Genomic DNA, 66,051 nt, shown 5'->3' with positions numbered 1-66,051 from the left:
CTTTTTACCTTGTTTTAGTGTGTGCTTACAATATTTGATAATAAGAATTGGTACATAAATAGTTTTTACAGGCTTCCAAACATTATGTACATAATGTAAATGTATATTCAGTAAATTTAAGTAAACATCCAGAATATTCATGGTGTTGAAAGACTCCTAGACCTTTTTACACTGAACAGAGCACAAACTTTACATGTTTCATTTCTACAAAGTGTTCCAATCAGCTGTGTTTACACATTCGTAAACGTAAACTGGTTTAGCTAAAACACTTTTGGTTGGAAATGACGAGTGTTCTCACATGCAATATCTATACTAGTATGGTGCTTTCAGTTCTTACATACCGAATGTGATAAAGCTCTGGAAAAAAATAAATAATAAAAATAATAAATTCTATCAGTTTAATCTTTTGTTTTCTACAAGGTTCTTCGATTTCTTTGTCCTGACTGTTCCCTGACATTGCCGGGGGGGGGGGGGGGGGGTATGAGTGTTTTTTGTTGGGGTTTTTCCAAACTTATTTTGCATACCAAGTTGACAATACAACCATGCACATATGTTTGACTGATAACCCGTTTTCTATATCTGGTAAGTTCCGTCAGCTATCCTGGTTCCTAGATTGCGAACCAATATACAAAGCATGTGTAATTTTCCTTCCAAATTGTGTGATGTACACTTGTACTTGAGCTCAAATTTCATATGTATCATTTAATTTTTCTTCCAAATACCGAATACAATTTTAAATAACTGAGTGAAAAGAAATCCCGACAAGAATCCACAATGTATTTATCCTGTAATGGTTTATAAATATTTAAATCATGTAAAATATTTATAAAGCATAAATAAAGTATGAGAAATATCTGTATGTGTAGATGTGTGCGGTCCCACGCACACACATTAATATTATTACAGCTGATCTCTGACATTTTTTTGATGTATATGGATGGTTTCTCAGTTGTTAACAACAAAATACTTTTTATTTCGTGACGAGCAATAATTCACAAATGTTTTACATAGTGATGTTCCATTTCACTTAATGACATGTTTGTAGGTTTATCACAGGCTAACATTAAGGGTTGGGGGGTGGGGTTTTTTTTGGGGGGGGGGGTGTTTGTTTTTAGCAACGTCATTGAATGAAAATAGAGTAATTTGTACAATAGCAGAACTGTTGTAATGATATTGCTGTGATCAATATTGATCGTGCTGATCGATCCGCTCGCTTGATGCGCGGTCCGTATAGGATCGATCCCCATTGGTGGGCCCATTGGGCTATTTCTCGTTCTAGCCAATGCTACACATCTGGTTAACAAAAGGTTTGTTTTGTTTAACATCACCGCTAAAGCACATTGATTTATTAATCATAGGCTATTGGATGTCAAACGTGTGGTCATTTTGACAGTCATAGAGATGAAACCCACTACATTTTTCCATTAGTAACAAGGGATTGTTTATATGCACCATCCCACAGACAGCATAAAACATACCACAGCCATTGATATACCAGTCGTGCACTGGCTAGAGTGAGAAATAGCCCAGTAGGCCCACCAGCAGGGATCGATCCTAGACCGACCACGTATCATGCAAGCGTTTTACCACTGGGCTACATCCCGCCCTCCCGGTGTAACAAAGGCTGTGGTATGTACTATCCTGCCTGTGGCATGCTGCATATAAAAGATCCCTTGCTGTTAATCGCAAAGTGTAGCCCATTGCGTGACGGCAGTGGTTGTCAACTCGTTATCTGAATGGTTCTAACCCATATGCCCGATGCCGTAATTAAAATGTGTTGAGTGCGTCCTTCAATAAAACTTTACTTCCTTTTCAGCCATAATGATACATGATGCTGACACGGCTGAAATGGATTGATCCTATTGAACAGCTATAATTTTGCAATTTTGGGAGCAGACCCCAGTTCCACGAAGCGATCTTATGCTAGCTATTGCTAAGATATGTCTCGTTCCAGCCAGTGCACCACGACTGGTATATCAAAGGCCATGGTATGTACTACCCTGTCTGTGGGATGGTGCATATAAAAGATCCATGCTGCTAATCGAAAAGAGTTCATGAAGTGGTGACAGCGTGTTTCCTCTTTCAATATCTGTGTGGTCCTTAACCATATGTCTGGTGCCATATAACCATAAACAAAATGTGTTGAGTGTGTCGTTAAATAAAATATTTCTTTCTTTCTTATTGCTAAGGTCGCTTCGTACAATGTGGGACCCTATTTCTTGTTATTTTAATCTAGTCTTGATTGTCAGTATTTCATTGATGTATAAACTGTAAGAGTTGTATTTTTATATGAATATATGTGTTTAAAATTTACCAATTTAATACAGGACATTAAAGTGTATAGAAAAAAATATATATGAACGTGTTTGTTATTATTTTTATTTCAATTAGAGATTGAATTGTGTTTGTCTTCTCTTTTTTTAAATGTCAAGTAAAAGGCAAGAAACATGTGTTTCCCCATGTAATACACGGTTCAGTACAGCTATTAATATAATGTGCCAAGTGAAAGGCAAGAAACGTGTGTTTCCCCATGTAATACACGGTTCAGTACAGCTATTAATATAATGTGCCAAGTGAAAGGCAAGAAACATGTGTTTCCCCATGTAATACACGGTTCAGTACAGCTATTAATATAATGTGCCAAGTGAAAGGCAAGAAACATGTGTTTCCCCATGTAATACACGGTTCAGTACAGCTATTAATATAATGTGCCAAGTGAAAGGCAAGAAACATGTGTTTCCCCATGTAATACACGGTTCAGTACAGCTATTAATATAATGTGCCAAGTGAAAGGCAAGAAACGTGTGTTTCCCCATGTAATACACGGTTCAGTACAGCTATTAATATAATGTGCCAAGTGAAAGGCAAGAAACGTGTGTTTCCCCATGTAATACACGGTTCAGTACAGCTATTAATATAATGTGCCAAGTGAAAGGCAAGAAACGTGTGTTTCCCCATGTAATACACGGTTCAGTACAGCTATTAATATAATGTGCCAAGTGAAAGGCAAGAAACGTGTGTTTCCCCATGTAATACACGGTTCAGTACAGCTATTAATATAATGTGCCAAGTGAAAGGCAAGAAACATGTGTTTCCCCATGTAATACACGGTTCAGTACAGCTATTAATATAATGTGCCAAGTGAAAGGCAAGAAACGTGTGTTTCCCCATGTAATACACGGTTCAGTACAGCTATTAATATAATGTGCCAAGTGAAAGGCAAGAAACGTGTGTTTCCCCATGTAATACACGGTTCAGTACAGCTATTAATATAATGTGCCAAGTGAAAGGCAAGAAACATGTGTTTCCCCATGTAATACACGGTTCAGTACAGCTATTAATATAATGTGCCAAGTGAAAGGCAAGAAACGTGTGTTTCCCCATGTAATACACGGTTCAGTACAGCTATTAATATAATGTGCCAAGTGAAAGGCAAGAAACGTGTGTTTCCCCATGTAATACACGGTTCAGTACAGCTATTAATATAATGTGCCAAGTGAAAGGCAAGAAACGTGTGTTTCCCCATGTAATACACGGTTCAGTACAGCTATTAATATAATGTGCCAAGTGAAAGGCAAGAAACGTGTGTTTCCCCATGTAATACACGGTTCAGTACAGCTATTAATATAATGTGCCAAGTGAAAGGCAAGAAACGTGTGTTTCCCCATGTAATACACGGTTCAGTACAGTTATTAATATAATCCACAGGTAGCATGTAGATGTAGCGGTTATTATATGGGTAACATACCACTGAAAACATAGTTTACATACCACTGTGAATAGATTGGTAACATACCACTGAATAGAAGGAAGGAAATGATTTATTTAATGACGCACTCAACACATTTAATTACGGTTATATGGCGTTGGACATATGGTTAAGGACCACACATATATTGAGAGAGGAAACCCGATTTCGTCACTTCATGGGCTACTCTTTCTGATTAGCAGCAAGGGATCTTTTATATGCACCATCCCATAGACAGGATAGCACATACCACAGCCTTTCATATACTGGCTAGAACAAGAAATATACCACTGAATAGATGGGTAACATATCACTAAAAATATTGTTTACATACTAGCTACTGTGAGTAGATGGGTAACATACCACTGAAAATATTGTTTACATACCACTGAATAGATGGGTAACATACATGTACCACTGAAAACATTGTTTCCATACCACTGTGAATAGATGGGTAACATACCACTGAAAATATTGTTTCCATATCACTGTGAATAGATGGATAATATACATGTACCACTGAAAACATTGTTTCCATACCACTGTGAATAGATGGCTAACATACCACTGAAAATATTGTTTCCATACCACTGAATAGATGGGTAACATACCACTGAAAATATTGTTTCCATACCACTGAATAGATGGGTAACATACCACTGAAAACATTGTTTCCATATCACTGTGAATAGATGGGTAACATACCACTGAAAACATTGTTTCCATATCACTGTGAATAGATGGGTAACATATACCACTGAAAACATTGTTTCCATATCGCTGTGAATAGATGGGTAACATACCACTGAAAACATGATTTCCATACCACTGAATAGATGGGTAACATACCACTGAAAATATTGTTTCCATACCACTGTGAATAGATGGGTAACATACCACTGAAAATATTGTTTCCATACCACTGAATAGATGGGTAACATACCACTGAAAATATTGTTTCCATACTACTGTGAATAGATGGGTAACATACCACTGAAAATATTGTTTCCATACCACTGAATAGATGGGTAACATACCACTGAAAATATTGTTTCCATACCACTGAATAGATGGGTAACATACCACTGAAAACATTGTTTCCATATCACTGTGAATAGATGGGTAACATACCACTGAAAACATGATTTCCATACCACTGAATAGATGGGTAACATACCACTGAAAATATTGTTTCCATACCACTGTGAATAGATGGGTAACATACCACTGAAAATATTGTTTCCATACCACTGAATAGATGGGTAACATACCACTGAAAATATTGTTTCCATACCACTGTGAATAGATGGGTAACATACCACTGAAAATATTGTTTCCATACCACTGAATAGATGGGTAACATACCACTGAAAATATTGTTTCCATACCACTGTGAATAGATGGGTAACATACCACTGAAAATATTGTTTCCATACCACTGAATAGATGGGTCACACACCACTGAAAATATTGTTTCCATACCACTGAATAGATGGGTAACATACCACTGAAAATATTGTTTCCATACCACTGTGAATAGATGGGTAACGTACCACTGAATAGAAGGAAGGAAATGATTTATTTAATGACGCACTCAACACATTTAATTACCGTTATATGGTTAAGGACCACACATATATTGAGAGAGGAAACCCGATGTCGTCACTTCATGGGCTACTCTTTCCGATTAGCAGCAAGGGATCTTTTATATGCACCATCCCATAGACAGGATAGCACATACCACAGCCTTTCATATACCAGTTGTGGTGTACTGGCTAGAACAAGAAATATACCACTGAATAGATGGGTAACATACCACTGTGAATAATAGATGGGTGACATACCACTGTGAATAATAGATGGGTGACATACCACTGTAAAAACATGTACCCAAATATGACTTTTGAGTTCGTCCGGATGGGCTTTGGACTCTGCAATGTCCCCGCAACCTATTTCAGGAGAATGGACTTAAAAAAAATAAAAATGAAATAATACATTGACTTACAAATATATTAAAGTTAGTAACAGTGCACACCTGAACAGCGCCCGTAGGAACGATATCTGGACGGGCACAACCTTTAGTGATTGGCACATCCCCCCCACACCCCACACCCCAAACCCAACACACACACCGGTTCTTTCGGGACTTCTGGAACCAGATGTGGACACATCGCATTCCGTGAAGTCAGTCCCTACGCCATCCCACAACGTCCCCACTTAAACTCGAGTCAGCACCATATATGGGCCGTTTCCAATGCCGCCATCATCTGGTTTTCATTATAGACACAAAGAGAAACGCTGTGACTGACATCAATTCTCACGCTCACCCAACAGCTGCAAAAGCCATTAACCCAGTTAAGTCAGTCATTGACCTTAGGGGTCGTGGAATTTCCCCTGACATTCTTTGTTTGTATACCCACGCTAATCCCGACAGCTGCACAAGTCATTAACCAAGATAAGTAGGTTACCGACGCCAAGCTTGGATGTCAGCGTCCCCTTAATGTCATGGCATCCTCACGCTAAGAGGTCAGCGTCCCCTTAATGTCATGGCATCCTCACGCTAAGAGGTCAGCGTCCCCTTAATGTCATGGCATCCTCACGCTAAGAGGTCAGCGTCCCCACGCCGTGACTTTATGAGGCCAAGCCCCCACTCCTGGGGGTCAGCCAGTCAGAGAACAGGAACTGCCACGTGGCTTAGCTCATTGCATGCTCGATGGGCGGCCATACTACGAGGAGGACGCCGTGGACCACTTCATCAACACCTGGACAAAACCTGGGTTGTCATGCCACGACCAGAAGAGGACAGTCCCTTTCTAAGGGCCCTACGGGCAACCTAGGGAGACACCACAGCATCATAGAGGTCTAATTAACGAGCTACTCTCGATTCACTAATGTCAAAACCTATATTATCTCTGCCATTTTCCTTTTGACCAACCGTTCAAAATTGCCCCAAAATTCCTCAATCAAAATTGCGCACCTTTTCTCTTTTCTTGGCATATTAACTGCTCCATTCAAAATTCCATAGCACCACCACCACCCTCCCCCGCCTGATACCGACCTTGGTCGGGCTGCTGGTGCTCCCTTGCACCTGCCAGTGCAGGCGGTCCCTCCTTCACCCCACCCTCACCTTTCCTGTCATGGACGGAAGAGCCAGCCGGCTCTTGTGCCCATGACAGGCGTGCGCTACAACAGCTTGTTCTGAATGTGCACGTAAAACCCTATTACCTGACCTGACCTGGCCATACTATTAATGTATCTGCCAGCCATTTGTCGAATCATTCAGAAAATTATTTCACTCGGGACATGGGCGTCAATCCGGCTTTAAAAGTGTGGGGGGGGGGGGGGGAGACGTGTGTGTGTGTGTGTGTGTGTGTGAGAGAGAGAGAGAGAGAGAGAGAGAGAGAGAGAGAGAGAGAGAGAGAGAGAGAGAGAGAGAGAGAGAGAGAGAGAGAGAGAGAGGGGGAAGGAATGTCAATGAAAATCATAAAGCTACACTTTAGTGGTTAAACTTTTAATTTGTGTTTGTTTTTTGTTGTTGCTGTTTTTTTCGTTGGTTGTGTTGTTGTTCTTGCTTTTGCTAAACAACAAAGAGGGTGGGGGGAGAGACACTTATATAGATTGTCCCCCGGCGTTGAAAAGTGAGGGGGACGCGTCCCCCCCCCCCCCCGTCCCCCACCGATCGACGCCCATGCATAAACATGATACGAAATGGAAGCTCGTTTAATATCCTATAAATTCGTATAGGTGTCCAGGGGAAATATACACAAAGGGGTCCTCTAGGTTCCTATTCGAAATCACTCTCCCTCCCCCCACCTCCTGGTCCAGACCACGCTGTGCCCCTGAATTCTAACAGGCATAAAAACTAATGACATTCAAACTGATTACTTTGTTAAATTATAATTATAGAATATTAAACGAGCTTCCATTTCATATCGTGTTAAATTATAATTATAGGATATTAAACGAGCTTCCATTTCATATCATGTTTAATTATAATTATAGAATATCAAACGAGCTTCCATTTCATATCATGTTTATGTCCAGAGTGAAATAATGTTCACATGTCACGAGCTTTAGCGAATGACAATGACAATTATTGTTCGAGGGACATAAACATGATACGAAATGGTAGCGAGTTTAATATCCTATTTATTACCCATAATCGATCTTAATTTATATCAGTCAACTCATTTGGTTGACGTTTCTGTAGGCTGTAAGGTTGTAGTGCGCTAATCGATGAACTCACTTGGAGTTCTAGTGGATCTTATCACTGCGATATGTATTAAGATATTTTTAACCATATGGGTAATAATACTACTAATAATAAATTTCGCTTCGTTTGTTGCTCAGTATATAATATACTAGTAATCACAAAATCACAAATCCTCCAAATCAAAATGTTTTATTGACAATCAGTTGATAACAGGAAACGACTAACTATAACTACCAGCGTGAAAAAGAAAATATAAATTAAAATAGCAAGAATATAAACACTGGATTTAATCTGTAATACCTTCCACCAGTATTGACTATTTCAACTCTTGTAAAAAAAGACATTGTGACCAGTGGCGGATCTAAGGGGGGCCCAGGCAGAACTACCCACCTTACATTTTGCGACATTTATTTTATTTTTTCATTTTATACGTTCCTTCGGGAACGTTTATGGCCTTCGGGCACATATTATTTGAAATGGTGAAATACCATCTAAAAACGGACTAAAACTCGACTCCATAACAGTTTCTTCTCAGACGCACGTGCGTTTTTTAAAATATGAGAAATGCATTTTGTGATATCAAAACCAACAGGATGACCAAAAACACTTCGAATGTATGGAAATTTATAATTATAAACCATAAAATTTAAGTAAAGTATGATTTCAGTTATCAAAAACGCCCATAATAGTCAAAAATATAACTACGGTATGTCGCTTTAATAACTAATTAGTCATTTCAGGTTTGTTAAGACAAAAGCAGACACAATATTGTTTCTTTATCATATATATATATATATATATAAAAGGCAGAACAGAATCAATTGGCCTTTACATTTAGATGAATATACGTTTAAAAACTTTAAAATATATATTGGTTGTACTTCTCCTGGGTTTAAGATATAGGTTTGTAGCAGTATTTCAGGATGGCCCCAGATTATATTAGCAAATATTATTTGCTATTTGGTGAATTTAGTAAGTACAGCTGTAGCCTAATTCGAACAAAATGTAATGAATCGTATTTGTTTGATTTTTTAATTGGTTTTTGGCGATTAATAATAAAATATAGTTTGGTGATTTGACGAATGACGGTTTAACTGCTGCTTCGGCTATTCTGAAAATTAGTTTTGTAAATTTAATTATTAGTTGTCTTAAGCTGTTTTCATTCTTTATTTTCACTAACCCACCACCCACACCACCTCACCTTTCATCTCAATGCGGAAGGCTAAAACTGTTTATGTCGTTATTGCACGAATTAATTATGATGTATTTTGTTCTTTTATTTTTTAAATCTGATAAAAAGTAATTACCGTATATGTTAAAAAGAAAGAAGAGAGGTTGATAAAATTAATAAAATAACAGTAAAATTCAGCATCCTCAAACAATTTAAGAAGACCATCTACCATTAATCAGTCTTTAGATGTAATGCAAGAAATATTAATTAGAAAAAAAGAAGAATATAATAAAACAAATAATAAACGAAACATAAACAAAAATATACTTTGGTTAGAAACTAAAATAAAAGTCAGTTACCGTACACAATTGTTTGAAAATGTTTCTAGCCACCGGATAAAACATGCTTTAAAATGTCTTCATTCTCTTTTGATCTTTTAAGCAGACTTGCAACCCCAAGACTCCAGGTTATGCAAATCTGAGAGTTTGATTGGGTTCTTCATCCATTCCAGCATCTTTTGCACTGACACGATATACACGTCATCTTTCTTGGTCATTTCTTTTATAAACCGGTCCATGGCTGCCAGATTGTGCGGTCTTTCGAACCATGCCGCGTGCATGTTGAAGCCCAGAGGTGTTCGCGTCTGGTAGTTGTCTTCGAAATTTTTCCACAGAAATTGGAATGCGTCGTCTTCCGTAGTCGGCGAATTGTAGCACCCGTCTACATAGGCACATGGGTAGGCTCCCTTATAGTCCATTAAGGATACGATGGGAACCTCCCAAAAGCCTTTGTGGCTGGCTGTTCGTCCTGGGCAGGGCTGTATCTGACAGCTGTAAGGATAACCATAGTCCAGGGTGAATGGCCAAGGTTTCTTCTGATGCCGTTTTCCAACAGTGTATGTCAAAGAGATGTCGTAGGTGTAGCCGAGTCTCTTCAACGTCGGAGGCTGCTTGTCTCCCGCGGTCTTTAGGTTCGGACTTCTCCAGCCAACGATTTCGTCTTTCGGCACGCTCCCTAGTCGGGCCAAGTTATTCTTCTGGCGCTCTGCCTCGTCTGCGAGTTTCGCCTCTGTGTCTATGTTGGTGTGAGTCACACTGTGCACTCCTATCTCCATTCCCTTCTTGTAGAACTCGCTCACCAGACTGTAGTCCGTGTAGGCGTGCTGGATGTACAGGGACATCGATATCGGGCAGTTGTTGGGGTTCCTGCGATCAGAAGGAAATAACTTGCGAAAATGCCGGGCCATCCGAACGTTGAGGGCGTCGTCAAATCCGTAGAAGATGATCTGCGGAGTGTCCTTCACGGGCAGGGGGCTGCTGTAGGAGCTACAGGAGCACTGGGGCAGACGACAGTTCCCTCCTTGGTGGCAGTTCGTCTGGGATGAACACGTCACTGTCGCAATGACCACACACGTCAGGAGAGCAAGTTGTGTTAAACCCATGATGTTTTCGACAGGAGGATAAGCGTTTTATTACTTTTTCTTTGTCTGTATCGCAATGGTCTTTTTTCCAAAACGTTGGAATCCACCACAGATACACGTGGCTTTTTAGAAAAATTAGGAATTCAAGAACGAAGTTCACCGCCACTAACCAACGTCCGTGATAGTCTCGCGGCAAAACGTCAGTTGTCGTCTGCAACTCGGAGCCTCGTTCCTGTCTGTCCTGATCGGACACGCGGTATTGGCGGGAGACAGGTTAACGTTTCTTTTATAGCAACAAGGCGGAGTCAAACATCACGCGCCCAAAAATAGAGACATCCTGATTCCTACAGCTGACTACATCCACAAGGTTCAGCCAGCAAACGTTTCGCTAACGTTCTCGAACTTTTTGATTGGTTCCCGAAGTGGTGATTCGGTTAATTGTGTAGCGTGAAAATCATCACAGCGAACGTTAGCGACAAGCTGTTGACTGAACTACGCCTGATAATGTTTGTACTACACGTATCTCGATTTGATATTTGTCATTAAAGTGTCATTTGTGTTATCATTTTTAAAGCATATTTCAGACATAAATGAATATAAAATTGTTTGTGTTTTATAGCGAAAGTTAAACAAAACAAACTTTACGTTATAGGAACGTTATGTTACAATGGGATGAACAAACAAACAAACAAACATACACCTGTATAATTAATCAATTATGGAGACCATCCTGACTTTAACACGGGCGTAGGAAGGCTCCAAAAAGGGGATGGGGGGGGGGGGGGGCACACATATATAAATACATGTATAAATATATATATAAAACTATCGCTGCTACCCACCAACACCACCCCCACCCCTCCATCTTCCTAAGCCAGTGCTTTCAGTTAAAACAGAGCCTATATGACGAGTAGAATTACACATCAAATACATCCCCTTGTTTACAATATCAGTATCTCTATATTCAATATGATTCTGGTCGTGTTAATGTTTGCAGTAGGTCTACCTGGGCCCGGGGGACAGGGGAGATAGTTGTCCCCCTGAGGATCTCTCTTTTTTTTTTTTTTTCTTTCTTTTTTTTTTTTACTCCAAAAAATAGCATACACATCTCAGGGTTTAATTTGTATAGTGTTTCATTTGTTTATAAAAAGTAGTGCAGGCTCAGGTTATGTATAGGATCTAGCATCTGGAAGTACGATTTGCGTGCTGATCTATCACCATTCTGTATTACCAATGACCTTTAAAATGTTAAAGGGACTGTTCTGAATTTGCAGTCATTGTAAGATGTTTGCGATAACAGAGCCTTGTTGGCGACTACTATTTCATACTAAATACATTTTCTCGTTTAGAATGCCAGTGTCTGTATATCGAATGTGTTTGCGGTCGTATACTAATGTTTGTAGCACTCAGTTTTTACTTTAATTCGTGATGTATATTATTGCGTACGTACGAAATTATTGGGAGGTAAAATCTGGTTTGGGATATTACAAGCATTAGAAAAGGTTCTATTGGTCGGAAACATTTTACAATGGGTGTAAACTCAGGACTGTCCCTGTAAGGGTCTTTAAACGCTTCTTATTTCACCCACCACTAGAATCGGACTTTTGTCCAGAAACATCTGGCAGATATGCATACATAGATACATACATACATACATACATACATACATACAATCTTTTGAGCTTTAGAATCGACAACCATTGTCAGTCGCCCATTGTTGAAGTTTATTTAAACAAAGCTCAAATGATCTGCTCAAATCTGGAAACCATCGACATACAACGCAATATCAACAACAGGTTTTAAACACCGGATGATGCGGTTTATTTTTACAGCAAATAGTCTAAAACTGACAGGTTGCTACCTTGAGGTACATCCATTTCTTGTGGGTGGTGTCTGATAAGTGGATTCATCTTGCACCTTCAAAGACCTATCTAATAAGAAATATGAAATCAAATCAGCCATACGACCTCTTAGACCCATGCCATGGAGGTCTTTCAAAATCCCATACTTCCGCGTGGTATCATAAGCTTTCCGTAGGTAAAAAAAAGACCGATACCAAATGCTGGTTATGGATGAAAGCTTTCCTTCAAAACGTTTCAAATTTAACAAGATGATCAACCGTGCTACATCTAGATCTGAATCCACATTGCACGTTAGTGAGCAATTCGTGGGTCTCAATATACCAGTCAAAACACAAAGATCTCCTGCAACAAATTTAACCAAACGGAACTTACACAACAACGGATGTATCTGAAAAATGTTTGTTTAACATTTTCTAACTCGAATATCAGTGTCCGTGTTTTTAATGCATGTTAATGTTGGGAATAGCACAAACTTCATTTTACTCCCTAACATAAAACAATTTATAGTTCGAAATTATTGGTAGATAAAATCTAGTTCTGGCTATATATTACATTCGGACCACCTGAAATACGTTGGATATATGGACATTGATATTTTAAAATAATTAAATTTGTTTAATAGCCTATGTATTTTTAGTCACAATAGGGTGTATACTACCAAATCAAATCCCACAGACGACAATAGTAACACGTGTGGCTAAGACTCCTACCTGCAGCGTATCAATGGACATAAACACAACGGATATAAATGCTACCACCCCTTACCCTTAAAGTCAATCAGAAAAAAATGGTTGTCAAGCTTTGACTACTCTAGTTCTGCACATTTTTTTTTTACAGGTACCCCATACATGTTTCAAGCACAAGGCTACTTGACACAGTTGTACTAGATGAAATACAGTTGTATAGATTTTTGCCCAGATGAAACTAAAAAAATTTTTTTACAACCAATTAACACACTCACATTTATAACCAATCACAGGCCGTGTGGTGTTAACATCTCTATCAAAAGCCGGATGCACCTCAAACTTTGACCCAACCGGAAGTTATTTGGTTTAGTAGCCTACCACCTATAGGTAGCAGTACACTAAATAGTATCTCAGCGAGATACACATTTTGAAATTCACCAAGCGTTTTGATTGCACAGTTAACACTACCAGTCACGCTGCTATTGGTGATAGATTTGACAGTTCGTTGTCATCTGGCCGGTAAATTCCTGTTATTAATTTGAACTAGTGCCAATGTACCAGCTACTGTTCTTTTATATGCACTTTTCCTACAGACAGTAAAGCATATACCGCGGTCTTTGATATACCAGTTGTGTGGCACTGGTTGTGATGAAACCGGCCTCGGTGGCGTCGTGGCAGGCCATCGGTCTACAGGCTGGTAGGTACTGGGTTCGGATCCCAGTCGAGGCATGGGATTTTTAATCCAGATACCGACTCCAAACCCTGAGTGAGTGCTCCGCAAGGCTCAATGGGTAGGTGTAAACCACTTGCACCGACCAGTGATCCATAAATGGTTCAACAAAGGCTATGGTTTGTGCTATCCTGTCTGTGGGAAGCGCAAATAAAAGATCCCTTGCTGCCTGTCGTAAAAAGAGTAGCCTATGTGGCGACAGCGGGTTTCCTCTAAAACACAGTGTCAGAATGACCATATGTTTGACGTCCAATAGCCGATGATAAGATAAAAAATCAATGTGCTCCAGTGGCGTCGTTAAAAAAAAAAAACTTTACTTTGGTTGTGATGAGGAAGAAAAGCCATTTAGAAACATCAGATCCATCAAGGGAGTTCGATCCTACGACACAATCACCTCAGGCGAGCGCTCTATTGACTGGGCTAGATCCCTAGAAACAGCTACTCAGAAAGAAAGAAAGAAAGAAAGAAAGAAAGAAAAGTTTTATTTAACGATGCACTCAACACATTTTATTTACGGTTATATGGCGTCAGACATATGGTTAAGGACCACACAGATTTTGAGAAGAAACCCGCTGTCGCCACTACATGGGCTACTTTTCCGATTAGCAGCAAGGGATCTTTTATTTGCACTTCCCACAGGCAGGATAGCACAAACCATGGCCTTTGTTGAACCAGTTATGGATCACTGGTCGGTGCAAGTGGTTTACACCTACCCATTGAGCCTTGCGGAGCACTCACTCAGGGTTTGGAGTCGGTATCTGGATTAAAAATCCCATGCCTCGACTGGGATCCGAACCCAGTACCTACCAGTCTGTAGACTGATGGCCTACCACGACGCCACCAAGGCCGGTTCATCTACTCAGAGTCTGGCATTAGCGATGATGAGTTACTTTGGTTAACGACACCACTAGAGCACACTCATTTATTAATCACCGGCTATTGAATGTCAACCATTTGGTTATTGTTGACATAGTCATAGATATGAAACGCGCTATCTTTGTCCATTAGTATCAAAAGATCTTTTATAATATGCACCATCCAACAGACAGGATAGCACATATCACGGCCTTTGATATACCAGTCGTGGTGCATTGGCTGAAACTATAAATAACCCAATGGGCCCACCGACGGGGATCGATCCAAGATCGGCCGCACATCAAGCGAGCGCTTTACCACTGGGCTACGTCCCGCCCCTCAGCGATAGTGAGATGTCGAGCCCTGGGTGGCCGTGTATGAACTGTCAGTGGATACAGTAGCAGAAATGTATGTAAGGGGTGGGGTCTAGACTGTGGCAAGAGAAGAGTGTAGAAGGTTCGAGACATGCTGCCCAGAAAAAATACATTAAAACATCCTTGAGCCTACATTCATATTTCGTTCGTTCGTTCGTGCTTTCGTTCCTTCGTTCAGGGGCGGGACGTAGCCCAGTGGTAAAGCGCTCGCTTGATGCGCGGTCGGTCTGGGATCGATCCCCGTCGGTGGGCCCATTGGGCTATTTCTCGCTCCAGCAGTGCACCACGACTGGTACATCAAAGGCCGTGGTATGTGCTATCCTGTTTATGGGATGGTGCATATAAAAGATCCCTTGCTGCTAATCGAAAAGAATAGCCCATGAAATGGCGACAGCGGGTATCCTTACCCAATATCTGTGTGGTCCTTAACCATATGTCCGACGCCATATAACCGTAAATAAAATGTGTTGAGTGCGTCGTTAAATAAAACATTTTGTTCGTTTGTTCGTTCGTTCGTTCGTTTCGTTCGTTCGTTCGTTCGTTCGTTCGTTCGTTCGTTCATTATTTGTTTTTCTCTGAGCCAGCAGATCTATGCCGTAAGCATCGTTAAGTAGAGCTGGATAGAGGAATTATTTTTGGAGGAGGTCTAAGGAGGAAAGGGCACCTGGACCAACTCGTGAAAAGAGCAACCTATGGAAAAATAAATTAGAAAAAGAAAAAAAAAGGAACAGGAATAAATTTAGTAGAGGGATGGGGGGTGGTTCCCTCTCAGATCCACCTCTGCGTTAAGTATACAGACACGGCGGAGTGGGTGGAGTGGGGCGGGGGCTGGATCAAAATTATTATTGGTAGTAAATCTTAAAACAGAGATGAATTTTACTTTTAAAATGCAGGAAATTGCATCTGAGGACATCTAGTTTTCAAACCTTTACGGGAGAGCATGCCCACCGAACCCCCTAGAAACTTTGCATTGCGCCCTCAATCTCAGTCAGGCCCACAATGTCAGTTAACTCCCTACCCCCCGCCCCCCCCCCCCCCCCCCCCCAATGTCTATTTGCTTCCGCCGTGTCTGGTATATATTTTGATATAATAATAAATCAGTATTACATGTATATTAATGATATGAAGTTTGTATTCAAATTTGTTCATTGAAGTTAACACGCTTCCCACCAACCCAATCTGATTAAACTTAGCTTCACTGATGGTAGACCAGTAGAGCTGATTTTAGTCAGATTACCACTTACCCAACCATTTTAACGACTACACTTACATACTAAATACATTTGAGAAGAACGCATAATAAACGTAGTTTGTTAGGCACTGTGCTGGAGTGTCTTTAATGGGAAACGTTTCCTGTTTGTTAGGCACTGTGCTGGAGTGTCTTCAATGGGAAACATTTCCTGTTTGTTAGGCACTGTGCTGGAGTGTCTTTAATGGGAAACGTTTCCTGTTTGTTAGGCACTGTGCTGGAGTGTCTTCAATGGGAAACGTTTCCTGCTTGTTAGGCACTGTGCTGGTGTGTCTTCAATGGGAAACGTTTCCTGTTTGTTAGGCACTGTGCTGGAGTGTCTTTAATGGGAAACGTTTTCTGTTTGTTAGGCACTGTGCTGGAGTGTCTTCAATGGGAAACGTTTTCTGTTTGTTAGGCACTGTGCTGGAGTGTCTTTAATGGGAAACGTTTCCTGTTTGTTAGGCACTGTTGTAGTAGTAGAGTCGAGTATATGTACTTATTTATCATCAGCATGTAGTATTAGCAATCGATGACATACTCGGTATTCATCCTCAACGGATTTATTCGAACAACTTGTACACTCTCGTATTTCAGGCATGGTTGGTGCGACGAACAGACAACTCGAACCGACAACTCTAGTTGTCTCCCTTTAACAATAGAACACCACATTTCCCCTTCTCTTAAGAAAATTGCTTTCACAAGGTATATCTAACTGAAATTAAACTTACAAACAATAGATAATTCTGAGTAAGAAATAAAACAGTAGACAGTGTTATGAACTATTAACAGCTGACTATTAAAATAGCAAAACCATATTAATGTTAACATTTTCAAAACTAACTAGTCTTTAAGCCCTCAGTTAAATGAACACTTCAATTAACCTTTTGTCTACCTGCAATTCAACCCTTCAAATCTAACCATGTCACTTCATAACATAGTCTTTGGTCCATGCAGGTAATCTGCGAACTCTGGGTTCTCTAACACGTTGTGGTATATTTGGATTATGGTTTTGTTCAAAGTGATTGTGTACCTGAGTTTCAAACCACACATCTTCCCCCTCATCAAACTGGTTAGGTACTTTACCATAAAAAGGAGCAAGAAATTTAACATTCCAATTTGAACCATTTTCCATTTTGTAAGTAAAAGGACTAATCTGAGAAACAATCTTTATCGGTGCAGTGAATTTGCTCTCACCCTTTTTGACATGCCATGGTTTTCTTATGCGAACATAGTCACCAGGTTTGAAAAATCTCGCTTTTGTGCCTTTCCGCTTATCAGCATATGCCTTGCTCTTAGCTTGTTTCGCTGCCACTCTATTTTCAACCTCAGTACTAGTAGATGGATTGGGATAAAGCGTTACCCCTTTAATGTCAAGCATTGTACGCATATGTCGGCCATGCAGCATAAAAGACGGAGACTCGCCTGTAGTAGCATGCTTAGTCGCTCTATATGCACCAAGAAATTGTACCATTGTGCTTTTCACATCCTTTTTCTGAATTCTTGCAGACTGAATGGTTTCGGACAGAATTTTGTTTAAACGTTCAACCTCACTGTTTCCTTCCGGATGATAAACCGAAGAAAACCTGTGTTTTATATTTCTGTGTCGTAGAAATTCTTCAAATTCATGGGACACCACTTGAGGCCCATTATCTGTAACAATTTCGTCGGGATAACCTTCTCGACTGAAAACTGTAACCAGAAACTTCAGCACTGTTTTGGTACTTATATCCGAAGCGAATGCTACCTCTGGCCATTTGCTCCTGTAGTCAATCATGGAAATAATATATCGCCGTTCAGGCGGTGCAGAATAGTCTGGCCCGACAAAATCGAGACCAAGTTTTTTCCATGCAGCATTCGGAAGTGGTACTGGCTGCGTAGGTGCTGTCCGCGTAACAGCAGATTTGTCATTCAACTGACAAGTAATGCACGACTTTACCAGCTCAGTAACCTGAATATCCATCTTTGGCCACCAATACAAATCTCTCAGCCTCTGTTTTGTACGCACTATACCTTGATGACTTTCATGTGCCAAGTTCACCACATGTGCACAAAGTTCATCTGGCACTATCACCCGTTCCCCACGGAAAATAATGCCGTCATGTACAGACAACTCATCTTTCACCTGAAAGAATGGTTTCAGATCATTAATAATTTCTGTTTTTGTACAAGGCCATCCATTCTGAATGTATTGGGAAATACGAGTACAAATCGAGCTCTCAGACGTTGCTCGCTGTAAACGTTCTCTGGTTATCGCAATGTTATATTCTACATGTTCAAACCAAAGTTGGCACACAGCCTCAGCCTCATCCTCATCCTGGATTTTGTCTTTACTAGTAGACAATGGCAATCTAGAAAGTGCATCCGGCACTTTATTTTGAACACCGGGTTTGTACTGTATGTCATATGTGTAGTGTAACAACCGCATTGCCCATCGCAGTGACTCAACAGTGTCACAAGTGCTTGGTGATCTGTACGCAAAGTGAATCTACGACCCCACAAATATGTATGCCACTTTTCTACTGCCCATACGCATGCTAAAGCTTCACGCTCTCCCACAGAATATTTCAATTCTAATGCAGTTAGACTGCGAGATGCGCATGCAACTATAACTTCTGAACCATTTTTCACCTGTGTGAGTGTTGCACCTAAACCATATCCACTAGCATCTGTAGTTACAATGATATCAAGGTATGGATCGAATAGAGCAAGAGCAGGGCTGTTAACTATAGCAGACTTAATGTCCTTGAAAGCTTTGTTAGCTTCTTCAGTCCATTTGAATTTCTCAGCAGTTTGAATACATCGCATCGGTTGTACACGCGCTGCAAAGTTTGGCACAAATTTGGAATAGTAACCGCAGAGCCCTAAAACAGACCTCAACTGCTCCTTATTAGTCGGTACAGGTGCATCAGAAATGGCTTTGACTAAATCAGGGTTTGGACGCACACCGTCCTTCGAGATCACATGACCCAAAACTGTAAGGGATGGAACATTGAACTCACACTTGTCATTCAACGTCAAACCAGCATCAGTCAACCGCTGGAGTACCAAGTTCAAGTTGCGATCATGTTCAGCTTTAGTTCGGCCGTAAACAATCACGTCGTCAATGAAACACTGAACACCTGGAACATTGCACAAAATTGTAGACATCATTTTTTGAAAACATGATGGTGCAGAAGAAAGACCGAAGCAAACACGCTTAAAACGGAACAGACCTTCATGTGTAATGAATGCCGTCAGATCTCGGCTGCTTTCCACCAATTCAAGTTGATGGTAGGCGGATTTCAAATCAAGCTTTGAAAAATGGGTTGCACCATGCATTTCACTTATCATTTCGTCAATATTAGGAAGTGGATACCTATCCTCTATAATGGCTTCATTAGGTTTTCTCAAATCTACGCATACACGGACTGAGCCATCTTTTTTCCATGCTACCACGATAGGAGAAATCCATTCACTTGCATCAATACGTTCTATGATATCAGAATTTTCCAATTTCTTCAGCTCGGCAGAAACAGCATTACGCACTGCAAATGGCAATCGGCGCAATTTTTGTTGCACAGGCTTAACATCTGAACGCACTTTGATTTTGTGTTTAAAGCCCTTAACCTTTCCAATCTTATCACTAAACAGCTGTGGGAATCTGTCAGGGATACTCACCGAATCTGATTTAGGTTCATCAGAGCTTGCATTGCCTCGGGTCGCAAAGCAGGTCAAAGACCCCCCATGAATACCTATGTCTAGTGTCTGAATAATATCCTTACCCAGTAGACTGGTACCTGACTGTACAATGTAAAATGTGCCTTGTGAAACCTGACCCTTGAAGCAAACCATTGCATGAAAGCTACCTATTACTCCTACCTTGTGGTTGGAATAACTAGTAATGCTAGCCTTACACTGTTCTATTGCATTTGTGTCAAAATGTTTCTTAAAAAGTTTCAGTGACATAAGAGACACATCAGACGCTGTATCAACAACAAGTTTTAAGTTCACAGAATTAACAGAAATGTCACACTGAACTACTTTCTTGTTTGCACTTGCTTTGTCAGTTGCCAACACTTCGAAGCTGGGTCCCTCGGAACTCGTATCACTTGGTTGTTCACACTCAAGCTGTCGAACTGCACTTTTGCTTTTACAAACAACTTGCAAATGTCCCATTTTCTTGCAGGATGAACATCTCATATTCTTGGCTTTGCATGTTGGGTTGTTCGCCAAATGTTGATTGGATCGCATCTGAAACACTGAATGTTCCGAGTTTTTGGTTTACTGTATTGTCTCTTCTGTGTGTTAATTTTGGAACATGCACCTTTAAATGTGTAACTGTCATTTCCCGTCGGTGCAGACATAGACTTTGCATCTTTAACTGCATTCTCGATATGTCTTGCGATTTCCATTGCTTTATCAATATCCAAGTTAGACTCCAACAATAATCGCTCTCGAATTCGCGTTGAATTGGTTTTTTCAACCAACTGGTCACGGTACATTTCATTCTCAAAATCTCGGAAAGCACAAGTCGTAGCTAACTCTCGTAGCGCTGAAATGTAGGAATCAACCGATTCACCGGGTAACTGTGCTCGTTGTCTAAAGCGGTATCGTTCAGGAACCACATTTACCTTCGGACAAAAATGTTTATCCAATGTTTTCATAGCCTGAATGTACGGGTTATCGGCGTCTTCGGCCGTTACCGGTAATGAATAGAAAATACGCTGGCCTTCAACTCCGAGCGAATGTAACAATATGGCTTTTTTTCGTTCTGGTGTAGCCGATTCTGCATCTGAAGCGAGTAGGTAATTCAGAAACATACGTTTCCACTGAGTCCACGGAATTACTTGTTTCCCCGGAACAGGCATAAATGGCGCAGGTGCCGAAATGAGAAAAGTTTGCAAAGAACCGTTTTCGTTGTCCCCCATGGTAATCGTTAATCCTCGTCGCCAAATTGTAGTAGTAGAGTCGAGTATATGTACTTATTTATCATCAGCATGTAGTATTAGCAATCGATGACATACTCGGTATTCATCCTCAACGGATTTATTCGAACAACTTGTACACTCTCGTATTTCAGGCATGGTTGGTGCGACGAACAGACAACTCGAACCGACAACTCTAGTTGTCTCCCTTTAACAATAGAACACCACAACTGTGCTGGAGTGTCTTCAATGGGAAACGTTTCCTGCTTGTTAGGCACTGTGCTGATGTGTCTTCAATGGGAAACGTTTTCTGTTTGTTAGGCACTGTGCTGGAGTGTCTTCAGTGGGAAACGTTTCCTGTTTGTTAGGCACTGTGCTGGAGTGTCTTCAATGGGAAACGTTTCCTGTTTGTTAGGTACTGTGCTGGAGTGTCTTCAATGGGAAACGTTTTCTGTTTGTTAGGCACTGTGCTGGAGTGTCTTCAATGGGAAACGTTTCCTGTTTGTTAGGCACTGTGCTGGAGTGTCTTTAATGGGAAACGTTTCCTGTTTGTTAGGCACTGTGCCGGAGTGTCTTGAATAGAAAACGTTTCCTGTTTGTTAGGCACTGTGCTGGAGTGTCTTGAATGGAAAACGTTTCCTGTTTGTTAGGCACTGTGCTGGAGTGTCTTCAATGGGAAACGTTTCCTGTTTGTTAGGCACTGTGCTGGAGTGTCTTCAATGGGAAACGTTTCCTGTTTGTTAGGCACTGTGCTGGAGTGTCTTCAATGGGAAACGTTTTCTGTTTGTTAGGCACTGTGCTGGAGTGTCTTCAATGGGAAACGTTTCCTGTTTGTTAGGCACTGTGCTGGAGTGTCTTCAATGGGAAACATTTTCTGTTTGTTAGGCACTGTGCTGGAGTGTCTTTAATGGGAAACGTTTCCTGTTTTTCATGCAAAGGGCAGGACGTAGCCACGTGCTACAGCTCCAGTCAGTGCACCACGACTGGTACATCAAAGGCCGTGGTATGTGCTATCCTGTATGTGATGGTGCATTAAAAAAAAAAATCCCTTGCTACTAATGACTAACATAGAGCGGGCTTCCTCTCTAAGACTATATGTCAAAATTACCAAATGTTCGATATCCAATAGCCGATGATTAATTAACTAAATCAATATGCTCTAGTGATGTCGTTAATCGAATCAAAATTTAATAACCGTCGATTTTCAGCAATGTGCTGAGTGTCTTTACGGGGAAACGGTTTATCTTCATTTATTATTATTATTATTATTATTAATATATATATATATATATATATATATATATATATATATATATATATATATATATATATATATATATATATATATTTATTTATTTTTTTTATTATTATTGTTGTTTTTTTTGTTTTTTTTTGTTTTTTTGCCAACGTGGTGAACGTGACTTTTAGCCAGCGTCCTATCCCGTCAGCGGGTGTGTCCGTGTTCGATTCTTCAGCGTGTCACAGGTGCGACTATCGGACGAGGAATATGATACCATACGAGATTTCATGGCTATTGCTTTCTGTTAAACCGTCACAATGTCGACTGGTTGGTAACACTTCCACTACGACGTGAAGTGTTGAACCGCTGGAATATCTATAACAGCTGAAATTATATACCCGTGCACACAGTGACACAACGTGAACAACTCGTAAAATGAGATTAGTACCGACAGTAATCGTTATGCGACAGACTAGGATCAGGTGGACACAGATGGGAGAGAAATAAAAAATAATCTTTTTCTGCACATTTCGCTTCACACTTTTCACAAGCACCCCTCAAAAAATGCTTTTGCGCACGAGTTATATTAATGGACCGGCCTCCACGTGGCGTCGTTGTTAAGCCGTCGGAAATAAGGCTGGTAGGTACAGGGTTCGCAGCCCGGTATCGGCTCGATGGTTAGGTGTAAGGCCACTATACCTTCTTCTCTCTCACTAACCACTAATTAACAATTAACAACTAACCCACTGTTCTGGACAGACAGCCCATATAGCTGAGGTGTGTGCCCAGGACAGCGTGCTTGAACCGTAAGTGGATATAAGGACGAAAATAAGTTGAAATAAAATTAAATATTAATAAAGGAACTATCCCTCCTGAGTTTGCTGCCATTTGTAACATGTTTACTTTTCACGGGGTCTTTTTGATGACGTGTTCTAGGCACAGACTACCAACTGTCACGGCTTTTACAACTGTCCAGTTGCTAGTCTGAGCACTGTTACAACTCGATTCTCGTCGTATAATGTTAGGCACAGACTACCAACTGCCAGCACAAAATTGACCAACTTTCTGCTGTCACGACTTTTACGACTGTCCAGTTGCTAGTCTGAGCACTCATACAACTCTCCTCGTATACAACTGAACCTATCACCGATTGGTTGTTAATCTGAGCGCACACGTCGTAAGTTGGGAGTGGGGGGATTTACAACTGAAAACGACGAGTTGGTCAACTCCGCCGTGACAGTTGATAGTCTGACACTAGCATAACATTACAAATCAAAGAATGCCAGTGTCTGTATATAAACAAGGTCTGTGTTGCGTCCTAATGTTTGCAGTGATCCAAACCAGATTTTACCTTCCAATAATTTATTACGGTTGTTTTGTTTTTTTGTTTTTTTTATACTAATTACCGTGCTTATATCCAATTACGGTTCAAGCACGATGTCCTGGGCACACACCTAAACTATCTTGGGCTGTCTGTCCAGGACAGTGGATTAGTGGTTAGTATTTCGTGAAAGAGCAGTCGGTGTAGTGGTTTTACACCTACACATTGAGTCGTTAAATTCGCTCTGGGTGGGAGCGGTACCAAGAGGTCAACCTGACGTTCTATAACTTCGCTTAGTCAAGTTCATGGAGGTAGGTTTAGCTCCCTTGGAAAGAGTTTGTTTTTGTTTATTTATTTTTTTGTCTGTTTCTTTTTTTCGATTTTTTTTTTTTTTTTGTTTTTTGTTATTGTTATTGTTTGTATTTGTTTTGTTTAGTTTTGTTGTTTTTGTGTGTTTTTTTTTTTGGGGGGGGGTGTTTGTGTTGTTTTTTTGTTGTTGGTTTTTTTTGGAGGGGTGGGGTTTTTTTTTTTTTACAAACTGGTGAAATATCAGTGCTCAGTATGGCAATATCTTAAATGGCTCCCAGTAATCATAGTTTGGGAAGAAATTAATCATATCAAAGATTGTGGTATGTACTGTACTGAGTGGTAATATCTTAAATGGCTCCCAATAATCTTAGTTTGGGAAGAAATTAATCATATCAAAGATTGTAGTATGTACTGTACTGAGTGGAAGTGAATGAATGATAGAATGTTTAACGACACTCCATCACAAACATATACAGTGAAACTCATCTAAACAGGCACCATGGGGCGAAGTAAAAAGTCTCGTTTTAAGAGGTATCTAGTTTACAGAGGTTTTCTTCCGCACATATATTTAAAAGGGGGCCGTGATAAACGTCCTGTTTTGAGGGGTTCTGGTTTACAGAGGGCCCAGTTTTGAGAGGTGTCACTGTAGATGGGCTATTATGTGTCAAATGAAGGTAAGCACGTCAATATGATTATTTCCATTACAAATGTTCAGTGGAAAGTGTATATATAAAAATGTAATTTTGCTAACAACAAAAACGTACCAGCCCATATGATAAAATAAAGTTTGTTTTGTTTAACGACACCACTAGAGCACATTGATTAAATAATCATCGGCTAATGGATGTCAAACGTTTGGTAATTCTGACACGCAATCATCAGAGGAAACCCGCTACATTTTTCTTTGTGCAGCAAGGAATCTTTTATATGCACTTTTCCACAGACAGGAAAGCACATACCACGGCCTTTGACCAGTTGTGGCGCACTGGTTAGAACGAGAATAGCTTTGCTGGGTGGTCGTTAAGCAAGCATCCCTTTCCTTTCCTAATAGCAGCTCATAAGATTAATGTGAGAGGTATCGTTAGACCTGTCCTTGGGTTTCAAATAAATTTAAACAATTAATCCATCATTGAAACATCACTAGTTTAAAGGTTGAAAAAATCGCATCCTTGAATGAATGAATGAATGAATGAATGAATGAATGAATGTTTAACGACACCCCAGCACGAAAAAATACATCGGCTATTGGGTGTCAAACTATGGTAATGCAAATAAATAAAATATAAAAATTCAAGATTTTAAACAAAAACAGTGTAAAGAACTGTGCAAAAACAAAAATATCACAGCGAGATACTGAATTTTACTCAAAACTTCAATTTTGTGCTGTATTGGCCATTCTCAAAGAAAATGTTACACCCCTGCACCACGGTGAGGTTACAGAACGCGCAGGGGCGCATCCTTGAAGCAATGAAAAACAGCCATACACGTTATTGAGTGAATTTATTGCTGAGCAGTGAATGAAATGGTTGTAAAAAAAAAACTTTAACAATTCTATGACAACGTGGAATGACCCAAGCCGAAGACAAATGTTGGCAGTGGCGGATCAAAGGGCCCAAGCCCTCTCCCCCCCCCCCCCCCAATTTTTTTTAATTTTTTTTTTTTAAAAACCCAACACTTTTTTTTTTTTTTCTTCTTTTTTTTATGTTCGAGAACCCGAGGATTCCTATCAAGAACGTTTGTAGCCTTAGGCCACATGTCACCCCTCACCCCCCCCCCCCCCCCCCCCCAAAAAAAAAAAGAAAAGAAAAAAGAGAAGAATGTTTCTAGATCCACCATTGGTTGGTACCATAGGTACAGATTTAACAAACAAGGATAGTCCGGTTCAAACATACTGTCATAAGTACAGGGATCATGTTCTCATGCGCGCAATGCTGATTCATTATAAATCATAATGGAATCTTTAAGAACAACAAATACATTTTTAAAAACCATTATGTTAATAAAAGTTTAAACTGGCACCAAATGATCTTACCGGCAGTACTTGATACAGTTGTATTCTATTAGAAGACATCAGAATCTTCTAAAAAGTTTGTTTTTGTTTATCATCATGACTAGGAAGGAAGGAAGGAAGGAAATGTTTTATTTAACGACGCACCCAACACATTTTGGTTATATTCATATGGTTATATGGCGTCAGTTTCTGAATAGATGACACACACCACCCATAGACAGGATACACACACCATGGCACACCACACACAGCGAGAAATATACCACTGAATAGACACACTGAAAACACACACACATACATACACTGAAACATGTTTACATACCACTGAAAACATGGTGTACATACCACTGTATGGGTAATATACCACACATGATTTCATACCACTGTGAATAGATGGGTAACACACACATACAACTGAATAGATGACACACACACTGACACACACACACTGACACACACAAACACATACACACACACATACATACACACACACATACACACACATACACACACACATACATACACACACACACACATTCACACACACACACACACACACACACACACTGACAAACACACACACTCACACACACACGTATTTATACAGCACATTTAATTTATCTCACTTGCGCTCGCTTTTACGTTTCACCTTGTTAATATTATTAACTGTCCTGTGTAAAAGGAGAGGTTATAGTCATCACATTTGGACACCCGTTTTCAGAAATCCTCCATCCGCGCCTGCCTTTTAACCGGTGTATTTGTTGTGCTAGGGTGTCGTTAAATATGCATTCATTCTTTAGTCGCGGGACGGGACGTAGCTCAGTCGTAAAGCGTTCTCTTGATGCGTGGCCGATTTAGGATCGATCTCCGTCGGTGGGCCCATTGGGCTATTTATTGTTCCTACCAGTGCACCACGACTGGTATATCAAAGGCCGTGGTATGTACTATCCTATCTGTGGGATGGTGCATCTAAAAGATCCCTAACTTGCTAATGGAAAAATTGTAGCGGGTTTCCTCTCTAAGACTATATGTCAAAATCACCAAATGGTTGACATCCAATAGCCGATAATTAATAAATCAATGTGCTCTAGTGGTGTCTTTAAAGAAAACAAACTTCTCATTCTAATATTTCTATAATGTATATCTGCAAATCGTGCCGTGTGAACAAATCTTAATCGACAGAATGAGACTACTCGACAGGCGTAACAAATAAAATGTTCAGTTTATTACTGGTTTTCTTTTGTGTGTTGCGCTGCAACTCGAGAAAATCAGTAATCAATAAAACGACTGAGTACCTGGTTGTAGCAACATGGCGAACATCGAAAAAGCTTTGACTGTTGGTGGCGACAGAACAACAGGCCAGTCAGTGCGAACTCAAAATGGTGTGTGATTATTTTGTAGTTTATTTAGAGAGGAAATAGTCTAGCCTAGTAATAGACTGCTATATATCCATGGGAAATGTTTTATTCTTGTTAATTTGGGTGTTGAGTGGTTGGTAGGTTTACCCACGTGTTTTCAGTTCTGGAATGTTCTTCGGATATTTTGACAAAAAGACAGTTTTGGTCCAATTCACAAATAAATTCTCAACAGATAAAAGCTTGATTTTGTAGATGAAATTCAGGAACATGAAATCTAATCCTAACTAAACCCTAATATTCATTTAACATTTTTTTAATTTTTTTTAAAATAAATTAAATAAAATTAAATTCCTATGGTACTATCACGTATGAAGAACATTATAAATACTTATAATAAATAGTTAGGGTTAGTGACAGCCCTAAGGAAATTCCTTGTGAAGTTTTAACTGCTCATTAATAATTAATTACTAACCTTTCTCACTGATTAACTTTACGACTATCACTATATAACTGCCACTGTCAAACAGGTAATTATTAATCACTGTTCTTTTGAAGTTTTCACTGACGTCTGGCGTTAGTGTATGCCACAAATTCGGCAAACACTAATTTCTGCTCCCCTGACAACATACAAACATTTAGAAAGTAAACTATTCAGGGGGTGCAAAAATTTAAAATATTTCACAAGCCTGCCAGACGAGAACCAACAAAAATTACAAGCTGTACTAGCTGGCCAGATTTTCTACTAGTTCGCCGCCTAGAAAATATACTTTTGTTTAGCAACATTTTAATATATACTGAACAAAATAAGAAACTTCCTCTAACTTTGCTTGAACATAACTTGATGAAAACAAACCGGGGAATAATTGTTATATATGCGTTTAAAGCGTGTTCCATGATGCATCGTTTGGTGCAAAAATCATGGCCATAGGTTAACAAACTGGGAGAAATTTTGACCAAGTTGGTAGGGGTTAAAAATAAAAACACCCACTTAATAACTGGTATGACCACCTCTTGAATTAACCACTGCAGTGCATCGCAGGCGCATAGAATTGAATAAAGTGTTCATTTCTGCCTGTGGAATATTGTTCCATTCCTGAATGAGCGCTTGACGAAGTTCGTTGACGTTAGCGGGTGGGTTGGGACGACGCCTCAATCCCAGGCATGCTCGATGGAGTTGTTAGTGGGCCAGTCATCAATGAAATCAATGTTATTTGTCCTAAAAAAAATTACAGTGTCTCTAGCTGAATGAGAGGTGGCATTATCATGCTGAAAAATCGAGATGTTGGCGTTGTTATGGAACAGAGGAATGACGTGATGAGCGAGAATGTCATCGTGGTAAGGTTGAGCATTTAAATTGCCATCAATGACTAGTGGTGGACGATAACCATGGGCAGTGGCTGCCCAGACCATGACAGAACCCCCATCCCCAAAACGATCTCGTTCAAGAACACAACAGTCAGCATAGCGTTCATTTCTCCAAAGGTAGACGCGCACCCTGCCATCACCACGTTGTAAAGAAAATCGGGATCATCCGAAAAAAGAACGGTATTCCAGCGTCGCCGTATCCAACGAGTGTGTACATGTGCCCAATTTAGACGATGACGTTGCGTTAAAACATGCATGTAAACCGTTCTCCCGCAGACGATTACGAACAGTTTGCCCACTGATTCGGTTATTGTGAAGTTCAGGTGTGTTAGCAGCAGTAGCAGTGGCAGTTTGGAATCGATTGCGCAAATGCGTGTTCATGATATAGCGGTGTTGTAACACGCGGACGTCCACGAGATGGCAAGTCGTTGGTGCTTCCTGTCGTTCGAAATCTTACGTGAAGATTTCGTATCGCTCGACTAAACTCCCAACATGCCTTGCAACGTCTTCTGTCGACATGCCAGCATCAAGCATGCCGTTCGCGTAAATTATTGGGTATTCTTGGCATACTAAAAATGCTACAATGTAAAAAAAACGTTAATTTTTTTTACAAATTTGAAGCTTTTTTGTTCACTTGACAACAATGTCAGTAAGACAAGTAAAAAAAATTGACCGAATACTACACGGGACATGTCGAACCATGCATGCATGTGCAAACTGAATTTCACGTTGTCGACGAATAACAGTGCAAAAATAATCGATAAAAGTCATGAATCCTGATAATACAGCTCACGGCTAATACTACCTATATAATTTCATTACACAATGAATTCTTTAACACAACAAATACTATATGTACAAATCGGAACTTTCTTTTTTTGTTCAGTATATATAAATTCATATATTTAATGACAAAAACATTAACCTTTAGACTACTGGATTAATTTTTAACAAAAACCACATTGAGTGGGTACAAGTTTATAATTTTTACTCACATATATTCACTTAAATGTTTTATAAATACATGAAATAAAGTTCATATATGAATCGGTAAGTATTATTTTCGTGTCTTTTTTTGTAATTTTTATTATTTTAGATCGGCTAATGGTGATTAAAATTGGGCAAAAAATAGAAAAAGTTGCGTTTACTTATGGGCATTTGTGGCCAGCTGTCCAGTATTTATGTCCATTATTCCCGATAACAGTGGTTTTCTGACCAGAATTTATTTTTTTAAACCCGAACTACGATTCATATTGCAATATTTGGTAATTTTTGTTGTTGGTAAAACGATCAAATTTATTATCAAATTAGCTGTCACAATCAGCTATCGATCCCTGAAAATGACCGCGACGTGCCGCCATTGTTGTCAAGCGAAAATACTTGCCGAAAACCACTTTTTGAACTCAAAATTTCAAGGTATTTTCAATTGAAAAAATCAAAACAAAAGCCACCATTTTGAAAAAAAATCTTTTTTCTTTAATTATATTTTTGTTTCCGGTGAGTGTCGTGTGCAAAACGGCGGGAAATATGAATTGGGGAATGCACTGTATACAGTGTACAGTATATCGACTGATGTGACGTCGGGCGAGATATCTCGCCTGCAGTAGTCAGAAGGTTAAGAACACTTGGTAAGTTATCAACATCACGTGGCAAAAAAACTAAATTAAACCCCAAACCATGATTATCCAGTCAATACATGTTGAAATATTCTGATCAAGACTACACTATTCACATTTCTTTTATATAGATTTACATATCGCTATAATACTTTCAAAGTAAACAAATCATTTTTAGGACCTATTGACCTTTGACAGGCCCTGTTTCCTGGGAACCATTTTTGTTGGCGAAAGAAAAACTGATTTGGCTGTAACGGCACCTCAATGTAATGGCGAGAACGATACTTTTTTTCTCTCGTAACAGCATTTCACCAACTTTTAGACTGGCCTTGGTGGCGTAGTGGTTAGGCCATCGGTCTACAGGCTGGTAGGTACTGGGTTCGTAACCGTAAATAAAATGTGTTGAGTGCATCGTTAAATAAAACATTTCTTTATTTTTCACCAACTTTTAGCTAACTGCTAATACTTCTATCTCCTCTGTATAGACATAAAAATAAAACAAAATGAAAAATGATTAATACAGCTTGTTTTTTGAAGATATTGTTCATGTAATGATACGGCCTCAGATTACAGTTATCTTCCCATTTGGTTGTCCAAAATCCGGAAGTTTCACCGCGCAAGTAGTCTGCTGTTTGACTGTGATTATTTCATGGCAGACAGCTATGAAGTGGCAACTGTTTGACTGAAGTGACAGGGGATAGCATGTAGTTTGTAAACATGTGTAACTTGTTGACATTGAAGACTTGTTTGTGGTAATTCCGGCCCATGCAAAAGTAGTGCTTTTTGTGTAAAATGGGTGTACTCCGGCCTGGTTTAGAGGGTGTGTCTGTTTAAACCAATATGCTGGGAGAAAGAGCTGGACAACAGGGGTTGTCCTTTTCAGGGTATGTGTCCCCCATGCAGGCAAAGGTACATACAAAACTTCACGGGCCTGCTGATATTAATAAAAATGTTATAGCCACTAAGGCTATATAGAAACATATAGCGAAATTAATTGTGGTCTGAGGCCATACCGTTTTAGCCATACATTTTTTTTAGTTCTGTTTTAGCCATATAGCCATAGATTGTGGTGGCGTTTCAGCCAATGCTAGGTTCCGTTTTGTCTAATTTGATTCCGTTTTCGTTTGGGGCTGCTTTGGCATGGCGCTTGCTCAGTTCTGAACTCTAAAGTCGTCTATTGGCAATGCATGTATGACATCCTTCTGAATCGTTTGTTTGAATAGTTTGGAATTCTTGCATGGCTGATGCGGAGAGGCAGATTCAATGCAAAATAAATAAAATTATAATACAATCGGTCAGAATTTTTACTCACATTTGGTGAGCTAGAAAGTACAGGGCAATTCCACAGTAATGGAATTACGAGTTGGAGAGATATTTCAGGCATTAAACTCAGCTAGTCCACATAAGAAAAATTATCATAATGATGTAACAATGTACTGCACTAGTGCTTGTCATGGGCAGAAGTGAGACTCCCTACTGCAAGGTGTAGTGCATGAGTACTTAACCTTCTGAGTACTGCAGGCGAGGTATCTCGCCCGAAGTCACATCAGTCGACATACTGTATACTGTATATAGTGCATTCCCCAATTCATAATTCCCGCCGTTTTGCACTCACCGGAAACAGAAATATAATGAAAAAAAAAAGAATTTTTTTCAAAATGGTGGCTTTTGTTTTCGATAAGTATTTTCGCTTGACAACAATGGCAGCACGTCGCGGTCATTTTCAGGGATTGATAGCTGATTGTAACAGCTAATTTGATTGGATCGTTTTACCAACAACGAAAATCACCAAATATTGCAATATAAATTGTAGTTCGGGTTTTAAAAACAAATCTGGTCAGAAAACCAGTTATCGGGAATAATGGACATAAATACTGCAGAGCTGGCCACAAATGCCCGTAAGTAAACGCAACTTTTTCTATTTTTTGCCTAATTTTAATCACCATTAGCCAATCTAAAATAATAAAAATTACAAAAAAAGGCACGAAAATAATACTTACCGATTCATATATGAACTTTATTTCATGTATTTATCAAACATTTAAGTGAATATACGTGAGTAAAAATTATAAACTTGTACCCACTCAACGTGATTTTTGTTAAAAATTAATCCAGTAGTCTAAAGGTTAATTAAAGTTTGGTAACGGAATTACGTAAAAACGGACACCATTTTTACGGGCACCGCAAAACATCAACAGACTCTGTGAAGTATGATGAAATAATTATTTATCTTCATGATGGAATGATGACCTAATGACTTGTGATTAACAAAATAGAAATTATATTACAAATTATGTCCATAAATTTATTGTACAACATTGAATGCCGGTAACGAAATTACCGCTCTGAATTTACTTTTGAAAAACAATATTTATTTACTTTAAATTTGATTTGCAAATATGTTAAATAATAATTCAGTATACTTGTTTTAAGCATTCATATTAATATTTGAAATGATAACTAGTTTCAATATCGGTAACATGTACACGTGCATATATATATTATGAGTGGAGATTTAAACTAGCACTAAACTGTGTACATATTACATAGTAAATGTTTAAAATGTTTGACAGCAATTGAAAAAAATTCTTGAACAGTGACATTGTTAATAACAAAGAGAATTACACCAGGTCAGAGGAACACATGCCAATTAAAATTATATAGACTGACCGTCAAACATCTAGATTGTATTATGGTGTGAAAGATATTATGCCTAATAATAAAATTCCACATCTATCTGAGGTTATGGTATCATACATGACAACATTCAAAACACCAGCATTTTCTTTTTTGGCCAACCAAACATGCCATCTTTCCATTTTAAGAATTTTACTCAGATTAGATTCACTTGTAAAGACAGCATTAACACTATAAAACGGTTGCTTTCTTTTTGTCCATTATATACATTTAAAAGCATAATGTTGGTAATTAGAATGATACTTTCCATTTTCTGCATATCCTGTCATTTAAATATAAATTATTAAATACATGTACAGTCAATAAATGCCTTTGGATAAAGTAACATTAAAGTTTGCTTCAAGTAGATATGTTATGTTACATTTCCACTTTCTGGACCCTATATATGTTTAAAGATATATGTACAGGGCAGGAAATAGTGGCCTGTAAAATGTGAAAAGAAGTCTATTTTTAAATCTTGCACGTGAAATAAACATTCACCTGCTAAAATTAACTCAAAATCGCGTCATTTTTCAAAAAACAGATGTATGTATGATCATCTCATCTTCTATTTAGCTGAGGCCGAGCTCATGATTCTGTTACATTTTAATTTTATAATGCTCTAAACTACATATCAGAGATCCTAATTTTCCACACACTTTCGCAAACCCTACTTTCATGTTGTGCTGTCTTATTTCCAGCAGGCCATTTTTGTTTCACAGCAGGCCATATTTCTTTTTGTCTGCTATTTAAAAAATAATAATGGCAGGCCATATTTTACTTCATATTTTGAGCCCCGATATAATTCTAGTAGGTTTCGATTATAACTTGAATTTTGTCATGGATATTGCAGATGTTTAGTCAGCATAATGAAGCTTTTAAGTAGTACTGTTTGGTTAAAGTTGATAAGATTTCCTTAATTTCTATATTGTTAATGGATGACATTTATATTTGCTAAAGGGTGTTCTGCAAATGCATTTGGAGCCACTACTAGTACTTTTACCATATGGATTTTTAAAAAAGATTTTGTATATCTTCCTGTTGTTACATCACTTGATGTATTGGTGTATATGGATAAGAGTGTAGCATTTTAGTACTATGTAGCTTTATATTAAAGTGTTTCTTGACAATATATACCAAAGACGGTAACGGAATTACAAACCTATGGTAACGGAATTACATATGTTTACAGCTATATAATTTTACTAATAATGTATGAATTTGAAAGTAAATGTGTCTGATTATGTTCATTAACATATACTCAGAGAATATGAGTTGATTCCTTGATTACATATAAATGAATAATACGGTCTAACTTTTTGTTTGTTTTCGGTAACGGAATTACAAACTGATTCTATGTTTTCTAATTTCCCCTAAATCTAAAAAAAATATTTTTTTCATTAAAGTGGATTATGAAGTGTAGTACTTTGTTAGTGGTAAAACAAAAACACTAATAAAAAGAATATTACCTTCAATTACATGGCTGCTGTACATAAATTCATAGTGTGTATTACGGAAGTGTCATATTTTTAGTGTGACGGTATCCTCATAAAATAGCTAAAGTCAAACACATCAATTTATTTTACAATATTTTATTTATCAGATTTGGATTCTCCAGACATTTTTACATTAAAAACAATCTTAATATATAAGGAATAACATGATTTGATTTTTTCACTCCATGTCCACTTTAGCGTGGAATTGCCCTACATGCTGCACCCCTGTAAAACCGATAATTAAATATAACAGAGTAGAGGGGATGATTTACCGTTTCAGATTTTGCCACATTCCGTTTCAGATTTGTGCAAATTCAGTTTTTTTTCAGTTTTTGTGTTCAATTAGTGTCATATTTTATTGTTATAAACTATATACATTTGTTCTATTGTTCCAGCTCTGAGCTGGTTTGCTATTGCTATTTGTTAAATACCTGTAAAAATAATTTTTGAAACAAACTTTAAAAAAAAAGAGAAGTGTATAAACCGCACCACTTGGTTCCCACCATCATCCGTAATAAACCGCACCTTTAAATAAGCCGCAGTTAAAACAAAGACACAAACTTAATTACGGTTAATTATTGTTTGTATTTAATAATAATAAAGACATCCATTCTCCCTAAAATTCAAACAATAAATAATTGTTGATTGTGTGGCTTTCAGTTTCATTTCATCTGATGGATTATGGGTAAGTTTCATTTATAAACAAAACACACCGTTGACAAACCCCACTATTTTCACGAAAATATGAACAAGAACTTTGGTATTGCATTGTTCGTAATCTTACATTAGTTGCCAAAAAATATGTATAAATACTTGATAACATTTTATTAGTTCCAGTATGATTACAAAGCGTGAACCACCCAAAAAAAGAAGGAAAAAAAGGGGGGCACATTACTATTTTAGTACTTACTCGATTACACATGTACGTTTCTCTGTAACCTAACTAGCGTGCCGTATGCACAAATTACATATTCAAACGAGGTCGGGTCAATCTGGATATAGGCCAGTGGTAGTGAACCGAAACTAAGCACTGTTCTGTCAATCGTTTAAAGTTTCGACATTATTTTATAACTTTAAGAAATATATATTTGCCTAGAATTATATATTCAGAGCCGGTTTAAGGATCAGTGGGGCCTGTAGCACAAATAATAGCTGGGCCCAATTCCCAAGATATATATTTTGCAACCCCCTCGGGGAGAGGGGGGAAATGTACACAATGCCTCATGTGTTACAATAATAAACCGGTGGGAAGAAAAGTAAAATGCTATTTGTGTGTGCAATTTAGAAAACAATCGGTTCAGAAATAAATAACGTGTAGTAAATTCCGTAGCATGAAAAAAGGCGTTCCCCGTGGGACGGACTATAAATGTGAAATGTTTCCGTACATATTAACGAATATGCCCGAAGTTTTACAAAATTACTTTTTCTGGCGAAAGTGTTGTGTAAATTGGCTATGCTTTTGAATCGTAATAAGTATTATTGAAAAATATCGAAATTGAACGTACTAGAAATCCTATTATATAATCAACATTCTAAAATTGTATTAGTACATGTTTATTTTTATATTTCAAGTTAAATTTCACTGTGTAAAGTGACATGGGTAAACAGTCACATGCTTTGTTGCAAGCTTACGGCAATTAAGCGTAACTTCCGAGAATTAACGGTTCTGAAAATATTTAGACGTACAGTACACTCCATGAAAGTTTGCATACCAAAACACTATGCGTGTATTATCAATATTGAATCTTAAAACTACTAAAAATATTTATTATGGTGCTTGAACCAGAAATACAACTTTTGAAGGTTATTTTTTAAAAATCGCAAATTCCGTTTCAGTTACTAAATTCCGCGATTCCGTCCATTTTTCCGTGATCACGGAAAATCATCCCCTCTAAACAGAGTTACTAGTAAGTAAACAAACATAGCATTATCGTTTTATTTTGACATTGGTTACAATTAATTTGCGAGATTGCTACAAAAGCAGAACACCTCACCCGCCCGTTCTGCAAATTCGTGATAATTTGGAACATCTCGGCTGATTATGAATAGAAATAGGCCGAAGTGTTCAAAATGATCGGAATATTCCGATAGACAGTACAACTTCTGCTTACATACATCCAGTGAGAACAGTTGATACATGTTATATTAACGAAGACGCCACTGTTTTCTTTTTCTGAACAAAAGCTGTAACCCTGTGTATCAAAGGCTCTAAAAACGACCATTAACCATTGAAAGGGAAGTATGCGCCAAGCTCGTGCCAAAAAAAGCAGGTCCCCTTTTTTTTTTTTTTTTTTTTTGGACTACAGGGAGGATGTTTGTATGATTATCTCATCTGCAATTTAGCTGGCCATTCTGTTACATTTTAATTCCATAATGCTCGAAAATACATCTCAGAGTTCATAATTTCCCCCACATTATACCAAGCGATCACCTCACTCTAAGCAATCTTTTTTTTTTTTTCACTGCACAGGCATCGAAATAAGTCGAATGGTCGTTCAGGTTACTGGGACGTAACCACATGTAAGAAACATTTCATCGATGTCTGCACACACTTGTGCCATTGCAAGCAATTATAGTCATTGCAAGCAATTATAGTCATTCCTCGTTTAAGCAGCGTCTACTAGATGAATTTACTTCCACGTTTTGTTTTCTCGTACGAAATTGAACTGATGTTCGTGCACACTTGTCCAATTGCAAGCAATTTCTGCAATCCCATGGATTTCGTTTCTCTTACCAATGTTTGCGTGCGCGCACCGATATAATTTCAGAACGTCCGCGTTTTAGTGTTAAAATTAGTAGTAGTAACAGGAATTCAATACTAACTTTCATATAGTTGTGGTAACCTATGGGTTACGAGGCTATATTATGTGGTAACCTGTAAATGAGTTACCAGACACAATGCTTATTTCGATGCCTGCTGCCGGTCATATTTTGTTCCAGTCTCTTTTGACGTGCTATCTTAAAAAATAACAGCAGGTCATACTTTGCTTCTTATTTTGAGCCTAGCGCGAGTACTCTGAGTCTGATGGTAATAGGGCTAGAGGGACACTTGAACAGTTATCATACTCTATAAAAACATTACTGTCTGAGAACGGTCTATATCAATATTGCACAATCTCTGCCTACCAAACTTTGACTACCACTCTTAATACAACAATCCTATGTTTTTAAATACCTTTACATTGATAATTTTCGAGCTCCTTGATAAAAGAAAATCACTAATTAATACACACACTACAGGAAGAAACCAGTCACCAAATACGTATTTAACCAGAACATTATTGAAAGGGAGTGCTGTGAGGTTTCTGCAGAATTGTGTACCTACTAGAAAACTTGAAATTCATGTACATGTGAAACCAAACAGTGGGTTATCGAGATACAAAACATATGAACAGACTTATAGTTGCAAGCATCGGGAGGTTACGACATGTAAGAAAAGTCGAACGGTGTTTCGTTCTCAACAAAAAAATTCAGCTTTAATGGTAGTTTCGTTTCCGAACGAAAACCAGGCAATGTATTCCAGACTTCCGCATTTCATTTTCTCCTAAGGAGTTGCATTCCACGTTAAAGCAGTATCCACTAGATGAATTTACTTCTGCGTTTCGTTTTCTCGTACGAAATTGCACCCAATTTCGGCAGTCCGTGTTAAGCAGCGCTCACTAGATAAATAAGTAGTAGTAACAGGAATTCAATTCTAACTTTCATATAGTTGTGGTAACCTATAGGTTACCAGGCTATATTTTGTGGTAACCTGTAAATGGGTTACCAGACAATGCTTTTTTCGATTCCTGCAGTTGCTTAACATTTTGAAATTATTGTGCCTGAAAAAATATATTATTAGATTGTGCTGATGATTACTAAATATGATGGTTAAATGTCCATTAAAATTCCTACGTTTGACATCCAATAGCCGATATGATTAATTAATCAATGTGCTCCAGTGGTGTCATTGAACAAAGCAAACTTTGTTACGTTAATTGTTGTTGTGTTTCCAGTGCTGGCTGCAAGCTCGATCGCGAACATCGTCAAGAGTAGTCTCGGTCCTGTCGGACTCGACAAGATGCTGGTGGATGACATTGGGGTAATTATACTGATTTATAGTCACAGTGTGGTACATAATACATCAGACTTTGTTCATTAATAGTCACAGTGTGGTACTTAATACATCAGACTTTGTTCATTAATAGTCAGACAGTGTGGTACTTAATACATCAGACTTCGTTCATTAATAGTCAGACAGTGTGGTACTTAATACATCAGACTTTGGTCATTATTAGTCGGACAGTGTGATACATAATACATCAGACTTTGGTCATTAATAGTCAGACAGTGTGGTACTTAATACATCAGACTTTGGTCATTAATAGTCGGACAGTGTGTTGCATAATACATCAGACTTTGGTCATTAATAGTCGGACAGTGTGTTACATAATACATCAGACTTTGGTCATTAATAGTCGGACAGTGTGTTACATAATACATCAGACTTTGGTCATTAATAGTCGGACAGTGTGTTGCATAATACATCAGACTTTGGTCATTAATAGTCAGACAGTGTGGTACTTAATACATCAGACTTTGGTCATTAATAGTCAGACAGTGTGTTACATAATACATCAGACTTTGGTCATTAATAGTTGGACAGTGTGTTGCATAATACATCAGACTTTGGTCATTAATAGTCAGACAGTGTGATACATAATACATCAGACTTTAGTCATTAATAGTCAGACAGTGTGATACATAATACATCAGACTTCGTTCATTAATAGTCAGACAGTGTGTTACATAATACATCAGACTTCGTTCATTAATAGTCAGTGTGATACATAATACATCAGACTTCGTTCATTAATAGTCGGTGTGATACATAATACATCAGACTTCGTTCATTAATAGTCAGACAGTGTGATACATAATACATCAGACTTCGTTCATTAATAGTCAGACAGTGTGATACATAATACATCAGACTTCGGTCATTAATAGTCAGACAGTGTGGTACTTAATACATCAGACTTCGGTCATTAATAGTCAGTGTGGTACATAATACATCAGACTTTGTTCATTAATAGTCGGACAGTGTGATACATAATACATCAGACTTTGGTCATTAATAGTCAGACAGTGTGATACATAATACATCAGACTTTGGTCATTAATAGTCAGTGTGATACATAATACATCAGACTTCGTTCATTAATAGTCAGACAGTGTGTTACATAATACATCAGACTTCGTTCATTAATAGTCAGACAGTGTGATACATAATACATCAGACTTCGTTCATTAATAGTCAGACAGTGTGATACATAATACATCAGACTTCGTTCATTAATAGTCAGACAGTGTGATACATAATACATCAGACTTCGTTCATTAATAGTCAGACAGTGTGGTACTTAATACATCAGACTTCGGTCATTAATAGTCGGACAGTGTCTTACATAATACATCAGACTTTGGTCATTAATAGTCGGACAGTGTGTTACATAATACATCAGACTTTGTTCATTAATAGTCGGACAGTGTCTTACATAATACATCAGACTTTGGTCATTAATAGTCAGTGTCTTACATAATACATCAGACTTTGTTCATTAATAGTCAGACAGTGTGTTACATAATACATCAGACTTTGTTCATTAATAGTCAGACAGTGTTACATAATACATCAGACTTTGTTCATTAATAGTCGGACAGTGTCTTACATAATACATCAGACTTTGTTCATTAATAGTCAGACAGTGTGTTACATAATACATCAGACTTTGTTCATTAATAGTCACAGTAGGGCTAGCTCTGGCAATTGCCAATTGTTAATTTTAAATACATTTGGTGAATTTTATTTTAATTTGGAAAATTATTTGATGTAGTGGATATTTTATTGGAAAATAACTGGGTTCTTGTTTTATTTTTAAACTTTACTAGATAATTTTGCAAAATATTCTGCTTACCCAGAATTACCCGTGAATTATCTTCATGGCTGATCTTGTTTTTAAAACCATTGCTTCATCTTTAGAGACAAGTCTTGACTTGAGTAAATATTTGCTTTTGCAGGACGTGACAATCACAAACGACGGCGCCACTATTCTGAAGCTGCTGGAGGTGGACCACCCGGCGGCCAAGGTTCTCGTGGAGCTGGCTGAGTTACAGGACCAGGAGGTTGGAGATGGCACAACCAGTGTGGTACGTGCTACACTTTACACTGACACGCCTAGGAAGACGTGCTACACTTTACACTGGCACGCCTAGGAAGACGTGCTACACTTTACACTGGCACGCCTAGGAAGACGTGCTACACTTTGCACTGGCACGCCTAGGAAGACGTGCTACACTTTGCACTGGCACGCCTAGGAAGGCGTGCTACACTTTGCACTGCCACGCCTAGGAAGGCGTGCTACACTTTGCACTGCCACGCCTAGGAAGACGTGCTACACTTTACACTGACACGCCTAGGAAAACTGATCATTTGCGTAACCTATTTATGGGTTGTGCAAAAATCATTTTATGTTTCTATTTTGAGAAAAACTTTATTTTGATGTAATTGATGTCCGAAATTTAACAAGAACGGGGGTTACACAAACCTAGATTTGCGTGAGTGACATTTCAAAGGCCTGCACTCATGCCCTTACCACTGACAAAACGTGTTTGGACTATTTTATATATATATTTGTTTAATTTTATATATTTCTTCAATTCAGTGGTAAAGCACTCACTTGATGCGCGGTCGGTGTAGGATCGATCCCCGTCAGTGGGCCCATTGGGTTATTTGTCATTCTAGCCAGTGCACCACGACTGGTGTATCAAAGGATGTGGTATGTGCTATCCTGTCTGGGATGGTGCATATAAAAGATCCCTTGTTGCTAATGGAAACATGTAGCGGCTTTTCTCTCTAAGACTGTCGAAATTACCATATGTCTGACATCCAATGGCCGATGATTAATGTGTTTTTGATCCATGTCATACAAACACGTCTCGGCGTCTAGTAACACAATGATAAAACTCTACTATCCATCCATAGAAGCAGGACGTAGCTATGTGGTAAAGCACTTGCCTGATGCGCGGCCAGTCTGGGATCGATCCCTTTCAGTGGGCTATTTCTCGTTCCAGCCAGTGCACCACTACTTGTATATCAAAGGCTGTTGTATGAGCTATTCTGATGGTGCATATAAAAGATCTCTTGCTACTATTGAAAAAACTGTAGTGGGTTTGCTTTCTTAAGACTGTGTAAACAAAATTGCCAGTTGTTGACATCCAACAGACGATGATTAATAAATGACTGTACTCTAGTGGTGTTGTAAAACAAAACAAACTTTAACCATAAATTTTCCAGTAGACGATGATTAATAAATTCATGTGTTCTAGTGATGCTGTGAAACAAAACAGTTTTAACTTTCTGTCCATTCATAATTGGTTTGTCAAAATTTTAATTGCCATGCCTACACACACACACACCAGCATATTTGACGTTTGTGTTTGTTCTACAGGTGATAATCGCAGCTGAGTTACTGAAGAACGCTGACGAGCTAGTGAAGTGTAAAATCCACCCCACGTCCATCATCAGCGGCTATCGGCTTGCCTGCAAGTATGTGACACTTTATCTGCTCGGTCGTACAGGGCTTGAAATAATCGGACATCAGTTAGCCAATGGCTGTCATGTTTTAAGTAGGAATCGAAAAACTTACAAATAAGTGTTAATTATTTATGACTTCTAACTGGGCTGTAATTTGACATTGAGCCTCCAACTCTATCGAGTGGCCAAAAAATCTAAAATAATTACTGAATATAGAATTGTATAACAAAAATTATGGGGACCGTAACTTTTATATTTCACACCCATTACTATGTGGATTTTTGCTACCTTCATTGAAAGTTTTAAACCCATATAGGTCAAATATGAATAAAATGGCAACAGATTCAAAATTGTAAATAAAGCAGATGTGATGCTCATTGCACTGGCTGCCATTGTGTCTGGCGTAGAATTGGGTTTTACTTACCCGATGAATGTAAAGGAGATAACAGACAATCCTTAAGTGATTATAATTTAATATTTTCTGTCCTGATGTTGACCTAGATAGTTCTAATTTCTTTTACTGTGCCTCAGTATGGAAGGCAGATTCTCTCGTCCTCTGGTATTTGGGACAAAGCTACCCCATGAAAAAAAGCTATGTAAAAAGTTCTATCCCACATGGGATACCACCCACTTGCATTTAACATGATGTCTTTGGTAATATGTGACATCATATTAATGTGAGATGGTTACGTGAGGCATGAAGACACAGTTTTAAATTAATATTTTGTTATTAAAACCTTCATTTAAAAAGCGATCTTGTTAATTTGTTGTTTTAAATTTTAGTTAACGCATGAAACAAACACAGCAAATATAGTGTGGTTTATTTATGATAAAATGGTCAAATAAAAAGTTACTTGTTCAGCCATCTTTGTCTGTTCGTGTAAAATAATGATTTATTTACCGAATGAATGAGAGAAAACGACTCCATCATATCTGGTAATGTGGGATAGAAAAAGTACACTCTCATTGGTGAAGATTTATTTCTCAGTCTAGTGATTGTAGTTTTCAACTCATCCTTCATAATTTTCAGTTTAATTTAACAACCATACCGCTACTTTGTGCAGCCCTGTTTAAAATGTGCTGAGGTGTTGTAATAAAATTCCTTTCCTTTTGTTTGTCAGAGAGGCCGTGAAGTACATCCAGGACAATCTGACCATCAGTTCGGACGAACTGGGCCGGGACGCCATCATCAACGCTGCTAAAACCAGCATGTCCAGCAAGCTGATCGGACCGTATCCTTGTTACTACTACTACACGCATACTAACATACTGACGAAGGCTTTACTTAATTTGTCTGGTTATTGTTTTCTTTAAATGTTCAGCAAACTCATAGGACCATATCCTTGTTACTACTACTACACGCATACTAACATACTGACGAAGGCTTTACTTAATTTGTCTGGTTATTGTTTTCTTTAAATGTTCATCAAACTCATAGGACCATATCCTTGTTACTACTACTACACGCATACTAACATATTGACGAAGGCTTTACTTAATTTGTCTGGTTATTGTTTTCTTTAAATGTTCAGCAAACTCATAGGACATATCCTTGTTACTACTACTACACGCATACTAACATACTGACGAAGGCTTTACTTAATTTGTCTGGTTATTGTTTTCTTTAAATGTTCAGTAAGCTCATAGGACCATATCCTTGTTACTACTACACACATACTAACATACTGACGAAGGCTTTACTTAATTTGTCTGGTTATTGTTTTCTAAATGTTCAGTAAGCTCATAGGACCATATCTTGTTACTACTACACGCATACTAACATACTGACGAAGGCTTTACTTAATTTGTCTGGTTATTGTTTTCTTTAAATGTTCAGCAAGCTCATAGGACCATATCCTTGTTACTACTACACACATACTAACATACTGACGAAGGCTTTACTTAATTTGTCTGGTTATTGTTTTCTTTAAATGTTCAGTAAGCTCATAGGACCATATCCTTGTTACTACTACACGCATACTAACATACTGACGAAGGCTTTACTTAATTTGTCTGGTTATTGTTTTCTTTAAATGTTCAGCAAGCTCATAGGACCATATCCTTGTTACTACTACTACACACATACTAACATACTGACGAAGGCTTTACTTAATTTGTCTGGTTATTGTTTTCTTTAAATGTTCATCAAACTCATAGGACCATATCCTTGTTACTACTACTACACGCATACTAACATATTGACGAAGGCTTTACTTTATTTGTCTGGTTATTGTTTTCTTTAAATGTTCAGCAAACTCATAGGACCATATCCTTGTTACTACTACTACACGCCTACTAACATACTGACGAAGGCTTTACTTTATTTGTCTGGTTATTGTTTTCTTTAAATGTTCAGCAAACTCATAGGACCATATCCTTGTTACTACTACTACTACACGCATACTAACATACTGACGAAGGCTTTACTTAATTTGTCTGGTTATTGTTTTCTTTAAATGTTCAGCAAGCTGATCGGACCATATCCTTGTTACTACTACTACACGCATACTAACATACTGACGAAGGCTTTACTTAATTTGTCTGGTTATTGTTTTCTTTAAATGTTCAGCAAGCTCATAGGACCATATCCTTGTTACTACTACTACATGCATACTAACATACTGACGAAGGCACTCTGGGTCATCAGAAAATTTCGCCAAATTATTTTAATAATACAAAATCTATAGCTATTTACCAACAAAATATTACACACATTTTTTTTCACCAAATTCAAATACAATTCGCCAGTTGTTTTTAAAATTTGCAATTGGTGAATTTGGCGAGTGTCTCAGCTAGCCCTGATTTGTCTGGTTATTGTTTCTTTTAAAGCCTCTAAAAATATTAATAAATAAGTGTGTCGTGCAAATAAATAAGTGTCGTGCAAATAAATAAGTGTCGTGCAAATAAATTGCCTAATGTCCTTCCCATCCTCCATAAATAATTATTTTTGTAAATAATTTTAGTTTAATTTGCTGTGTTTTGGAAATAAGAAAACCCCCACTATTTTTGCATGTAATTTAGAAAACAATTGGCTCAGAAATAAATCAGTTGTAGTACATACCACAGTAAGACGACAACATTCCCTGATGGAAAGGATTATAAGTTAATTTGTTTTTCACCTTCTTTTTTTTTCAATTGAAAAAATAAATAAAAGATCATTTTTTTATTTATTATTACTATGCAGAATATTTTACAAATAATAAACTGGTTATGTCAAATAAAACTGCATAATCGGTGCATGAATGAAATGATCATTTCTGTAATATATGGGCCCGTGCTTACAAAACTTCACTCTTAACTCTAAACGCTTTATAATCACCAGGCTAGGAACTTTGAAAGCTATCTTAGCTCCACGAAGTTGTAACACCATCGTAGACTATGACATGACTGCAGCACACACCACAGTGATGTCATCGCTTACAATGGTTTTATCATTTCGTAGCACTAAAATAACTGTGAAAATATGGGCCCAGGAACCTAATTCAGTAAGTAATTGCAACTTGGCGAAATCGTAGTGCACTTCAAAAAGACTTGACATGACGATTCAATCTTGACTAACGGATGTTAAGAGAGCTTCGTCATGTAGATCCCAGCCTGGTGCTTATAAAACTTTTTAAGAGTCAAGACTCAAGACTAAGACTAACAGGGTGTGAACGACTAATGTAATGACAACGCCATACAAATTGTATTCATGTGACATTGTTGAGAGATGGGAGTCTGGACTAGAAAAGTTTTATAAGCATAGACCCTCGTGCTTATAAAACCTTTTAATAGAATCCAGACTCGACTCATTAGAGTCTGAGACACTAATGTTATGACAAAGCCATATGAGCTTAACATCATTATAGATTGAGTCTGGACTCTAAAAGTTTTATAAGCTCTGGCCCTGATCGTTTGTGTCATGTATGGCAGCCTGTAGTGAGAGATTGTTTTGAAGTTATGTTCCTTGATTCCACCGAGTGATTCGGACTTCTTCGCCAACATGTGTGTGGACGCGGCTAATGCGATCAAGACGGCCGACGGCAAGGGAGGATTCCGCTATCCCATCAAGGCCGTCAATGTCCTGAAGGCTCATGGGAAGAGTTCGAGAGAGAGCACGCTAGTACAGGGTTACGCTCTTAACTGCACAATAGCTTCTCAAGGTATGTTTGGTTGGCTGGTTGTCAAACTAGTGATTTGGTGGGAGGAAGGGAAGGGATGGTTACGGCGGCATCATTGGCAAAATAGTTTTGTACCTAGTGTAGGAGGATTATGAACAATTTATTTTCTGTGTAAATTTTATCCATTTTGTTTTTCCATTTAAAACGAGCATTCTGAAAGTACTGCTGAAGCAATACAAGTTCCCTTCCAGGTCCAATACATTTTACAGGGCTTCTAGATTATGGTAGCCCCACTCCCATGGCTAGTGATATTAATTGTTGGGCTAGTAAATAACTACTATTGCTATGCCCGACTGCTATTGAAAAAAAGTTGACAAATGCTACATTTAAGTCTTATTTTGTAAATATGAATTTTAATTGTGGCTAGTAAATTAAAAAAAATCATTGATCACATGGCTAGTGGATTTTATAAAAAGGGCCATAACTCTTGTAAAAAAAAAAAAAATGTTTGTAGAACGGTTACAGAAAACAAAAATGGATGGCACTTTATCTAAAGCAATGTGTGACCACTACCAGGCCCCAATACATTTTCACATAGCCTAAGTTCAAGGGCCATGGCTCTGTAAAAAATACATATGAAAGACAATTTTGATTTGTAATTCTACATGATAAAACTATACACAAATTTGCAGCTCAGTAACTTGAGCCCCCCCCCCCCCCCCCCCCCCCCCCCAAAAAATGGAAAACCAGAGATGTAATTTTTATAAAAATTACTGGCCATGGGATCAGTGATTTAAATTTTTTTACTACCCACGATTAAACATTCATTAGCCACGATTAAACATTCACTGGCCACCATTAAACATTCATTAGCCACGATTAAACATTCACTGGCCACCATTAAACATTCACTGGCCACGATTAAACATTCACTGGCCACCATTAAACATTCACTAGCCACGATTAAACGTTCACTGGCCACGATTAAACGTTCACTGGCCACGATTAAACGTTCACTGGCCACGATTAAACGTTCACTGGCCACCATTAAACATTCACTGGCCACCATTAAACATTCACTGGCCACCATTAAACATTCACTGGCCACCATTAAACATTCACTGGCCACCATTAAACATTCACTGGCCACGATTAAACATTCACTGGCCACCATTAAACATTCACTGGCCACCATTAAACATTCACTGGCCACCATTAAACATTCACTGGCCACGATTAAACATTCACTGGCCACCATTAAACATTCACTGGCCACCATTAAACATTCACTGGCCACGATTAAACATTCACTGGCCACGATTAAACATTCACTGGCCACCATTAAACATTCACTGGCCACGATTAAACATTCACTGGCCACGATTAAACATTCACTGGCCACCGTTAAACATTCACTGGCCACCGTTAAACATTCACTGGCCACCGTTAAACATTCACTGGCCACCGTTAAACATTCACTGGCCACCGTTAAACATTCACTGGCCACCGTTAAACATTCACTGGCCACCGTTAAACATTCACTGGCCACCGTTAAACATTCACTGGCCACGATTAAACATTCACTGGCCACCATTAAACATTCACTGGCCACGATTAAACATTCACTGGCCACCATTAAACATCCACCATTAAACATTCACTAGCCACGATTAAACATTCACTGGCCACGATTAAACATTCACTAGCCACCATTAAACATTCACTGGCCACCATTAAACATTCACTGGCCACGATTAAACATTCACTAGCCACCATTAAACATTCACTGGCCACCATTAAACATTCACTGGCCACGATTAAACATTCACTGGCCACGATTAAACATTCACTGGCCACCATTAAACATTCACTGGCCAGGATTAAACATTCACTGGCCACCATTAAACATTCACTGGCCACCATTAAACATTCACTGGCCACCATTAAACATTCACTGGCCACGATTAAACATTCACTGGCCACGATTAAACATTCACTGGCCACGATTAAACATTCACTGGCCACCATTAAACATTCACTGGCCACCATTAAACATTCACTGGCCACCATTAAACGTTCACTGGCCACGATTAAACGTTCACTGGCCACCGTTAAACGTTCACTGGCCACCGTTAAACATTCACTGGCCACCGTTAAACATTCACTAGCCACCATTAAACATTCACTGGCCACCATTAAACATTCACTGGCCACGATTAAACATTCACTGGCCACCATTAAACATTCACTGGCCACCATTAAACATTCACTGGCCACGATTAAACATTCACTGGCCACGATTAAACATTCACTGGCCACCATTAAACATTCACTGGCCACCATTAAACATTCACTGGCCACCATTAAACATTCACTGGCCACCATTAAACATTCACTGGCCACCATTAAACATTCACTGGCCACCATTAAACATTCACTGGCCACCATTAAACATTCACTGGCCACCGTTAAACATTCACTGGCCACGGTTAAACATTCACTGGCCACGGTTAAACATTCACTGGCCACCGTTAAACATTCACTGGCCACCATTAAACATTCACTGGCCACCATTAAACATTCACTGGCCACGATTAAACATTCACTGGCCACCATTAAACATTCACTAGCCACGATTAAACATTCACTAGCCACCATTAAACATTCACTGGCCACGATTAAACATTCACTGGCCACGATTAAACATTCACTAGCCACGATTAAACATTCACTAGCCACCATTAAACATTCACTGGCCACCATTAAACATTCACTGGCCACCATTAAACATTCACTGGCCACCATTAAACATTCACTAGCCACGATTAAACATTTACTAGCCTTACTTTTAAGTAAACACAATTTTACTCATAGTAATAATCAGATATGTCACCTAAAGAGGAAGATAGAGCTTAAAAACCCTTAGATTTGGGAAGAGGATATTCATATTTACTAAATAAACAAATACAGCATTTCACAACTTTTGTTTTTTTCACTAGCCGTTGGGCATGGCAATAGTAGTTATTGACTAGCCCAACATTGAATATCACTAGCCATGGGAGTGGGGCTACCATAATATAGAAGTCACAAAAACTATATGGGACGGAGGGGGACTAATAACAAGATGAGAAACATTGTAAAATTATGTCCATAAAAAGGGTCATGAAAAATGCTTAAAAAGTTGTGAAATACAAAGTTAGGAACACTGTAATGGGTCAAACAATGTTTTATTTGTGTAGCTATGTCTTAAGAGGATATCGCCGGCTAAGATCGTGTATTGACTTCAGCCTGTAATGGGTTAAACAATGTTTTATTTGTGTAGCTATGTCTTAAGAGGATATCGCCGGCTAAGATCGCGTATTGACTTCAGCCTGTAATGGGTTAAACAATGTTTTATTTGTGTAGCTATGTCTAAGAGGATATCGCCGGCTAAGATCGTGTCTTGACTTCAGCCTGTAATGGGTTAAACAATGTTTTATTTGTGTAGCTATGTTTAAGAGGATATCGCCGGCTAAGATCGTGTATTGACTTCAGCCTGTAATGGGTTAAACAATGTTTTATTTGTGTAGCTATGTCTAAGAGGATATCGCCGGCTAAGATCGCGTGTCTTGACTTCAGCCTGTAATGGGTTAAACAATGTTTTATTTGTGTAGCTATGTCTTAAGAGGATATCGCCGGCTAAGATCGCATATTGACTTCAGCTTGTAATGGGTTAAACAATGTTTTATTTGTGTAGCTATGTCTAAGAGGATATCGCCGGCTAAGATCGTGTCTTGACTTCAGCCTGTAATGGGTTAAACAATGTTTTATTTGTGTAGCTATGTCTTAAGAGGATATCGCCGGCTAAGATCGCGTATTGACTTCAGCCTGTAATGGGTTAAACAATGTTTTATTTATGTAGCTATGTCTTAAGAGGATATCGCCGGCTAAGATCGCGTGTCTTGACTTCAACCTGTAATGGGTTAAACAATGTTTTATTTGTGTAGCTATGTCTTAAGAGGATATTGCCGTCTAAGATCGCGTGTCTTGACTTCAACCTGTAATGGGTTAAACAATGTTTTGTGTTTGTAGCTATGTCTAAGAGGATATCGCCGGCTAAGATCGCGTGTCTTGACTTCAGCCTGTAATGGGTTAAACAATGTTTATTTGTGTAGCCATGTCTAAGAGGAAATCGCCGGCTAAGATCGCATGTCTTGACTTCAGCTTATAATGGGTTAAACAATGTTTTATTTGTGTAGCTATGTCTTAAGAGGATATCGCCGGCTAAGATCACATGTCTTGACTTCAGCCTGTAATGGGTTAAACAATGTTTTGTGTTTGTAGCTATGTCTAAGAGGATATCGCCGGCTAAGATCGCATGTCTTGACTTCAGCCTGTAATGGGTTAAACAATGTTTATTTGTGTAGCTATGTCTAAGAGGATATCGCCGGCTAAGATCGCATGTCTTGACTTCAGCTTATAATGGGTTAAACAATGTTTTATTTGTGTAGCTATGTCTTAAGAGGATATCGCCGGCTAAGATCACATGTCTTGACTTCAGCCTGTAATGGGTTAAACAATGTTTTGTGTTTGTAGCTATGTCTAAGAGGATATCGCCGGCTAAGATCGCATGTATTGACTGCAGCCTGTAATGGGTTAAACAATGTTTTATTTGTGTAGCTATGTCTAAGAGGATATCGCCAGCTAAGATCGCATGTCTTGACTTAGCCTGTAATGGGTTAAACAATGTTTTATTTGTGTAGCTATGTCTAAGAGGATATCGCCAGCTAAGATCGCGTATTGACTTCAGCCTGTAATGGGTTAAACAATGTTTTGTGTTTGTAGCTATGTCTAAGAGGATATCGCCGGCTAAGATCGCGTGTCTTGACTTCACCCTGTAATGGGTTAAACAATGTTTTATTTGTGTAGCTATGTCTAAGAGGGTATTGCCAGCTAAGATCGCGTGTCTTGACTTCAACCTGTAATGGGTTAAACAATGTTTTATTTGTGTAGCTATGTCTAAGAGGATATCGCCGGCTAAGATCGCGTGTCTTGACTGCAGCCTGTAATGGGTTAAACAATATTTTATTTGTGTAGCTATGTCTAAGAGGGTATTGCCAGCTAAGATCGCGTGTCTTGACTTCAACCTGTAATGGGTTAAACAATGTTTTATTTGTGTAGCTATGTCTAAGAGGATATCGCCGGCTAAGATCGCGTGTCTTGACTGCAGCCTGTAATGGGTTAAACAATATTTTATTTGTGTAGCTATGTCTAAGAGGGTATTGCCAGCTAAGATCGCGTGTCTTGACTTCAACCTGTAATGGGTTAAACAATGTTTTATTTGTGTAGCTATGTCTAAGAGGATATCGCCGGCTAAGATCGCGTGTCTTGACTTCAACCTGTAATGGGTTAAACAATGTTTTATGTTTGTAGCTATGTTTAAGAGGGTATCGCCGGCTAAGATCGCGTGTCTTGACTGCAGCCTGTAATGGGTTAAACAATGTTTTGTGTTTGTAGCTATGTTTAAGAGGGTATCGCCGGCTAAGATCGTGTGTCTTGACTGCAGCCTGTAATGGGTTAAACAATGTTTTGTGTTTGTAGCTATGTTTAAGAGGGTATCGCCGGCTAAGATCGCGTGTCTTGACTTCAACCTGTAATGGGTTAAACAATGTTTTATGTTTGTAGCTATGTTTAAGAGGGTATCGCCGGCTAAGATCGTGTGTCTTGACTTCAACCTGTAATGGGTTAAACAATGTTTTATGTTTGTAGCTATGTTTAAGAGGGTATCGCCGGCTAAGATCGCGTGTCTTGACTTCACCCTGCAGAAGTCGAAGATGAAGCTGGGAGTGGAGTTACTGGTGGACGACCCCTATCAGCTGGACGCAATGAGGCAACGGTCAGTTACTTTACTTAGTCATACTCAAATATACAGGTAAATGTAACATGGATTTGGCTCCAATTACTTTTGTTATCAGATTAATGAAATTGCTATTAATTTATAGCGTCTAGCTTAAACCCTAGCGATATTTGTGGCTGTCAATATGTTTGAATGTATTTTTGTTTTACAATAGTTAAAATTGTGATATATTTTTATTTTCTTAAATTTGTTTGTGGGTTTTTTCCCTTTTTAATATTTTTTTTTCCTTTTGTAGAGTGCTTCCTCTTCTCTTTTTTGCGAGATTTGGGTGGGTTTATATTGGGGGGGGGGGGGGGGGGTCGGTATATTTCCTTTCATTCAGAATTAGAAAGCAGTTATCACTAATTATATATAGAGGTTATTACCAGTGTTTTTCGGTATTGTAAGTATCATATATTAGAAATAAAAATTGTATTATGTGAGCATAATACATTATTTTTATTCCTAATATATGATATTGATGATACCGAAACACAGGAGGGTAATAATCTTTTTATCATATAATCTCAAGCTTAATACAACTACGCACTACTTTAATTCCAGTCTGCCATTACCGGATATTCAAATGATGTAAGAATATGTGACGCATTGTCTTTTTGAATGGGAATGACGTCATTTTGGATATCCTTACATAACAATAAACTAGTGCTTAATGTTTTTTGTTTTCTGAATGCTGAACAGATTTCAGTGTAAGCTTGCTGTTGAAATATTTTAGTTTGATGACTATAAATGCATACGTCAGTTATGGAACGTCACCCTAGTATGTTTGCTTAAATGTCAATAAATTTAGTACCATGACCTTGATTGATTTACATCTAATTTGCAAAGTTATCAAATTCTTAGTATGTGATCTGTAAAGTATCACATACTTTGATTGCACTGGAAATGTAAGATATTGTATGATAAATGAGTGTATTATGTTTGTTTCAGAGAGTTTGACATCACTAAAGAGCGTATACAGAAGATAGTGTCGGCAGGAGCGAACGTCATTTTGACGACTGGCGGTATCGACGATCTCTGTCTCAAGTATTTCGTGGAGGCCGGCGTCATGGGCGTCAGGCGGTGTAAGAAAGCTGACCTCAAGAGAATCGCCAAGGCAACAGGAGGTACATAGTATCATTTCAAAGCAGTCAGGATTATAAAAAAAAAATTGTCATATAAACGTTACAACACAACAATCTGTAATTTCAAAAAATATATATTATTTAATTTTTAAAATATATATTGTAGAATCAATGGTCAATGGAGGGCCATTTGGTATCAGTATTGTGTCGATGCCAGTTTATCATACCCTGCAAATACAAAATATAGAAGTTTTGGTATTGAAATATATTGTTTGACTTTTGAATGATTTATTTTTCAGCAACGTTCATGGTGTCACTGGCGAACCTGGATGGTGAAGAATCATTCGAAGCGTCTCAACTCGGTCACGCGGAGGAAGTCACTGTGGACAGAATATGTGATGACGAACTCATTCTTATTAAAGGGTAATCGCTGAAAACATCTCATTGTACAATATTATTAAACAGGGAGATGTATTAAAAAGTTTTTAATTTGTTGTAATCCGACTAAATGATAAGAAATACTTCAGTTTGTATTAATAAAAAATCTATATATTAATAACCTGTATGCATCGATATAGCTGTTTGCCAAGTTGACAGTTGCAGATTAAAATTTGTCAAATGTATTTCATGATTAAATCACCAGAAAATTAATTTGAAAAGTTCCAATTATTTGAAGTCTCTTTTAATTTTGTGACATTTTGTTTGGCCAACTAAGGCTTGAATTTGGCTATGGATCTTTCCGACACAATTCACTCTATTGCTAATAACTTGGTTTGCCTGATTAAACGCAATTAAATATAATTTTTTTGCATATAATGTGGGTGTAAAATGGTAAAATGTTCATAAAAAATGGAGAGAAAAACACTTCTAATTGAATTTTTTTTTTTTTGAATTTTTTTTTTTACTAGACAGACTGGCTTGCTGTCATGGAGATATAAATTGCCATAGGTTAGGAGCATGACTGACAGCACTTTTGTGCCATTGGTAAAGCTCTTCAGTGATGACAAAATGGATACATTTGTACATTTGTAAATATGACTACATATAGCAAAATAATATTTACTGCAAATGTCACTTTTTAAGTTGCCATCGGTGGGCCGTTTTACCCATGGCAATTTTGTTTGTTTTTTAATTGCGTTGGGGTCAAATTGTTATGTTCGAGCCCTGCTTTGGTAATTTAATTTAATTTTAATTGTTTTTATAATAATTATAATATTTTGTAATTATTTCAGCACAAAGTCGAGGTCGGCTGCGTCAATCATCCTGCGAGGTGCTAATGACTTCATGGTTGACGAGATGGAGCGGTCAATTCACGACGCACTGTGTGTTGTCAAACGAGTCCTCGAGTCGAAGTCTGTGGTCGCGGGGGGCGGTGCTGTCGAGGCTGCTCTCTCCATCTACCTGGAGAACTTCGCCACATCGCTGGTCAGTTGTCTGTCTTACTACTATTGTCTGCTGTCACACAGGGATCACATTTTTTTCATACTTTGTAATTTACTACGTTATTTATTTCCGAGCCGATTGATTTGTAAATTGCACACAGAAATTGTATGTCTTTGTTAGTTCCAAAACACTTTCACTTTTCTTGTTACTTCAGACCAAACTGAAATTATTGGTTTGACTTCAGAAGAAGAGTAAAAGTGTTTTGGAAATGACCATTTGACACTATTTTAGTGTGCAGTTAGGAAAACAGTCTGCTGAGAAGTAAATGACTTGTAGTAAATTCAGTAGTATGTAAAAAGATGTGGGATGGAATATAGATCTTGTGATGTTTCTGATTGTGGGATCCCTGTTACAGTGTAAAATATTTGAATTTATTATCTCCATAGACGTAAGATTATATTCTGAGATCCTTATAAAGAGCGGGATGCAACCCAGTGGCAAAGCTCTTATGTTATGTGCACTTTGTTTAGGATCAATCCTCGTCGGTGGGCCCATTGGGCTATTTCTCGTTCCAGCCAGAGCACCATAACTGCTATATCAAAGACCATGGTGTGTGTGTCATGTCTCTGGGATAGTGCATATAAAAAATCCCTTGCTACTAATGCAAAAATCTAACGGGTTTCCTCTCTAAGATCGTTTCAGCCAGTGTGCCATAACTGCTATATTAAAGACCATGGTATGTGTGCCATGTCTGTTAGATAGTACATACACTTTCAAAAAAGAAACGCATAGGCGAAATATTCATGAAATTATCTCTTTAATACAAAGTGGCATAATTTTGTTATTTATGATTGTATCACAGTCAAATTATACATGAGTATGTGACAATGTTCTTGCTATGGACTGACGGCAGTGGAGGCGTTTTTGTCACCAAACAGCATCGCACGAGGGTGCTGAAATCAGTACCTTGTGTGGCCACCAGCAGCAGCAACAATCACTGCGCGACATCTCCTTGGCATAGATTGAATGAGTACGAACACAAGTTCACTTCTGCCGGTGTAAGAGATGGCTCCCCACATCATGACACTCCCTCCACCGAATCTGTCAACTTGGGCGATGCGTTGTTGGCAAAATGTTCATTGCGGCATCTGTAAACACATTGTCGTCCATCATGTCGCTGTAGAAGGAAACGTGACTCGTCGATGAACCATACTCACCACCACTTTCCCAAGTTCTACCCCTGTTCATTCGTGCGAACACGTAAATATCGATGTTGAGGTCGCGGGACGGGGCCAACATACGGTCTCCTAGCCCATAAACCAGCTTCTCGAAGTTGGTTCCGAATGGTTTCTGCAGACACCCTTCTCAAACCAAGTTTGCGTCCAGCAGTGTTTGTTGCTGTAGCAGTTTGGTGACGCAAGTGCAGAGCTGCAGTTGTTACGCGAGGTCTTCCACTTCTGGGCCGGTCTTCAGCTGTCCCAGAGATGTGAAATGGTGCTCTGATGGACATTCATGTGGCGTGCTACTGCTGACTGCGATTCACTTAACTGGAGGCGGCCTATTGCAATGTTTCGATTCGGCAGGCTTAGTCTTGGCATCTTGTAACTCATCTACGTTGAAATGGAAATGAGGCATCATTGCAAGCATTGCAGCTTTAAATACCCATCACTACCCCAATATTTTCCCCGAGTTTCATGTGCATTCGCCAAAATCTGACTATTTCACGCCGATTTCCTGCAGTTGTCGCACAACGTGCATTTAATTTGTTTTAGGGTGCATTTGGGCAGGCTGTCCCATTCCAGGAACATTCACAAACATGGTCATTCAGCAACATTGTAAAAAACCCCCGATATTTTGTAAAATCAAACACTTTTCTTCTTTCCCTATTACCTATGCGTTTCTTTTTTGACAGTATATAAAAGATCCCTTGCTACTAGGAAGGAAGGAAATGTTTTATTTAACGACGCAATCAACACATTTTATTTACGGTTATATGGCGTCCTTGCCATGGGCGTACGACCAGGGGGGGAGGGGGGGGGGGCAATTGGCCCCCCAAATTCGGGCAAAACAGTGGGGGAAATTCGGGCAGTTTTTATTTGGGTAAAATTTCGGGCAAATCAACCTCTCCAGCCCCCCTAAATACGCCCATGGTCCTTGATACTAATGCAAAAATGTAGTCTGTTTCCTCGAAGACTATATGTAAAAATTGCCAAATGTTTGACATCCAATAGCTGATAATTAAAGGGACATAACTTAATTAAACAGCCCCCCCCCCCCCCCCCCCCCCAACCACTGCTAAAGGGATATTCCTGAGTTTGTTGCATTGAAAGATGTTTCCGACTAATAAAATACTTCTACGATTAAACGTACATAATAAATATATTTTCTTGTTTAGAATATCAGTGTCTGCATATTCAATGGGTTTCTGGTCGTCTTAATATTTGTAAGAAGCCCAAACTGGATTTTGTCTTCAAATAATTTCGTACATAAGAAAAAACAATATTTTAGGAAATAAGATGAAATTTAACCTAGTACAAATATTAGAACGATCCGAAACATGTTTAATATACAGCCACTAATATTTTATGCAGAAAAATATATTTGATATGTAATTACAATCGTTAAAAAATCTTTGTTAGTCGATATCATCTTAAAATGTGCAGCAAACTCAGGAATGTCCCTTTAATAAATCGGTACATTTGATTTTTCGTTCTGGGGTGTCATTAAACATTCATTCATTCATTCAGTACATTTGTGTCAATATGAAGATGATGTTGTTTCAATCCATATTTAAAAATGAAACTTAAGTTCTTTCTCATCTGAAATGCACATGAACAGTTCTTGGTCTCCAGTTTATACCGCTGACACACAGTCGCGTTCCCATTACTTTGCCGATTCATCGTCTGGTGGTGTCTTGGTTATACAAATGGGAAACAGTAACACGGCTCGTCACTATTGTACAGAAGTCGTATTTTTGTTGTCTGCTGAGCCGTGACATTGTCAATTATTTTACAGTGTATCTGGAATTAGGAATTGGTACCATTTTCTGTAAATCCTGATTTTAATTTCAATATTTGTTTTTGAATTCAGTACACCAAGATAACTAAAACGTTTTTCTTTAATTCTTTAATTATTAAAACATAATTCCAAAATAATAATGCATGTTTATCAATTTCATGACATGAAGGTGGATGCACATGGCACATAATTTATATCAATCCATATCTATCTGTCTCCAGGTTTTTGGTAATTCTAAGAAGTGTGTCATCATAAAAATGACGTCTAAAAACAATTAGTAACATTTAAGGTGGATGTTTTGTTCTTAGCAGTTCGTCAGATGCAACTTACTTAATATTAATAAATTAAAATATAGGCTAATGAATATGTAAATTTTCTAATTACCTGTGTGGAGAATCTATTAATTATTAAATATATATTCCACTGAATTTGCATTTGATTACCGAGTAATTAAATCTCTCGTGTTTGCCCTGGCGTAACTGCAGTGATATTTCGGTTCACTGACGGGCAGGGAACATTTTGTTTGATATCACTTCGTGGTTGGCTATGCAGGTTCAGACATGGCTGAACAATTCTAAACAGTAAACAGTGGCTGCTTGTCAATTTCCAATCAGTTAACAGCTGTTGCTAACCCAACATTTTGAAAACAAAATATTCTGTGATATGGACAACACATGTTGCTTGTTGAATTGTAGTTTGGAATATATTGTTTCATTCACTGGCAAGGCCCGATTGTTCAGAGCATAGTTAAATGACAATAGTCTGATATTTTCCTTTTTATTAATAATATTGCACAAATACGAAATATACTTCAGCTTTGATTAGTTATGAATACCTTTGGTTGTTCTTAATAGTTTTAACCTATATTTTCAGGTTATTTCTATAGATTCAGTCCTTTGTTTTGGACATTTGTGTTAACTGTGTTTTGAACAACTCTCAGCAGATGTTCTCTCCCGTGACTTTGCTGACGGTACCACGTTGGTATCTGTCGGTTATACACACGGGATACAGAAACAGTGTTGCAGAATCGTGTTTGTGATTCTTATATCTACGTGCTGCCGTGCTGTAACAAACCTAAAATTAATACCGTAGACATGATAAATTATTGCCGAAGTCACAAAACGGATGTTAAAAATATAATATATACTTCTCCCAAAATTTAAGCAATTTGTGATGGACATGATAAAATAATTTGTTTATTGCAACAAGATGGCTGCCCATTCTTGTTCAATTTACGGGTGGGATTTAACTCAGTCGGTTGAGTGCTTTCTTGATGTGCTTGTGTCGCAGGATCGAAGATCCATTCAACTGATTGGGTTTTTATTATCCCAACCAATGCACTACAACTGGTCAAAGGCCGTGGTATGTGCTTTCCTGTCTGTGGGAAAGTGCAAACAAAAGATACCTTGCTGCATTAGGAAAAATGTAGTGGGTTTCCCCTGATGACTATTTGTCAAAATTACCAAATGTTTGACATCCAATAGCCGATAGTTAATTTATCAATGTGCTCCAGTGGTGTCATTAAACAAAACAAACTTTAGCTTTAACTGTTCAGTTCATGACGCCAACATCTTGGGAGTGTTTTGGCACAGTCGTGTGTATGATACATTATTAATATTGTTAACATAAGTCAACTGGTAGATATTAGGGCACTAATGTAGTTAAACCAGTTTAACTTGTGTGTTTTAGCTGAACCAGTGTAGTTAAACCAGCTTAACTTGTGTAAGTGTTTTAGCTGAACCAGTTTAATTTGTGTAAGTGTTTTAGCTGAACCAGTATAATTGGCCCAGTTTAACTTGTGTAAGTGTTTTAGCTGCACCAGTATAGTTAAATCAGTTTAACTTGTGTAAGTGTTTTAGCTGCACCAGTATAGTTAAATCAGTTTAATTTGTGTAAGTGTTTTAGCTGATCCAGTATAACTGACCCAGTTTAATTTGTGTAAGTGTTTTAGCTGCACCAGTATAGTTAAATTAGTTTAACTTGTGTCAGTGTTTTAGCTGAACCAGTATAGTTAAGTTAGTTTAACTTGTGTAAATCAGTTTAACTTGTGTCAGTGTTTTAGCTGAACCAGTAAAATTGACCCAGTTTAATTGTGTAAGTGTTTTAGCTGAACCAGTATAGTTAAACCAGTTTAACTTGTGCAAGTGTTTTAGCTGAACCAGTATAGTTAAATCAGTTTAACTTGTGTTACTGCTTTAGCTGAACCAGTATAATTGACCCAGTTTAACTTATGTAAGTGTTTTAGCTGAACCAGTATAGTAAAACCAGTTTAACTTGTGTAAGTGTTTAGCTAAACCAGTGTAGTTAAACCAGTTTAACTTGTGTTCGTGTTTTAGCTGAACCAGTGTAGTTAAACCAGTTTAACTTGTGTAAATGTTTTAGCTACACCAGTATAATTGACCCAGTTTAACTTGTGTAAGTGTTTTAGCTGTACCAGTATAGTTAAATCAGTTTAACTTGTGTAAGTGTTTTAGCTGAACCAGTATAGTTAAATCAGTTTAACTTGTGTAAAACAGTGCTGCCACTCTGCAAAGGTAACCATATGACATTCGCTACCTTTGTCCTACTAATGTTTGCTGCTTATGACCAACCTCGAGGAATTGTGTGTACCATGTTGTGAGGATTTATGACTGTTGAACACTCTGTTCTACATATTTCAGAAGGATTTATGACTGTTGAACACTCTGTTCTACATATTTCAGAACTCTGTTACTCTGTCACCGAGAGCAGCAGGATCAGAGAGCTCTACAAACATTCCACTCAACAAAGAATAAAAGAAAACACTCTTGAAAAAAGACTGGCAAAGCACAAATCTTACAATGGTCTATTTGAAATTGGATTGCAGAAAAGAAAAAAAAATCAAGTATTTTCATGTAAACAAAAATATTAAGAAAAGGTATAAATAGTAGTATTTCCAAGAAAAAAGTACAATACTTTTTAAAAAGTATAAAGTGGCAGCACTGGTAAGTGTTTTAGCTGAACCAGTATAACCTGTGTGTTTTAGCTGAACCAGTGTAGTTAAACCAGTTTAACTTGTGTCAGTGTTTTACCTGAACCAATGTAGTTAAACCAGTTTAACTTGTGTCTTTTACCTGAACCAGTGTAATTAAACCAGTTTAACTTGTGTAAGTGTTTTAGCTAAACCAGTGTAGTTGAACCAGTTTAACTTGTGTAAGTGTTTTAGCTGAACCAGTTTAATTTGTGTAAGTGTTTTAGCTGCACCAGTATGGTTAAATCAGTTTAACTTGTGTAAGTGTTTTAGCTGCACCAGTATAGTTAAATCAGTTTAATTTGTGTAAGTGTTTTAGCTATACCAGTATAATTGACCCAGTTTAACTTGTGTAAGTGTTTTAGCTGAACCAGAAGAGTTAAATCAGTTTAAATTGTGTCACTGTTTTAGCTGAACCAGTATAATTGACCCAGTTTAACGTATCTAAGTGTTTTAGCTGAACCAGTATAGTAAAACCAGTTTAACTTGTGTAAGTGTTTAGCTAAACCAGTGTAGTTAAACCAGTTTAACTTGTGTTCGTGTTTTAGCTGAACCAGTGTAGTTAAACCAGTTTAACTTGTGTTCGTGTTTTAGCTGAACCAGTGTAGTTAATCCAGTTTAACTTGTGTGTTTTAGCTGAACCAGTGTAGTTAAACCAGCTTAACTTGTGTAAGTGTTTTAGCTAAACCAGTTTAATTTGTAGTTTTTAACCAGTTTAACTTGTGTAAGTGTTTTAGCTGAACCAGTATAATTGGCCCAGTTTAACTTGTGTAAGTGTTTTAGCTGAACCAGTGTAGTTAAACCAGTTTAACTTGTGTAAGTGTTTTAGCTAAACCATTGTAGTTGAACCAGTTTAACTTGTGTAAGTGTTTTAGCTGAACCAGTTTAATTTGTGTAAGTGTTTTAGCTGAACCAGTATAATTGGCCCAGTTTAACTTGTGTAAGTGTTTTAGCTGCACCAGTATAGTTAAATCAGTTTAATTTGTGTAGGTGTTTTAGCTGAACCAGTATAATTGACCCAGTTTAACTTGTGTAAGTGTTTAGCTAAACCAGTGTAGTTAAACCAGTTTAACTTGTGTTCGTGTTTTAGCTGAACCAGTGTAGTTAAACCAGTTTGTGTGTTAGCTGAAAGTTTCTTTCTGGCATATATATGTTGATTTACTTTAAGAATAAGAGTGATGTGTAGTATTTATATATGTGGTGTATATGTTGATTTACTTTAAGAATAAGAGTGATGTGTAGTATTTATATCTTTGGTGTATATGTTGATTCACTTTAAGAATAAGAGTGATGTGTGGTATTTATATCTGTGGTGTATATGTGATTTACTTTAAGAATAAGAGTGATGGGTGGTGGTATTTATAGCTGTGGTGTATATGTTGATTCACTTTAAGAATAAGAGTGATGTGTGGTATTTATATCTGTGGTGTATATGTGATTTACTTTAAGAATAAGAGTGATGGGTGGTGGTATTTATAGCTGTGGTGTATATGTGATTCACTTTAAGAATAAGAGTGATGTGGTAGTATTTATAGCTGTGGTGTATATGTGATTCACTTTAAGAATAAGAGTGATGGGTGGTGGTATTTATAGCTGTGGTGTATATGTGATTCACTTTAAGAATAAGAGTGATGTGTAGTATTTATAGCTGTGGTGTATATGTGATTCACTTTAAGAATAAGAGTGATGGGTGGTGGTATTTATAGCTGTGGTGTATATGTGATTTACTTTAAGAATAAGAGTGATGGGTGGTGGTATTTATAGCTGTGGTGTATATGTTGATTCACTTTAAGAATAAGAGTGATGTGTGGTGGTATTTATAGCTGTGGTGTATATGTTGATTCACTTTAAGAATAAGAGTGATGGGTGGTGGTATTTATAGCTGTGGTGTATATGTGATTCACTTTAAGAATAAGAGTGATGTGTGGTATTTATATCTGTGGTGTATATGTGATTTACTTTAAGAATAAGAGTGATGTGGTAGTATTTATATCTGTGGTGTATATGTGATTCACTTTAAGAATAAGAGTGATGTGTGGTATTTATATCTGTGGTGTATATGTGATTTACTTTAAGAATAAGAGTGATGTGTGGTATTTATATCTGGTGTATATGTGATTTACTTTAAGAATAAGAGTGATGTGGTAGTATTTATATCTGTGGTGTATATGTGATTCACTTTAAGAATAAGAGTGATGGGTGGTGGTATTTATATCTGTGGTGTATATGTGATTCACTTTAAGAATAAGAGTGATGGGTGGTGGTATTTATATCTGTGGTGTATATGTGATTTACTTTAAGAATAAGAGTGATGGGTGGTGGTATTTATAGCTGTGGTGTATATGTTGATTGATATGCTGCAGGTAGGAGATTTAGCCACGTTACTATTGTCATCCACATGATTTGAATAGTTTGGTTGTTTTTTTAATGTACTAGGACTTAACAGGAGACAAAGATGTCTTGGAACTTTGCAACAGCAAAGAGAAAATTGCCAAGTCTCGGCTGGTCATTCCTAAACAACTAAAACGTTCCTTTGTGTATTCCAGGCATCTCGTGAACAGCTAGCCATAGCCGAGTTTGCCAAGTCTCTGCTGGTCATTCCTAAACAACTAGCCGTGAATGCGGCGCAGGACTCCACCGACCTCGTTGCTAAGTTACGGGCATACCACAACACGTCACAGACAAAACCTGACCAGGCCAAGCTTCGGTGGTAAGTATTGGCTCAAATACCTTCACAACTTGAGATAAAAACTAACAATATTTTTTTGTGGTGTGAAGAGGAAGTTTTGCTTTTTGTCTATCCTGTACAAAGTCAAAAGGAGATATATAGGTATTGCTTTTGCAGCGAAGGCATGAAAGTTTCGCGTTTAAATAAGTTTTTGACAAACTATAAGTCCTGGGTCGGCAAAACTTGGTTTATGGTTGCACCTATGGATGTTCATCACAGTGCTCCGAAAACGAGACATGTAATTCCAAGGAATTCTTGTTAGTAATGAGACACAAGGCGAGCGTAAAGTTTAGCACCATGTTTTTAAGCTCACAGGGCAATAACCACACCAAGACTTATGGGAATTTCTATTTATTAATAAATGTGTTTTCATTTTACTCACCGGAACGTTTATCGTAGGTAAGACTATTAATTCTGCAGAATTGTTGTTGAATTAATGGTAATCTGACACTACTTGTTAATTAATGGTAATCTGACACTACTTGTTAATTAATGGTAATCTGACACTACTTGTTAATTAATGGTGATCTGACACTACTTGCTACCACACTAATGGTTTTTATTAGCATACTGGTCAGCCACAACTAGCCCTGAGAACGCATGGCAAATCTTATTTATAGTAGGAGAAAACCATTTTTTTTAGATTTGCAGGTGCTATTGTCGATTTGATTCCGCAAATATCATTTTGGACCGAAGGCGTTAAAAATGAAACATTTGTGGGCATCATGAAAAATGTAATTAAGCAATCACAATACAGAACACACTCGCCATCGGTTTACAATGTTTTGTTTCTGCTTACAGGGTGGGTCTTGATCTGTACGAAGGCACCGTCCGCGACAACAAGAAGTGTGGAGTCCTCGAACCGGCCATCTCCAAGATCAAATCTCTCAAGTTCGCCACAGAGGCGGCCATCACCATCCTCCGGATTGACGACATGATCAAACTGGCGCCCGAGGAGAAGGCCAAGTCGTACGGAGAGGCCATGCGTGACGGAGAGCTCTGTGATTGATGACAGTAGACTAGAACAATTGCACACCTGGGTATAGTGGACACCTTACTCAGGCAATACTGTCCCTTTTATCAAGGGGTCATGTCAGATACCTTTCATTGGCAATACCCTGTCCCTTTTATCAAGGGGTTAGGTCACCTTTTATCAAGGGGTTATGTCAGCTGTGATATTTATTTGTGTCAAGTTGCCAAATACATGATTAACATTACTGACATCAATATTTGGCCACAATCTTATCATCCACCAACAGATTAATAACTTTGTGTATTAATATATTTCACTTTACTCCCTAATGAGAGGCAATTCAGCAATTCAGAAACCATGAATAGCAACAGTGATTTATTTATACAAATTAATTCCAATTTAGTATAAACCATCAGTATCTATAATTGTCAAATAATATTGTCAATACAAGAGTATTGAGCAATATGTTTGGTCATGTGTGGGCCACTTAATGGTATTGTCACACTAGATAGTATTGTCTGTAAAGGTGTCCGCTATGTAAGGGTGGTTTTCATCATGATGTGGCACGTTCGTTTGTGTCCACAATTAAAAGGAGTTTGTCTAAGGAGGTTTGGTACGCCAGTGTTTAAGAACAGTTTTCTTTCATGGCCCATCCAACATTTTGTCACGTTTTTCTCTGAATTCCAAATCTTTTTTATTACTTAAAAATGCTGCTTTAATTACTAGGCTTGTGTGAATAGTTTATAACAAAGAAAACAAAACAAAAAACAGTTAAAATTCTCCAGTGAAATGTGAAGGAAAGGAAGTATTTGTGTTTTGATAAATGATGGGGTGGGTTTTTTTTTCTCCTTAAGAAATATACTAATTCCAAATTTAATAGATTTGTATTTTGGTGAAAAATTCTCCAGTTTAGATTGTAAATATGTGATGGTAATAAACATTTCACACGATCAGTCTGAGTAAGTGATAAACTGGTTAAGATGCACCATGTTAACTTTCCTTCATCTCATCGCAGTACTTAACGATTCAGCATTTCTGTATTTTGTGTTGCTATGTGTCTGCAATAAATTAATATCTTTGTACAGTAGTTTTTGTATTTTATTCATCACAACATATTTCCTGTTGAAGGTCAGTCTGGCCCGTATGAAAATGTTTATCCACAATTTGTCATATATGTGTTGTGTGTTCTAGCTCGCAATAAACAAGTGCACTACAACTGGTATTTTAAAGACCATGGTATGTACTATCCTGTATGTGAGATCGTTCATTTAAAAGATCCTGCACCGGCCTCGGTGTCGTGGTTAAGCCATCAGACTTAAGTCTGGCAGGTACTGGGTTTGCAGCTCGTGTTGCGTACAGGGTTCGCAGCCTGGTACCAGCTCCCACCCAGAGTGAGTTTTAACGACTCTGTAGGTGTAACACCACTACACCCTCTTCTCTCTCACTAACCACGAACAGCTAACTCACTGTCCTGGACAAACAGCCCAGATAGCTGAGGTGTGTGCCCAGGAGAGTGTGCTTGAACCTTAATTGGATATAGGCACGAAAATAACTCAAAGATCCTGTAAGTGCTGTTACCACTGGGCTAAGTCCCTATTCTTAATGAATGCAAATAAATCTATTATAAAAACAAAAATATTCGGGCAACACATTTCATTCATGATCATGTACCCCACTGGGCTATTTCTCGCTCCAGCCAGTGCACCACGACTGGTGTAACAAAGGCCATGGTATGTAC

The 66,051-nt window shown here is 38.1% G+C and overlaps 3 protein-coding genes across 3 annotated transcripts; 1 reads left to right on the top strand and 2 right to left on the bottom strand.

The window, feature by feature from the left end:
- Nucleotides 1-8,134: 8,134 nt before the first annotated feature.
- LOC121377701 (chitin deacetylase 7-like) lies at nt 8,135-10,752 on the bottom strand. Its single transcript, XM_041505781.1, has one exon. It carries the CDS (start codon nt 10,571-10,573, stop codon nt 9,569-9,571), a length of 1,005 nt encoding a protein of 334 aa, XP_041361715.1. The 5' UTR covers nt 10,574-10,752; the 3' UTR covers nt 8,135-9,568.
- A 6,460-nt stretch (nt 10,753-17,212) lies between these two features.
- Nucleotides 17,213-20,469, bottom strand: LOC121377236 (uncharacterized protein K02A2.6-like). Its single transcript, XM_041505144.1, has 2 exons — nt 18,820-20,469; nt 17,213-18,412 (listed from the first exon to the last, which is right to left on the bottom strand). The coding sequence occupies exons 1-2, from the start codon at nt 20,467-20,469 to the stop codon at nt 17,213-17,215; spliced, it is 2,850 nt and encodes a 949-aa protein (XP_041361078.1).
- A 6,834-nt stretch (nt 20,470-27,303) lies between these two features.
- LOC121376933 (T-complex protein 1 subunit alpha-like) lies at nt 27,304-65,395 on the top strand. The gene is made up of 12 exons (XM_041504738.1): nt 27,304-27,457; nt 38,582-38,667; nt 40,647-40,775; nt 42,077-42,174; nt 43,284-43,394; nt 46,123-46,304; nt 52,011-52,137; nt 53,089-53,264; nt 53,522-53,645; nt 54,455-54,647; nt 63,159-63,322; nt 64,142-65,395. Exons 1-12 carry the CDS (start codon nt 27,385-27,387, stop codon nt 64,347-64,349), a joined length of 1,671 nt encoding a protein of 556 aa, XP_041360672.1. The 5' UTR covers nt 27,304-27,384; the 3' UTR covers nt 64,350-65,395.
- The last annotated feature ends 656 nt before the right edge of the window (nt 65,396-66,051 follow it).

Source organism: Gigantopelta aegis, chromosome 7, assembly GCF_016097555.1.
Source record: "Gigantopelta aegis isolate Gae_Host chromosome 7, Gae_host_genome, whole genome shotgun sequence".
Classification (NCBI taxonomy): domain Eukaryota; kingdom Metazoa; phylum Mollusca; class Gastropoda; order Neomphalida; family Peltospiridae; genus Gigantopelta; species Gigantopelta aegis.
Note: the sequence above shows the minus strand (reverse complement) of the source record. Positions and strands in the feature narration are given on the sequence as shown.

Coding starts and splice junctions, on each gene's coding strand:
- LOC121377236 (XM_041505144.1), bottom strand. CDS start 20,469: ATGAGATGTTCATCCTGCAAGAAAATGGGACATTTGCAAGTTGTTTGT. Junction 18,413..18,819: donor AGCGTGAAGCTTTAGCATGC/GTATGGGCAGTA, acceptor CCATTCTTTCAG/GTGAAAGATGAGTTGTCTGT.
- LOC121377701 (XM_041505781.1), bottom strand. CDS start 10,573: ATGGGTTTAACACAACTTGCTCTCCTGACGTGTGTGGTCATTGCGACA.
- LOC121376933 (XM_041504738.1), top strand. CDS start 27,385: ATGGCGAACATCGAAAAAGCTTTGACTGTTGGTGGCGACAGAACAACA. Junction 43,395..46,122: donor TCCAGCAAGCTGATCGGACC/GTATCCTTGTTA, acceptor GATTCCACCGAG/TGATTCGGACTTCTTCGCCA. Junction 63,323..64,141: donor GACCAGGCCAAGCTTCGGTG/GTAAGTATTGGC, acceptor TTCTGCTTACAG/GGTGGGTCTTGATCTGTACG.